This window comes from Zingiber officinale, chromosome 6B (assembly GCF_018446385.1).
Source record: "Zingiber officinale cultivar Zhangliang chromosome 6B, Zo_v1.1, whole genome shotgun sequence".
Taxonomy (NCBI): domain Eukaryota; kingdom Viridiplantae; phylum Streptophyta; class Magnoliopsida; order Zingiberales; family Zingiberaceae; genus Zingiber; species Zingiber officinale.
This window is the reverse complement of record NC_055996.1, coordinates 22,563,954-22,636,042: the sequence shown is the minus strand read 5'-3', so window position 1 is coordinate 22,636,042 and position 72,089 is coordinate 22,563,954. Positions and strand designations below refer to the sequence as shown.

General features: G+C 38.8%; 1 protein-coding gene across 2 annotated transcripts; it reads right to left on the bottom strand.

The window, feature by feature from the left end:
• Positions 1-31,992: 31,992 nt before the first annotated feature.
• Positions 31,993-40,612, bottom strand: LOC121992249 (poly [ADP-ribose] polymerase 2-A-like). Of its 2 annotated transcripts, none has more exons than XM_042546480.1 (18): positions 40,402-40,612; positions 40,136-40,286; positions 39,943-40,064; positions 39,361-39,442; positions 38,616-38,848; positions 38,389-38,518; positions 37,819-37,874; positions 37,608-37,681; positions 36,583-36,629; positions 36,454-36,503; positions 35,671-35,733; positions 34,716-34,796; positions 34,101-34,211; positions 33,874-33,949; positions 33,528-33,670; positions 33,376-33,449; positions 32,368-32,473; positions 31,993-32,273 (listed from the first exon to the last, which is right to left on the bottom strand). In XM_042546480.1, the coding sequence occupies exons 1-18, from the start codon at positions 40,483-40,485 to the stop codon at positions 32,181-32,183; spliced, it is 1,776 nt and encodes a 591-aa protein (XP_042402414.1). In that variant the 5' UTR covers positions 40,486-40,612; the 3' UTR covers positions 31,993-32,180. The 2 variants fall into 2 exon arrangements, with proteins under 2 accessions (XP_042402414.1, XP_042402415.1); XM_042546481.1 differs by having other exon boundaries at positions 39,943-40,058.
• Positions 40,613-72,089: the final 31,477 nt, after the last annotated feature.

The following is a 72,089-nucleotide window of genomic DNA, read 5'->3' as shown; positions in this document are numbered from 1 at the left end:
TAAGGTCATTCCCAATGGCACTAGGTCAGAAACAATTCTTGCTCGTAGCGGTGGACTACTTTTTCAAGTGGGTGGAAGCAGAAGCCCTGGCCGGAATTACTGAGGGAACCGTTATTCAATTTCTGTGGGAGAACATCTTATGCCAATTTGGAATACTGCATAAGCTAGTCTCAGATAATGGAAGACAGTTCCAAGGACGTAAGATCCAGGAATGGTGACGAGGATTTGGAATAACCCAGGCCTTCACGTCTGTGACTTATCCTTAAAGTAATGGGCAGATGGAGGTCACCAACAGAGAGATAGTTCGGGAGTTGAAGGTCAAGCTGGATCATGTAGGCAGCGATTGGGTGGAAGAGCTACCTAGCATCCTCTGGGCATATCGGACGACTCCACAAGAGAGCACCGGGCTCACCCCCTTTCACCTGGTCTATGGTAGTGAGGCAGTTGTGCCCATAGAGGTCGGGCTGCCATCCGTCAGAAGGCTGCTGTATGACGTGGAAAATGCTGAGAGACGACTTTTAGAGCTAGACTTTATCAGTGAAACCCGAGAACGGACAGCTACTCGATTAACTACATATAGGCAGTGGATGTGTCAAAATTACGATAGGAGGGTGATTCCGTGGTTCTTCGGAGAGGGGGACTTAGTGTGGAAAAAGACAAAGCCTGTAGGAGAGGTAACCAAGTTAGCACCTCAATGGGATGGGTCGTACAAAATTGTTAAAAGGTTAGCGGCAGGTGCCTACTACCTACAAGATGCTCAGGGTAGGAGGCTGGACCGTCCTTGGAGTGCTAACTACCTCATGCACTATCGTACTTGAGTGAATCACTCCTTTATAAGATTTGAGATCGGGACAACATGATCGGTCGGGACTGAAATGCCTAGTTGGGATAACTCGATCTAGAACATGGGCGAATCTTTTTCAAGACTTGCTTAGGTCCTAGTGCTAATGCTAAAATAGCTCGAGCTCTATTGAGTAAGGACTAAAAGATATAAGATCCAAAAAGGAAGTAGTAGCAGGAACAGTGAAAATTAAATAAATTTTTATAAAGTACATTGGGCAGATGTTCATGTACAATAGGAAGGGTTATTTAAATTCTAAGAATACATCATCGGGCATCTCTTTGAGGATCCGACGATGATCCAGGAAGTCCTCAGGAGGATCGGGGGGCAGATACCCTCCCTCCTTGAGTTGTTGAAGTGCTCCTACCGCCCCATAAGCCACAGATCTGATGAAGCGATCCCCCACTTGAGAGCCAAACTCTGAAGATCATAAGTATTCTTCCCGGCTCGCCTGTAGACGATCGCTCTCCCCAGCCCTAAGGAAATAACGGAGCTACATAGGGAAGACTAGGCTTGAGACATCTCTGCCTGCAAGGAGCCTAGTTCTGTTGCTTGAGACTCCAGATCCCTTCTATGGTCCATAAGTAGTGTATCCTTGGAGTTCATCTCTTGAGTCAAACGATTCAGCTTTTTCTTATGCATAAGCTTGAAGTCCTCCAGAGCTGCAGTTTGTTGAATTAGTTCTGTTTGTGCCTTATCCTTAAGGGTCAGTTCCTCTTGACGTTTAGCCTCAGATGATTGTAGGAGAACTTTAAGTCTATTTTTGTCATCTCAGAGATGGTCAATCTCTAGTTGGGCCTCTCCCAGGGTTTGTTCCTGGGAGGTGTTCGCCTTCTTTAAGGTCTCCACCTCCACCTTTAATTAGGACACGATTGAAGCAGGGTCAGAGATTTGAGACTCTAGGTCAGCAACTCGATCCTTCAAGATCTTATTCAACCGGTGTATATGCAAGAATGTCTGATTTAAGCGGAGCGATTGGGCAAACATCTATTCAAAGTAATAAGAAAGTAAGAACAGAAAGTTAGAATAAGTGGAGGGAAGTCGTAAGAGAAAGTGGAAGCTTACTGTAGTGGCAGTTTTAGAGGGCAGGTCCGTCAGGGCACACAGTGAGAGGGTATCCATCGCCTTCATAGTCTGCTCCCATTGAGTTTCTAGTTGACCCTGCAGTAGGATAGAGCGAGCAGGGGTAGCAGGATAGCGACGTAATCCCCACTCTGTGGGCAGAGTAGCATGAAAGCAGGGATAGCGATACTATGAGGAGTCGGGAGCGATCCCACTAGGGCCAGGTTGAGAAGAGGTAGGCCCTGATTGAATAAAGGGACCAGGTTGGGTAGAAGCAGATCCTAGTCGAGTAGAGGGGCCATGTGGAAAAGAGGCGTGCCTAGGATGAATGGAAGGGTCGTGTGGAGAGGAAGTGGTTGATCGAGGGGAAGAAGGTATGACCGAGGCGCTAGATCTATATTGCCATCTCGGATTCATCTCTTCTTTAACAACCGGGGTCTTCCCTCGCTTAGCTCCTGTCCATACTCTGGGTGGCATAACAGGGTCGCTTGGGAGTTGTGGATCGACAACGGAATCAGAGACCGGTCGGGATGATGGAGTGGTAGTCTGGGCCTCGCATACCAAGCCGAGTCCCATAGGTCTGTGTCTTGGCCTCCGTGAGAGCGGTTGTTCGTCTGACTCTAAATCCTCTGATGGGGTCTGAGGTCGACGAGCAAGAGGAGTTAGAGGAGCGCACCTTACAGATCCAGGAATAGGCCGAACATGGGGGGTTGCTTGAGCGACCGGACAGGGAGCAGTTAAGGCAGCCACCCCTAGAGCAAATGGAGCAAAATGAGATAGACCCCTCCTATCCAAAATGATGCGTCCCTGACGATTTATTTCCAAATCGCGCAGGGGAAGAGGCCTGGTCAGAGATGCTCGAGTCAGAGTGTTCACTGCAAGAGAGAAACAGAATCAGAGTAGGATGGCAAAGACAAGTCAGGGCAGGGTAAGCCTTACCTAAAGGGTGTGGTAGCTCTGAAGGGATGTGGGTTAACCTGAACAGAAACAACACATCTTATCAGAAGCATGAGCAAGTCAAAGCGCCAACCTGCCAGTTGCATAAAGGCCTCCATAAAGTTAGGGTTTGTCTGAAAATCCCCAAGATAAGGCGCTGAAGGAAGAGTTGATCGCCATTGGGTAGGCCACTCCACGACAATGAGGAAACATAAGAAAAAATATTTCTCCTTCCATTCTGATTCTTAGGATGGGAGGGGAGTGAAAAAAGTAGTACGAGTACGGGCTTGGAGACGAAAAAAACCTTTGTTATGACGAGGGGTAAAGAAGCATTGGAACAGACGGGGAGTCCACGGGACGTCACACACTTCATAGAGGAGAATGAACCCACACAAGATCCACATGGAGTTGGGAGTAAGTTGACAAAGAGGGATGCGGAAGTAATGACTTACGTTAGAGAAGAAAGAGTGGATAGGAAAATGGAGGTCGGTGACAAATTGCTCTTTGAAAAAAGTCACATAGCCCGTCGGAGGGGAGGAGACCTTATGAACCTCAGAGGGTATGATGATATGCACGGCCATGGGGACTTCATACGTAAAGCGGAGATCATCCAGATCCACACCAGTGAAGGTCGAGACTCTAGGAGCGTATGCAAGCGCAGGGGAGTCCATGAGAGTTTGCAGACACCAAGCAAAAGGGGCAGAACTCAAAAGGTAGCAAAAACAAAAGGAAGACTTAAGTTGGAGGAGAAAGGTTTAGTGAAGCGGAAGGGGAAGGATATTTATAGTTGTCAAGGGGGCGCAGAGGGCCTCGTCATCAGCGTCAATCAAGCGATCTATGCCGAAGGTGGCTAGCGTCAGCCATAGGCTTAAAAACAACGATGGTCATAGGATTATCCTAGAAAACCATGTCAAGGGAGCGTGTCAGAAAAAGTTGAGGCAAGGGACACGAGGTAAAAGAGGGATAAGGAGTTGTCGTGGCTTCGAGAATAGGCGATGCTACAGTAGTTCCCCCTCTGACCTATAAGGAGACTCTTGAGTATCGAGGCTCGCGACTAGTCGAGTAACTAGATCACGCAAAACTCAGTCAGGAACCCTGGAGTATGTTGACCAGGTAAAGTGACTAATTGGGTAGCTAAATTGCTAAACCCGGTCAGGGTATTGAATTGGCCGGTCATGATAGACACTCGGTCAGGTAAGTGACCTTCCCAGTTGTATGCCTTGACGCCTACATAGATGTTAAGTTGACTAAGCACCTACAAGAAGGATAAACACTTAACAAACTGCTCGAACATATAAAGTGAAAAGGAGCATAGACCCTAGGTGAGCGTAATAAGTGAACAATACATTGCATAGGGGTAGTCTTCCCAATCACATGCCTTTCATAATCTTCAATTCAAAGTTATAGAAAGAGGGAAGCCTTACATCCTTGAAAAAGAAAGGTACGAGATAAACACAGACTAGTCATCAAAGGAGGGGAAGGCTTCGTCGGGAAGCTCTTTCAGGAGACGAGCCTAGTCTAGGAAGGTATCCGGGGGAAACGATCAAAGAAAACCTTGCTCATACAGCTGCAACAAGGCCCCTGCACCACCATAGCAAATCATTCTGTCAATAAGATTGCCTATCTTTACCCCGAACTCTTTGGAGGCTAGGTAATCAGCCTTGTGAGTTGCCAGATGAGAGCTCTCGCCCTCCTGATATTCTTTCAGCTCTTCCCCATCTTTGAGGGCTTTAGCCTGTGCCTCAATTAATTCTAGGAGGATGGTCGTGGTCTCTGCCTTAGCCACTGAGAGTTCATCTCGCAAAGACTTGAAAGCAGCCTCAGATGCCCCCCATTGCTTCCGAAAGGTGACTTCCCGGTCAATGCCAGCTGATAGATCTATCTTCTTGGCCCTAGGTCCCTCTCCAGAGCATTGTGTGCCTCTTGAAGCTCCTGCAGCCACGAGGAGAGGGTGGTCACTTCAGCTTCCCTCTCTTCTAGATCAGCTAAGATCTGGGCACGTCACAGTCTCTCAGACTTAAGCTTGGACTCGCTAGTCTTTAGGGTGGTCTGCAAGGACTATACTTTCTCTAACTCCACATGAGCTAGGCCTCTGGCGGCTCGAGTCTTCTCCTCCATGGTTTGCAGACAAGATTGGATTGGGCTGTTGGTAGTGGTCAGGTCAAAAATGTGACTGGTAGTCGTAGGAGATGCCAGCTCTTGGAGACGAGCCCTCAAGATCTCGTTCTCCCACTGCAGAGCGGCCACGTACTGCGATAGGCTAAGACCCATGACACAGGTCTGTCAAGAGAAAGGGAGGATTAGCATTATCTCAAGGATATGAAAAAGAAACAGATAAAGCTCACTGATACTAGCCATTGCAAGAACGGGTCGGCCAACTCCAGTTGCGGGCCACCCAAAACTTGGTCGGCAGTGGTTTTCCATGAGTCAGCGAGAGCCCCATGGAGTTGCACCTGACCACAGTGGGGAGTGGTGCTGGCGGAAGGAATGGGGCTCAGCACTTGTAGAGATAGCAATTGGAAGGAGGAGGTGAAGGCATACCGGCTCTTGAGGCGCTCCTTGGGACGGGAAGAAGAAGCAGGTGCCGAAGTGGGAGCGGAAAGTGTGGAAGCCCCGAGCTGGTCTCTTGCTTGGGAGCTGGTCAGCTCTGAGATGAAGAAGGGAATAGGAGAAGAGGTCACAGCCTCTGTTGCCGGGGGAGGGGTTACTTGGGCGGGGGTTTTGGCTTTCGAGGAAGCCCGAGACTCAGGTAGCCTCTGTGGTGAAGACTGGACTGATGGAGTAACGCGTTGCCTTTTGCGCTGATGGCGCAAACACTGCTCGGGAGCTGGAGAGGGAGCCCTCTCGCTAGCAGTTGCCTCGGTGGGGAGGGATTCAGTTCCAAGGGTCTCAGGGTCCCCATATTATCGCGATGAAGCATCTGTTGAGGAGCTGGCCTGAGGAACTTCCTGGCCTGCCAAAATCTCTCGGCCCTACCTCCATAGGATGTCGCTGGGCATCGCCGAAGAATCAAGAGAGAAGGCTCGAAGCATGACGACTTCTGCAAGCAAAAAATAATACCTCAGTTAGTGGAGATGTAAAAAGAGAGTCAAGTAATCTTATCAAAAGGTGCACTCAAGGGTATCTGGATGGGGCTTAGCCCAAAGGTATACAACACACTCTCCCACAACAAAGAAGGGAGCCGCAATTGCACTCCTTCCAATTTTTCGGAGGCGGTCAAGCAAGTGGGTTGGTGTTGATGATCCCACAGCTCAAAGGGAGAAGGAAGAAGGAGGCGCCATTCAACAGGCAAGTCACAACGTCAAGCAATTGGATGTAGAAAAAGTGGGACTTCCAGCCTTTATTAAAAGAAGGCATACCCTAAAAAAACTTATACCCAGTCCTAGATTGCACCATGAAGACGTCGGGTTCAGAACGCTTGAGGGAATAGAAGTGGTGGAAAAGTTGAGGAGTCAAAGGAACTTGATACAAGCGGCAAAGAATCACCATTCCACACATGGCGCGGAAGGTGTTGGGAGTGAATTGGGACAAAGGGACACCAAAATACTAACTCAAGGATGAGAAGAAGGAAGGAATGGGAAATTGCAGATTGCCAAGAAATTGATCTTTGAAGAAGGTTACGAAGCCGGTGGGAGGAGGATATGGATGGTCATCAGGCCCATGGAGGCGTAGTTGATATGCTTCGGACAGCCTTTGTCACGCCCCAAAGGAGTCTCTGCCAGATAAAAATCTGGCAGCATCTCCCCTGTACCGGTGACAATCTGAAGCATCAATACAAGCAAAATACATCAGCCACATGTAGCTGGAATATTTATATACACAACCACGCAGTTATAATAATAGCCCATACGGCTGGAATGAAACAATCACAACCACGCAGTTATATATAAAACAGCCCACACGGCTGTACTAAAAACCAACACAGTGGAAAAACGAAAACGGAAAGCCCAATACAACACAATCAACACACTGCTAGCCGGCTAGGCTTTATACAACAAATACAACACCAAAACCATAAGATAGCCACATGGCTATACACAAATACAATGCCAAAAATAAGAAAAGAATATACAAAAGAAAACAATCACGATCTTCGGATGTGACGTAGGATACTCCGAGCGACACCAACCATCTACAGGATACCTGAAAACATAAATGCATACATGCGGTGGTGAGTATAGGTAACTCAGCGGGTAATAGAAAAGATAATGCATGGTCCATAAATAAAATCATGGAGATCACAAGTATACAGTCTCATAGGGAATAAAGAACATGATCATACTATCATAATCAATGCACCTAAACATATCTGACATAATAACCTAACATATAAACTGTACAAACCACAACTAACATAATGACAGATACATACCCAATCTGGAATCGATGCAAGGTACAAAGATCAGTAAACTCACTGGATCTGTAACAGATATACCCGTGACACCTGTGCAATATAAATACGACTGCATATACATGTAAAATAAATGACATGTATGCAGTATGACAGCCAAATGCAACAACCATATCTCAAACAAGTGCAACAACGACAATCACATGTAACTAGTATCTACTAGGCATGTATGCAAATGCAGATGCACCGCACATCAAATGCAAGAATAATAACTGCGTATGCATGCTCCATGGTCACCCCCGCCACCTCTCCAGACACCACGACCCCTGTATGGCCGAGAGGCTTGAGTCTATGACGACTGTACTACCCTCCAGCCCACTATATAGTGGTCGAGGCGGACAGTCCACTAGTAACTATCTAGCTACATAGTATTAGGGTCCCTGACTGTTCACAACGCCGGATCTCACTAAACCTCGTGACCGGGTGGCACGACAGGACGAGCGGCAACTGCTCCGGCTACCACTACCCATGAGTGGCCGAGTGTGCGGCACTAAACCAAACCGATGACTCTCTCAACCACAAGGGAGACAATAGTCATCAGATGCAATGAATGATGAACATGATATATATATATATATATATATATATATATATATATATATATATATATATATATATATATATATATATATATATATATATATATAATCATCATCCATGCAACACCCCAAACCTCATAAATACCTCCAACAAGAGTATAATGGTCATGATACATCCACATATCCCACCAAACATATGCACACACTACACATGTATAATCAACCAGAAACCTCCAATAATCCCACCAGACACATGTACACAAAAATATAAGTACAATCAACATGTATCCTCCAGTAAAAACACAACAGACAAGTGTATATACCCCAAACATACAATCAACACCACTCCTCCAAAAGTACATGACCAATACATGTGTACACATCACATGTAAATACATGGTCAACAAGATGACTCCTATAACACATACCCACCTATGTACAGTCCACATCATATACCCAATCAGCATGGTAATACCAACAACCCAACAAACCCTACAAGACATACTCTACGCGTGTACTCACAACAGAGTAGATATCAAGAGTGGATACTGTATATGAATTAAATAGATCATCACAAGGGTCAAACATAAGTATCATGCAGGAAAAACAGCAACCGATCATGATATAAGATAAAGTAGCCTAAACCATCACATAATAGCCATGCACTAAGATCAAGAAAAACTACGTAGAGGCCAAGGAAGAAATACCCGCCTTAATACATAGATCGTGTCCACAATCCCACGTCGAGACGCTCGTCCCGAATCCAAGTCCTGCGATCAGATAATATATTTAGCTAATTACATAGGTAGCAAATAGCTAAATAAACTCCCCAATCTAATTAAGGAAGAACCATAATCGAAATAATTAACCTAATTTCTTAATCCAATTAGGTTTAACTAAATCCACAATTTCCTTCACTTCAATCCTACTCATGAGTAAATTAATTTAATCCTGATCATCTTCTAAAATCAATATACACTAATCAAATCCAATTATCCAAAACATCTCATTATCCCCAACATAATATGATTTAAATCTTTATTCATCCATCTATCACAAAAATGCAACCAAAACTCCATACTTAACTCACCTTGATTCATAACAAATTCACACCCTTTGATGAAGAATTCCAAAGTTTGTCGTGGAGAAAAAATAGAGCTTCTCCACCCATTTACAGCTGGTCCAGCACAAACAGATGCCCAAAGTCAACACCTAGCATAAATCCAATACTCAATCCACAATCAATACATTCTAAATTAAGATTAAACCCAATAATTCATCCACAACCACTATCCTACACTTTACCTCGATTCACAGCCGATCAGGCTACTGGTTGGAGTGTTGCCGGCAAGGAAACACCACTGGAACCAAGATCACCTTCAACAGATCCTCACTGAAGGATTCACCTCACGATCACAGTTCCAACACCTCACTGGAATCAATCGGATCAAGTAGAGGAATCCAGCAAGCAGCTCACTGATCCAGCAGCAATCCTGCTAGCTTCTGCCCAAAAACTCAAGAACACCTCATCATCATCAACCAAATCATTTGGTTACTGCCATTCAAACAAATCACCCTAAATCAGTACTAAGGGATCAAATGCCCAAATCAAATGCTAGGTTTAATCACTAACCTTCAAGAATCAATCTCGTTCCATAAACTCCTCTCGGATGAACACTGCTGCTGTGATCATGAGCAAAGGCAGAAGGTAGGGTGACACCGGCCATATAGAGCAACACTGTGTTAACCCAAGCTAGGGCAAATGGATATCCTTGATCCAAGACTCGGTGGTGAGGAGGCAGCTAGGGCTCGGGCGGAGGAAATCAAGAGGAGGATTGGCAACAGATCCATGCCGACGAAGACAAAGAACCGAGATCTGGTGGAGAGGAAGAATTGATGAACTTCCTTGACGAAATCGTCGCTGCTCCGCTTAGATTCGAGGGCCGGCGGTGGATCAATCGCGAGCTAGGGGAAAGACTACACTCCTCGAGAGGAAGAGGGAGCATGGAGGCTCGATCGGCGGTGCATCAAGCTGCAGAGATCGATTCCCTTGTGGTGTCGTTGCTCCGATCGCACGAGAAGAAGCGGAGAAGAAAAGAATCGGGCAGGGAAGGAGGAATGGAAGTCGGGGAAGATAAGGGAATCGGGTGGAAGTTGGGGTCGGGAGGGGAATTAGAGAGAAATGAAATATTAAATTCAACTTTAGATTAATTTAATTAAACCTAAAGTTAATTCCTCAATCAACTTCCTCCTAAATGGTATTTCCAAACAGGCTTCCTTTGTACCCCGAATCCATCCACTCAAAACGGGTCATACGGACTCCGTTTAATTCCCGAAAAATTTCTAAAAATTCCAAAAAAATCTAATAAGATTTTTCGTCCAATAATATTTATTATTTATTTTGCGATATCTTACAGCCTTAAACTGGATCGTATAGATTTAAGGTCACTCCTGTCTAAATTGGAATGAAAATAGGCATACTAGGGCATTATCGTATCACCAGCCATTATCTAATCAACAAACGAAGGTGTAATGAAGGAAGAAGGAGAAGTACTTACACGAAAGGGAAGATTAGCAAGCAAAGATGAGCAAGGGAAGAGAGATTGGAGGAAGACGATGCGCTAGTAAGCCACTATGAGGGCCTTTAGGGTTTTTAAACTAAAACCCTTAAGGAGCATCGGGAGTCGAATTGGACAATCAAAACGGCGGAGCATACTATGATCGTCAGATCAAGGGACAGAAGCACCCTGGGGTCGAGTGCATAAAGTGTGCATCAAACATCATCATAAGTAAAGTTCAGGGGGGCACGTGTCAGCTCCCTATGAAAGGGAATTTATGATGGACATGACAGGAAAATCATGGTGGTGATATACAAACAGGAGCACTCTACCTCACGAAGACCATGCCTCAAGGATTGAAAATTCCAGGCGGTAGTCTCGGGAAATAAAGTAAGAGATGACAGGAAACATTGATCAAAATTTGGCGCCTCTACCCATCCTCGGAATCAGAGTAAGGTTCAAATTTGAGTAAAGCCTTATGTAATGCACTTTGTGATTGCAGGAACATTAGGCTAAGTCCACTAGCCCAACTCCTTCCGAGCCACAAGTGCTGCCTTTCCAAGTTAATTCCTAGTCAGACTTCTAGACCAATTCCCGATTAGGTTTTCATATCAATTCCTGATCAAACTTCCAGACCAATTCCCGATCAGGTTTCTAGATCAATTCCTGATCAGACTTCCAGGCCAATTCCTGATCAGGTTTCCAGATCAATTCATGATCAGGCTTCCAGACTAATTCTAATTCCTGATCAGGTTTCTAAGTCAATTCCTGGTCAAGCTTCCAAACCAATTCTTGATCAGCCTTCTAAACTAATTCCCAGTCGAGCTTCCAGACTCTCTCCCTAGCACAAGTTATAAGTGAGCATGCTCTCACGCCTCCAGACTCTTGTCCCAGTGCGAGTTATAAGTGAGCATGCTCTCACGACCAAGGACCTCTCGTTCGGAATTCCAGACTCTCGCCCCAGAGCGAGTTATAAATGAGCATGCTTTCATGCATCCAGACTCTCGCCCCAGCGTAAGTTATAAGTGAGCATGCTCTCATGCCTCCAGACTCTCGCCCCAGTGCGAGCGCTAGTTATAAGTGAGTATGCTCTCACGCCTCTAGACTCTCGCCCCAGTGCGAGTTATAAGTGAGCATGCTCTCATGCCTCCAGACTTTCGCTCCAGTGCGAGTTAAGAGTGAGCATGCTCTTACGACCAACGACCTCTCGATTAGTATTCCAGACTCTCTCCCCAGTGCGAGTTATAAGCGAGCATGCTCTCACGACCAATGACCTCTCGGTCGGTATTCCAGACTCTCATCTCAGTGCGAGTTATAAGTGAGCATGCTCTCATGACCAACGACCTCTTGGTCGGTATTCCAGACTCTTGCCCCAGTGTGAGTTATAAGTGAGCATGCTCTCACGACTAATGACCTCTTGGTCGGTATCCAGACTCTCACCCCAGCGTGAGTTATAAGTGAGCTTACTCTCGCCCTAGCCCGAGTTATAAACAATCATACTCCCACACTTAACAACTCATGGGTCATCTTTCTACACTCTTGTTCCCGGGTGGGTTATCAGCAAGCAGAGCCTTCACTAACTCCCCTTAGGGTCTGCATAAATAAAGGAAGTACTAGGGAGGCAAGGAAAAAAGAAACATGAACAAAGACTGATACCCAACCATATTTGCATTTGTTTGATAAAATACAAGAAACACTCCTCAAAGGATCATTTTTGCATTTGAGACATCCAAGCGATCATAGTTCTTTTCTAGTATCAGCAGCCGGTTGGCACCTCGGGCAAAAGCATCCCGCCTGACCTGCTTGTTCCAGATAAGCTCGATCCTGAATCAGCTCCGCCTTGGTGGACTGAATAATGTGATGTTGTTGAGCAATGATTTCCTCTTCGAGCCAATTTTCTTCTTGAAGAAGGGCTATAGAAGAGGTGTGTTTCTCTTTCAAATAGATCAAGAATTGAGCTTGGCTCTCTAGGTCTGAATAAGCTTTTTGTTTCAACGCTACTTCAGCCCATGCCCGAGATTTAGCGGCTAACCAAAGTTCCTCAATTTCTCAGTGAAGAGAAGATTGAAGATCTCTATCCTGCATCATCTTGGCTAAGGTCGTACCCCTTTGGATAAGCAGTTGAGTCATCTATTCTAATTGTTGATAAAGACGCTGCAGTTCATCCGACTCAGAATTCACATCCATGGGTAAAGGGCATCAGTAGAAAGAAAGTATGATTCTATGGATGGTGATCGACCTCCTTTTAAACAAGAGGGGATGGGGAAAGCAACTTATGTAAAAGTTAAAATGACCCTTCTTCCTAGGTTGATTGAGTAGTTAAACAGGTTAAAGATCGAGGATCTGGGAAAAGGAGCAACATTTAAGGACATAATAGAGAAATAAATGAAACTATGGTCCGAGTCTAGTCAGTCGGACCTGAGTCTCCTTCGACTAGACTTGGGGGAGGCTTGTGATACAGTGCATAATGGTAGAACCCGATCGTCGGGAGTCAAGGAGATGTGACAGTCAGAAGTCAATGAAACGTGGTAGTTAGAAGTCAAGGGGACGTGACAGTCAACAGTCAAGGAGATGTAGCAGTCAGAAGTTAAGGAGACGTGGCAGTCAATAGTCAAGAGGATGTGGCAGTCAACAGTCAGGAGGACGTGACAGTCAGCAACTAGGGAAAGAAGAGGTAGGACCGCCCGGTGTCGTCAGACGTATGATGTCTGATCGGGTGCATACAGATCAGGAGCCCAGATCTGAATCAAGATGGGCAATCAGGGTGATGCCTGACCTTGATTCAACTAGTCGGGTTTTCATGACTCAGTTATATCCAGGTCTGGTTCTCTCAGTAGGCCAACTCTCGGTCGGCTCTTGAGCAATCTCACCACAGCTCTCCCTACCCCTCAAGACTTAGGCCAGGTGTTTTACCTAACAGATCATCCTGAGCTATCCTAGTCATACCCGGGTGGGACAGAAGGTGCTACATGACAATAAGGTCAGTGAATTGTAACCACCTGCCAGAGAATAACTATTGTATGTCAGGGAATATCTTAATAGTCTGCGGTCATTTACGAATGGAACCTTCTTTCAGTCTACAAGAGGGTGCAATGCGTCCTCCATCACCAGACAGGTCCTTACATCCGACATTCCCTGACATCAATCAGGCTCCAGAGGTACGCATTATCATATAAAAAGGGTAGTCCTCTCCCTTTAGTAGGTACGTTCTCTCGCACATTTGCGCTTGTCTTCAACTTTTCTTTCTCCTTCGTACACTATTCTTCTGGGAAAAAGTACCTGACTTGAGTGTTGGAGGGATTGCTCCGGGGACTTTTTCCCTGGTTTCTGACCTCTAACGTTCCGTGTGCTTGTCTGAGTGTACGCAGAGCTCAAGTACCGGCGGCTTAGTTACATCCATCCGTCAGCGCCACGTGGGGATCCATTCTCCAGGGCACATACGATAAGGGTGTCATAGTCGCCTCTCCGTCAACACCAGTGATAACTCATTCAGCCTTCGACTGACTCAAATTCCGGACAGGATCATACTCCATCTTCCATGTCATGGGCGACTTCGTCGCCCTCCTCGACGCTCTCACCCTACCTCAGGTTCTCTGATCCCCTACTTCTTGCAGGAAATCTACTTTCCTTGAATCGGTTCCGTTGTTCCAAAGTTTATAATTGATTTCTTTGATTGATTAAAGCATGATGCCAGCGGTGGAACTAGTCATCCGAGAGAAAACCATATCATATTTTAATTAGTTATCAAAGCGTGAAGTTGATCATTTTTAAATTTATGTAATAAATAAAGAAGAATATATTGGTGCAGATAGTACCAATGATCAAACTTATATTTTCATGAATGATAAATAGATTAAAATTAGATGTTGTGTTGTCTAACCTTGTTACCAAGTATGCAGGACTTGACTAGTCTGGAGTGTAAGATCGTTGCGCTAGAGGGGGTGAATATCGCCCGTGGCTTTCACATTCATTTAACACAATTGGAGAGCAAAACACAATGAAAATAAAGAAGGAAAGAAAGAAAACAAAAAGCTAAGATAACACTTTTGCTTTACTTGGTTCAGAGCTTGTGACAACTCCTATTCCAAGACTCACACTCGTTGAGTGTTTACTTTGAGCAATTTACTAATAATTCAGAGAATTACAAGTACAATAATTTAACTACAATAATTAAAATTATACCGACAACTAAGGATTAGAAGTTCCAGGCTTTCGGTCAATAGAGTCACGTCGTAGAGTCGTAGCATCATCTTTAGAGCAACACGTAAGAGAGAAGTCGTCAATTGAAGTTGTGTTGAAGGAGCTGCTTGAAGACTTCAATTTTATAGGTTGTTGAAAGTGCCTCCAGCTACATCCAAGATGCCTCTAGCTATAGAAATTATCCCCTTATCCTCGGACTCGATAACCTCCGCATTCTATGAAATCTATCCTTTCTAATGTGCCTTCAAGACACTCCAAGGTGCCTTCCATGCACTCCAAGGCTCTTTCCAGTCGCTCCAAGGCACCTTCCATCGACGAAAACCTTATCCCCAAGTTTTATCCGCACATGGATGCCTTTTTTGTTTCAAGGCACCTTCAAGCATATCCGAGGCGCCTCCAACTAGCTCCAAGGTGCCTCGACCATTGTTCACTCGAGACTAACTTGTTTGTTTCATCTCCTGCAAAACACGTTAGTCCAAATACACAAAGATATCAACAAAACAAAGTTAGCACAACAAATAATATGGAAATATACTATTTGACAGTCTTTGGACTATCCAATTTTGACTTCGGATTTCTAGTGGAACTCTAGGTCGAACTGAAGCTTACTGTTCCCTCAACATGGAACGTGTCCTTACCTACTCCTCTCAAGAGAATTTACCTTTTCCTAGACTGGTCCTCCAAACCATCTGGACTTTCACTCAGCATCAGAGACCTTGGGACTTTCACCTAGTGTCCTCGACCTTAGGATTTCCTGCTTGGTGTCCGTGACCCCGAGAACTTTCACCTAGTATCCTCGCCCCTAGGATTTTGCTCGACATCCTCGACCTGCCAAGACTTTTTCCAGTCCCCTAGACCAGGACTTTATTACCTAACCACAGCTAGGACTTTCCACCTTTTTCCTAGCCTCAACTAGGACTTTCACTTTGCCTAAGATCACTTAAGACTTTCTTTCACACTTAGTTTAACTCGTTAGAACCATAATACCACTTAACTTAGAACCTTTTGCTATTATCAAAACTCGGGTTCAATCATCTAATGCTCCTTGCACCAACATAGAGGACCTAACACCAAGCTAAAATCCAGCTAGCTAGGTATGTTGGACCTGAGAGTTGGTAGGAAGGCTAGACAGGTCAAGGAGTGAGCCGATGTCTGGGAGGAAGTCCAGCTAGGTTCGCGAGAACTGACAGTTGACTAAAGTCCAGTTGGATCTGTGAACCTGAAGGCTGACAGGAAGACCTAGTGAATCAAAGGAGAGTCAAGTAATTATGCAGGGTAAGTAAAAGTGAGTCAGTAGAGAAGAGTGATCCAGTAAGGACAAGTCCCAGTTAGGGACTTTAGGCATTGGTCTAGCTTAAAATCATTTTGGAGTCTAAGTTGAGACTAAGACTAGGTCCTGGTCTAGAGAACAAGATCTAATTAATAATGCTTATAAATTATGCTAACTCTATTTTACAGGGTATATTATTTTTTTGTGAACTAACATATCTCTACAGGAATTAGAAGAAAAAGAAACTTTGAACACTATTCACCCAAAGCACCTTGGATGGATTGGAAGTGTCTTGTGTTAGAGCAATTCCAATGGTTCATGCGACCATGTGTTTTGGTATTTGGGCAAAGGGTTTAAGTCAGGTTCACCCTTATATTTGATATGTGTATGTGAGTGTACAGGTTTGCAGGATACACATATGACTCAGCTTGATGGCTTCAGGTCCGGTGAAGGATAGAACATCTGAGGGATCATGGACAAGGCAACAAGGACAAGGGCCAAGGGAAGCAACTTTGAGGCATATGCCTAAGATGGCATTGGGGATGAGCCGTGGGCTTGAATGCATCCGAGGGACGAGAGTCAAAGGAAGTAGGCTTGAAGGCAAGAGGTCAAGGCTGCAATGAAGAGTCAAGTGAGTCATAAGGGTGAGGGTTCGAGTGCTGAGAGATTGTACTCGGGTACCAGTCGACTGGTGGTTTCATCAGTCGACTGGTTCAGTTGACTGGGAATGAACAAAATGCTTCTGTTCACTCAGCCAATGTCGATCAGTCGACTGGTACTTTTAGCAGTCGACTAGTATCCAGCCATTAGATTGTAACGGCCGAATATCCACAAAGGGTAGTCGACTAATGATTTTGGTAGTCGATTAGTAGGCAGGGTTTTCCAACCCGTGACCTATATAACCAAGGCTTTGGAGCTTGGTTAAGGTTGACGAAATAGAGGAGGTTAACCCCTATTAGTAGTCTATCAGTGCCCTAGCTTCTCAAGAGTTCTTGTGAGAGTTGTGGTGAGGTTTCTCCACCCACAAGGAGCTACATCAGCTAGTCGGAGGTCTTTCAAGGAGTAATCCACCGACAGATAGGGATCGTCCACCTTACAAACAGCCATGGAGTAGGAGCCTTATCTCTGAACCACGTAAATTGACGTGTATTGGTTTGTGTATTCTTTCCTTATTGTCTTTAGCTTTTGTATTTGTATTTGTTTTTATATTATTCTGCTGCGCAACTAACGAATACCTAGGAAGCGATTGATTTGGGGGAGTCGTCTATCCAACCTCCTTTTAGACGACCATACAAGATCTCCAACAAGTGGTATCAGAGCAAGGACGCTCTCCTTTGGAATAACCACCGAGGAAGCAAAAGATGGTCGAATTGATAGCACCTCCGAAGTTTGAAGGAGGAGGCTTGTGGGGCATCACCTATTGGATGATGAAGATGGAGGTCTTCTTCAACATGGATTAGGACACCATGATGGTGATTAAGGAGTCGTTCAAAGTCCCAAGAGACAAGAAAGGAAAGAGACTCCGACCACGGAATTGGACGGAGGAGCAAACCTCACGATCGAAGGTAAATGATAAGGTAATATCAATCTTAATAGATATGTTGCCTTCTAATGTGATGAGTTGTGTAGGAAAATACAAGAACACTCATGAATTGTGGAGCAAAGTGAAGAAGGTTCTAGGAAAAGAATTCATGCCTACACAAGAGGAGGAAAAATTCAAAGAAAGGGATGAAGTGGTACAAGAGGAGGAGAAGGACTAATCGGATGTAGAGATCAATTCAACATCAAAAGAGGAAGAGGAAGTGAATTCGGTCACATCCGAGAAAAAGAAAGAAGAGGAAGTATCATCAACATCCTCAAGGGTTGAAGAAGAGTCCAAGACAAGTGAAGAGGAAGTCTTGGAAGTCAAGCTCGAAAGCATCTCTACCGAAGTGAAGTCAAAGGACCACATAATAAGCTTCGAGTGCAATGAGAAGGGGCACTACAAGAGTAAATATTCATTGGATAAGAAAGAGGTATCTCCTAAACTCAATTCAATTTCTTTAGAATCTAATTTGAGTTGTAGGAAGAAGAAGGAGAATAAATGGCACATAGTGTGCTTCTCGTGTGGGGAGAAGGGTCATTACCACACAAAATGTCCCAAGAAAAGGGAGATTAAGAAGCTAGCACATTTGAAGAAATGGGAGAGGAAGAGGAGCTCAAGTTGAGGGGGAGCTTCAAGGGTAAGGGAGGTATACCCTAACCTGAATTATAATTCAAATGTTTATTCTCCCATGCATGCTAGAAATAATTTTCATTATTTACCCATGTAAAATTTTAACTTTAGATATCATGATAGGAATAGGGTAAATGTAGATCATAATCCTAAGGGACCTATGCATGATAGACCTAGATATATTATATTCTCATTACCTAAGAAGAAGAAGGTAATGGAGAACTTAGGCAAAAATCTCAAGAAAGGGAGACATATGCCTAGAAAAATGGATAGATTTAGGAACCTAGAAAGGGAGAATCAAGTTTTAAAGGAAAATCTTGATCAATTGGAGAAACCCCTAGAGAGATTCAATGTTGGATCTAGAGAGTTAGATATGATGTTGGATAGTCAAAGACCCAACAATGATAGATCAGGTTTAGGATACCGATCTAATGTCTCCAAGACTAAGGGAAAGTCTTATGCTAGGGTTGCATATGATTATAGTAAGGAGAAGCCAATAAATGGCAAGGGAAAGCCATTTAATAGTAAGGAGATGTTAACCAAGGACAAGGTGTCTAAGGTTAAGAAGGTTCGGTTTATAGGCCAAGTGTCATCGGACGTGCACAGATATGGCCTAACAATTATGGATGAGTCACCTAGGGAGATGACCAAGGTTAAGAGCTCTAGGGGGAGCTTAAAGAGTCAATTTAGGTCCCATGGCAAATGGATCTCAAGTGGATTTTACTTGAGAGTCTAGATTGGGTCATGAAATGTGCCGAAAGATTTAGAGACGGATTTGAATCTCAACCTTAGGGAATTAGCACAATTGGGTTGTGTTTCATGCAAGGAAATATGAAATTGGGGTCATATTGCATGATAATTGATTTTGGATGTATAGATGTCATATAAACCAATGCTAGGGATGCATTGTGGTTTAGTATGAGCAAATACATAAAGAGGAAGCCAAAACTAGGATTTTAGGTCAAGGTTCAATTGAATCATTTAGCTAGTTTTGAGTTTTGTGTCAATCTTGGGATTGGTGATAGATACATTTTTAGATGTATTTTTCCCAAGTAGATATGGGTAAAATAGACCTCTCCGCAAAATTTGGAGATTTTTGGATGTCTATGGAATTTCTGGTGCATTTCTAAAATTATATCAGAAATATTAAAAAGGGCTAGAAAAGAGTACCATTCGACTGTGTTGGTACCCCAAGGTAGTTTTGATATGATCAAACAAGTTAAGTTAGGTCCTGTTGTGTTGAACCCTGTATCTAAGTGTGCAGGAACATAAGAGTACAGGAAGTCGAGTGAAAGACGCAACTAGGGAGAAGGACGGCATGGGAGAGAGCCAACGGGCTCGATGCGTCTGAGGGACGAGGTGCAAGAGTATGTTAGAGATATCCCAATGGTCTGTGTGACCATGTGTTTTGGTGTTTGGGAAAAGAGTTTAAGTTAGGTTTACCCTTGTTATTTGATATTTGTATCTGAGTGTGTAGGTTTGCAGGATACACATATGACTCAGCTTGATGGCTTCGGGTTCGGTGAAGGATGGAGCATCTGAGGGACCGTGGACAAGGCAGCAAGGACAAGGGCTAAGGGAAATGACTTCGAGGCATGCGCAAAGGATAAAATTGGGAACGAGCCACGGGCTTGGATGCATCCGAGGAATGAGAGCCAAAGGAAGTAGACTTGAAGGCAAGAGGTCAAGACTGCAAAGAAGAATCAAGTGACTCATGAGGATACGAGTGCATGAGAGATTGCACCCAGGGAAAAATCCGGGGGGTACTGTAGCAGTGACTATAGCAGTCGACTAGTGCACTGTAGCAGTCTACTGGTGCACTATAGCAGTCGACTGGTAGAGAGATGTTGAGAGAGTCGTTGGGCTGGCACCAGTCGACTAGTGCAAGGACTAGTCGACTGGTAACGGTAAAATAGCATGGCTGTTTTCTTTCAAGCTCTATAAGAAGGAGCTTGGGATGACCGGCCAAGGTGACGAAATTAGACTTAGTTAAAGCCTAATTAGTAGTCACAAGAGTTCTCAAGTGCTTGTAAAATCCAAGAGGTCTTGGTGAGTTTTGTGGTAAGGTTTTTCATAAGGAGCGACTTGAGATAGCCAGAGTTTGACGGGGGCTAATCCACCGAAGGATCGGGATCGTCCACCTTATGAACAACCATGGAATAGGAGCAAGCTATTTCCGAACCACGTTACATCGATGTGTATTGGTTTGCATTCTTTCTTTTAGTGTTTAGCTTATTTGTATTTATATTATTCCGCTATGCAAGCTAACATACATAGGAAGCAATCGAGTTGGGGTGACCTAGCTATCCAACCCCCCTTCTAGTCGGCCACCGATCTCCTACAATTGGTATCAGAGCCAAGGTCGCACTTCACCGGACTAACCACCGAGAAGAGCAACGCTTAAAAAGATGACCAGCTTGATAGAACCACCGAAGTATATAGAAGGAAGCTTATGGGACATCACCTTTTGGATGGTGAAGATGAAGAACTTTTTCGAAATAGATTGGGACACGATGATGGTGGTGGAAGAGCCCTTCAAAGTTTTGAAAGACAAGAAAGTGAAGAAGCTCCGACCACGACATTGGACGGAGGAGTAAACCACACGATCGGAGGAAAATTCAAAGGTAATATCAATTTTAATTGATATATTGCCTAATGACGTTGTGAGTCGTGTAGGTAAATATGAGAATGCTCACGAATTGTGGAGCAAAGTGAAGAAAGTTCTAGGAGAAGAACTTTTGCCTACACATGAAGAGGTAGAGCCCAAGGAGATGGGTTCAATTGCTCAAGTAGAGGATGAGCAACCGAAAGGTGACGAGCGCTCAACTTCCGAGGAGGAGAAGAAGGATGAGGAAGCATCATCAACATCCTCAAGGGTTGAAGAAGAATCCAAGATGGATGAAGAAGAGGTCTTGGAGGTCAACCTAGTGAGCACCTCCACCGAAGCAAAGTCAAAGGACCACATTGTGTGCTTCAGGTGCAATGAGAAGGGGCACTATAAGAGTAGATGTCCATTGAGTAAGAAAGAGGTAATTCCTAAACTCAATTCAATTCCTTTAGAATCTAACTTGAGTTGTAGGAAAAATAAGGAGAAGAAGCACATTAGATGTTTCACGTGTGGTGAAAAAGGACATTACCACACCAAATGCCTAAGGAAGAAAGAGCTCAAGAAGTTGGAGCATTTGAAGAAATGGGAGAAGAAGATGAGGAGCTCAATTCAAGGGGGAACTTCAAGGGTAAGAGAGGTATATCCTAACTTGAAGGTTAATTTAAATTCTTATACTCCCATGCATGCTAGGAATAATGTTCATTATTTACCCATACAAAATTTTGGCTTTAGATATCATGATAGGAATAGGGTAAATGTTAGAGATAACCCTAGGAGACCAATTCATGATAAATTTAGAGATGGTATACCTAAGGAAAACCAAGGAATTAACCCCAAGAAAGGGAGACATATGCCTAGGAATGGTAGGTCTAGGAATGTCCAATGTGGACAAGTCAATTCTAGGTTTAGGAACCTAGAAAGGGAAAATCAAGCCTTGAAGGTAAAACTTGATAGATTGGAGAAAATCCTAGATAGATTCAATGTTGGATCTAGAGGATTAAGTATGGTGTTGGGTAGTCAAAGACCCAACAATGATAGATCGGGTTTAGGATACCGATCTAGTGTGTCTCCGAGACTAAGGGAAAGTCTTATGCTAGGGTTGCATATGACTATAGTAAGGAGAAGCAAATAAATGACAAGGGAAAGTCATTTAATGGTAAGAAGAAATTAACCAAGGACAAGGTGTCTAAGGTTAAAAAGATTAGGTTTGTATGCCAAGTGTCACCGGAGGTGCACCGATGTGGCCTAGCAATTGTGGATGAGTCACCTAGGGAGGTGGCTAAGGCTAAGAGCTTTAGGGGGAGCTCTAAGAGTCAAGTTGGGACCCATGGTAAATGCATCTCAAGTGGGTACTACTTGGGAGTCTAGAGGAGCCATGGAGTGTGCCAAGTGATTTGGAGAAGGACTTGACTCTCAAACCTAGGGATTTGGCACAATTAATTTATGTTTCATGCATGAAATATGACATTGGGGTTATATTGCATGATAATTGATTTTGGATGTATAGATGCTATATAAACCAATGCTAGGGATGTGTTGGGATTTTCGAGCTGCAAAAATCATTTTTTGCGTTGCGGAAACCTCGAAATCCCATGCCACCGGATCCGTGCGAAGAAAATAATTTCAAAAATTTTACGTATAAGAGTTTTTAAACCTAGATCTACTCTAGATCTACATGGTAGAGAGATTACCCTTGATGCAAAGCCCTTTGCTTATCCCGCTCATCCAAGTTTGTCGGATCTCGAGAGTGTTCAAGTGGACACTCCTCTATACGTATCCACACGAACAATTAGGTGGAGAAAAACCAAACAAAAGGTGTGCTAGCACCTTTGAAGGTTCGGCCAAGGTGGAGGAGAGGGAGAAGAAGATGAGAGGAGGAAGAAGAAGGAGGTTACAAAACCAAAATGAAACTCACACAAGAGTGTAATGTGGCCGGCCACTTCAAGGAAGGCTTTTAAACCTCCATGGGATATCAAGAGTCACAACTCTTGATCTCCCTCATGAGGTGACACACACATGTGCTAGCCTTGATGATGTGGCACATCATAATTAGCCCACTCAATTCCAACTCACAAATGAGGTGGCAATGGTCAAGTCAAACTTGACCTTTCATCTTCCTCTCAAGTCAAGTCAAACTTGACCACTTCTCTCCCATGGTTGATCAAATCTAACCATTGGTTCAAGTCAATTTTTAATTTAATGAATCTCTATTCATTGAATTAAATTGGCTCAATGAGTCTAAGTCCAAATTAGACTCATTTAACACATGAACCAAATTGAGTCCGACTCAATTAATTTACTTTGGATTACTCTTAATCTAATTTGGTTCATCACATGAACCTAATCCTCTTGGTTCATCAAATGAACCTAATCTCCATCTAATTGCCCTTTGTGTGTGACCCTATAGGTTCTTGTAACGTTGGCAATGCTCCTAAACTCATTTAGAAGCATAAGTAATGAGCGGTATCTAGCAACACATCATTACTACCCAAGTTACAAGAATGTTGAGATCCAACATCACCTTATGACTACTAATTGTGACTCTTCACAATATGTGACAATGTCCTTCTATCCTTGACATCTAGATTGATCAATGTGAGGCATAGACCGTGTCATCCTCTAATCAATCTAAATCTTGAACTCCAAGTAGACTCACTCAATCAAATGAGCTCAATATCTCATATGGACTCATTTGGGCATGGTCATGCACTTAGTGGTCTCACTCTATCAAGAATATTGATATCTCTCCCGTCATATAGGAGGGATAGATCCCATCTACATCACTCACATCCCTCCGCATAATTTGTCACATACCCAGTAATCGCCTTTATAGTCCACCCAATTACGGGTGACGTTTGACGAAGCCAAAGTATGCAACTCCTTATGTAAGGAACCATGGTGACTTCAGGTCTAAGGACTAATAGTCATACTAATAGCCACATGAGAAAGTATATGACACTCATATAACGATCAATGATACTTTCTCATGGCGGGTCATTCAGTATACATTCTCCAATGCATACCCATGTGTCAACTTGATATCTCTATATCCATGACTTGTGAGATCAAGTCATCGAGTTGACCTACATGCTAGTCTCGTCGTATTAACATTGTCCCTGAATGTTAATACTTGACTAGGAATGATTAAGAGTAGTGTTCCCTATATCATCTCACTATCGATTCAATCAATCGATTGATATAGGTAAGAACGTTCTACTCAAGGACGCTATTATACTTAGTTATTTGGCACCAATACAAGTAAGTATAATAACCATAAACAAATATCTTTATACACATAAGAATATGATACAATGAGTCCATACAACAATCATCAAATGATTGGCTCTATGGCTCTAACTAACAGGATGCATTATGGGTTGGTATGAGCAAATACATCAAGAGGAAGCCAAAATTAGAACTTTAGGTCAAGGTTCAATTAAATAATTTTACTAGATTTTAGATTTTGTGTCAATCTTGAGATTGGTGATAGATACATTTTGTAATGTATTTTTCTCAAGTAGACATGAGTAAAACAGACCTCTCCACAAAATTTGAGAATTTTTGGAGGTCTGTGGAATTTCTGGTGCATTTCTGAAGTTGGTCAGAAAAGGTTAATTTTTATAAAAATAGGGTACCAGTTGACTAGTGCAGATACTAGTCGACTGATAACAGTGTTTTTTAGCACAGAATATCTCTGTAAGCTCATTTTGATGAGGGCAATCGACTGGTGTCGATATTAATGGACTGGTAACATTGTTTTTCGACCACGGAATGCTTCTGTAAGGTTGTGTTGAAGGGAGCAGTCGATTGGTACTTGGGGTTAGTCGACTGATACCAGCCTGAAATTATTTTTCAGCACTGTTATTGACCGTGTCAACTCGATTAGATGTATGGGATCGATGGGGAATAAATACATGAGTTTCAGGTCAGTTTGGATGACAAGTTTTCAACAATTGGGATATTTTTGAAGAGCTTTTTGAATGTTAGGCAAAGGGTGGGAAGTAAGGTTTAGTTGGAAAAACCTTAAGTGTCTTTGCGTAGGGGGAACCTTGTGATAGGTTCATAAATATCTCTATAAGAAAATCCTAGCTCATTGGGGAGCTCAGGTGTAGGGGGAGCCTTATAGGTTCCAATGCATGTTTACATTTTGTTTCGGCAGTGTAAGTCCAAGTGTGTAGCCTTGGTAACGTAAGTCCATTCGGCAGTGTAAGTCCAAGTGTGTAGCCTTGGCAACGTAAGTCCATTCAACGATGTAAGTCCAAGTGTGTAGCCTTGGCAACGTAAGTCCATTCATTGTTAGCATGTTTATTTACTATTATGCTTTCCCTAACTTAAACGTATTACCAAATATTAAAAAGGGGGAGATTGTTGGAGTAATCCCAATGGTCCGTGTGACCATATGTTTTGGTGTTTGGGCAAAGGGTTTAAGTTAGGTTTACCCTTGTTATTTGATATGTGTATGTGAGTGTGCAGATTTGCAGGATACACATATGACTCAGCTTGATGGCTTCGGGTTCGGTGAAGGATGGAACATCTGAGGGATCATGGACAAGGCAGTAAGGACAAGGGTCGAGGGAAGCGACTTCGAGGCATACACGAAAAATGACATTGGGGACGAGCCGCGGGCTTAGATGCATCCAAGGGACGAGAACCAAAGGAAGTAGGCTTGAAGGCAAGATGTCAAGGCTGCAAAGAAAAGTCAAGTGAGTCGTAAGGGTATGAGTGCATGAGAAATTGTACTTAGGGAAAAATCCAGGGGGGACTGTAGCAGTCAACAGGGGCACTGTAGCAGTCAACGAATACTGTAGCAATTACTCTAGCAGTCGACTGGTGTACTGTAGCAATCGACTGGTGCACTGTAGCAGTCGACTGGTAGAGAGACGTAGAGAGAGTCATTGGGTTGTCACCAGTCGACTGGTGCAAGGACTTGTCGACTGGTAACGGTAAACAACAGGGCTATTTTCTTCCAAGCTCTATAAGAAGGAGCTTGGGATGGTCGACCAAGGTGACGAAATTAGACTTGGTTAAAGCCTAAATTGTAGTCACAAGAGTTCTCAAGTGCTTGTAAAATCCAAGAGCTCTTAGTGAGTTTTGTGGTGAGGTTTCTCACAAGGAGCGACTTGAGATAGCCAGAGTTTGACGGGGGCTAATCCACCGAAGGATCGGGATCGTCCACCTTACGGACAACCGTGGAGTAGGAGCAAACTATCTCCGAACCACGTTACATCGATGTGTATTGGTTTGCATTCTTTCTTTTAGTGTTTAGCTTGTTTGTATTTATATTATTCCGCTGCGCAAGCAAGCATACGTAGGAAGCAATCAAGTTGGGGTGACCTAGCTATCCAACCCCCCTTCTAGCCAGCCACCAATCTCCTACAGAGTACACCGACGGACGAGAATAAGGCGTGCGGCATTTCCGAGGGATGAGAAGCCAGATCGGAAGCTTACTCGAGAAGGACGGAAGTTGGGTTCGGGTGAACCCTATTTTGGATGGTCAAAATCACCCAAGCGAGCAGGGCCGGAGCGGAAGATTCGCACCAATGTGAGTGGAACCGAAGCAAGGGGTCGGGATCGAAAAACAGCAAGGGGTTGATTTTTCTACCCGGGGTGCCCGGACCAGTCCAGGGCGCTCGGACCTAGTCGAGGCCCCTGAACCAGTCCAGAGCGGCCAAACTCTGGGTGCCCAGAACCATTCCGAGCGCCCGGAACCCAACTTTCATCCACAGTGACATGGCTTTTGACTGTTGCATCGGGGATAGATTTATATATCATTCCAGGCGCCTGGAACGGTTCCAAGTGCCCTATACAGGGCTATATAAATAGCTCTGCTCCCAGAAGCTAAGTAGAACAAGAAATACTCAAGCAACACTTGTAGACGCTTTCATTTCTGTTTAGCTTCATCTTTTCTATGCTTTCATTGCTGTAAAGAGGCTTCTCCGCCTTAAGGAGAAATTAGTGCAACTTCACTGCCTTGGATTAACAACGTCCCCTGTTGTAACCAAGTAAACCCGTGTGCCTTTGTCTTTTAGTCCTTTTGTATTTCTTATATACAAGTGTTATTTTAATCAAGTTATTTATTACGAGAAAGGTTTTCGTTTGTTTAATTTGTGCAGGGGATATTCACCCCCCTCTAGCCGGCCACCAAGAGTCCTAACAAGTGGTAACAGACCCAGAACGCTTCAAGAGGACTAATCGCCGAACGAAGAACAAGAGATAACCGGACCAAACATCTACCCACCAAAGTTCGAGGGGGAGTTCGCAAGTTGGAAAAAGAGAATGGAGGTTTTTTCAAAACAGACTTTGATTTATTGTTAATAATGGAATTTGGTTTTGAAACACCCGAGGGCAAGGAAAAGTATCAATGGACGAAGAAGGAACAAGTCGACTTCGTGGCAAATGGCAAAACAGAGTTTCATCTGCTGAGAGTCCTACCGTCACAAGAAGTCAACTAGATCGGAGCTTACAAGTCCGCCAAGGAGCTCTAGGAAAAATTCTTGGAACTTCACAAAGGAACCTCGGTGGCTAAACTTGCAAGACGGGACTTACTTCACAACCAGATTAGCAACATATGATTAGAAGAAGACAAAACTATAGCACATCTTCACTCGAGGATCAAGGAGCTCATCACCGGACTTTTGAATCTTGGAGAAAAAGTAAGCAACAGAGATTCGCTAAGGTACGCTATTAATGCATTCCCTAGAAATATAAAATGGGCATCATTAGTAGATGTCTACTATATCTCTAAGTATTTAGAATCTGTTACCTTAGAAGAATTATTTTCAACTTTTGAAATCCATGAAACAAGATGTGCAGATTCAAAGGAGTCAAAGCACAACATTGACTTTAAGGCAAAAATAGACGGACAATATTTAGAATCCTCTCTCGACGATGACGAAATGGTAATGATGGTAAGGCAATTTAAAAAATTATTTAAATCTAGAAAAACTAACCATCTATAGGGTAAAAAGAAAAAAAAAATCAAATGCTACCACTGCAATGAAGAAGGGCACGTTAAGGACAAATGTCCTAAATTGAAGAACAAAGACAAGGGCAAGAACAAGAAGCATGTCCAATCTAACAAGTATAAGACGCTAAAGGATACGTGGGATGAAACGTCGTCAGAATCAGAGATTGAGGCTTTCTCCATACTTGCATTAATGGCAAGCCATCAAGAAAATAAACACGAAGTAAGCTCGTCCGAAATGAACATCGACAGCATCGATAAAGGGGGAGCTACATCGGATGAAAGTAACAGTTCAGGAGGAGCTATGGATGATGGGATAGACAAGGTAAGTCAGGTACGATCTCTGCCTCCTGATAAATTATTAGTTTAAAGAATGTCTACTAACTTTTATTTATTAGTTTAAGATAAGTAGTTATATCTTTTGTAGTTTAACATCGTATTTTCTATTCATAACTAATCTCAATCAAATTTCATTCAGGATCCAGAGATGATTTTATTCATGATTTTGATTAGCACGTATTGTATATGATAATTTGTCTTGTTCCTTATTTTGATTAGGATAACATAAACTTTATCTTGTATTGGTTGATCTACTTTAGATTTTTATTTATTATATTTGGATTTGTGTTTGGATTTAATATTATGTATCCATTGTGCATTTTAGTTCATATAGATTGTTAGAATGTAATTTGTGATGTGTAATGAATTTGTTATGTTGTAATTTGTGATGTGTGATGATTTTGTTATAAGTTTTATTGTGATGTTTCATAAGTTTATTATAAAAACCATCATTTTCTACAAAGAGGTAAAGGAGACGAATAATTTAGACCATACGATAAAAATGCATGTAATTATTATTTCTATTTTGTCACCCAGTGTGAACAACTGTCCATAATAAGCTTACATTGGCTCCACCCCTCGATACAGAAGGGCATACTCTGCTGCACTGCCACTTCACTTCTGTCTGTTTCTTCCTCTTCTGTTGCGTCTTCAAATTCTTGAGTGTTGAATCTGAAGAGTATTCGATATTACAGGCCGAGTGATATAAGAGTGCAGGTCGATGTGGCAGAGCTTCGAGTGATTTATGTCGGATATTATAGGCCGAGTGATATAGGAGTGCAGGTCGATGCGGCAGAGCTTCGAGTGATTTATGTCGGACATGATAGCAATAGTCCCTATGTTTTAAAAAATATATATATTATTTAATAGTAAAAGATAATTTTTTAAATAAATAAATATATATTTATATAAACTCTAAACTAAGATTCAAATAAAAAAATCTATATATATATATATATATAAAAGGATTTGTTATCCTGCGCGACGCCACAGTGTGCAACTGTACGCGCCGCGCAGGATAACAACTGTTTTTTTTTTTAAGAGTTTATTTCTAGGACTCAGGCTTTGGTTATAGTGTTTGGTTTTAAAAAAAAATTAAAATAAAATTAATTTAAGTATTTATTGAGTATTGTAATATGTTAAGGGGATATATTAAGGTATTAGAAATTTATATAAGGAAATGTGAAAATTTTAAATTATTTTTTAATTTAAAAATTAATAAAAAAACACCGATTGATATGATGAGCGCGCAAAGTCACGCACTGTGTAGATAAAATATATATATAATGATATATATATATAAATCTTATTTATATATATATATATATATATATATATATAAATTATCAAAAATATATAAAATGCCAAAATACTTAAAATACTAAAAAATAAAATTAATAAATAATAATGATAATAATATAATTTTTCAAATTTTTTTATAGTATTTATCCTTGAATTTAGAATAATTTTAAATGAGAGTCAAATAAAATATTATTTAGTACTAAATCGATACGATTCATCGACAGTTGCTGGATTTTTGAATTAGCACGTTGAAAAAAACACATATTTAATTCTTCGTCATCTTTGTAGTATACAGGGTGTCGGAAATTAACTAGTGGCCCTAGCAAATCACGAAGTCAATCACTCCGCTTGCATATTTAGGCACTGAAGTCCAAATGACATAGCCCTTGTTAAATCTGGCGACAATTTAAGATAATATCTTCGATGATGTGCATATGAAGCCTTATGTTATAGGCCCGAGCGCACACGATCCCATCACGACGGACAGATTTAGCAACTAACCGAAAGAAAGATTTCTTAAAACAGTAAAATTTATTGGTCAGAATTTGATCATTTAGAAATAAATTATAATGTATACATATACATATATGTAATTAATTTATAAATATGATATTACTAAAATATCCTTACTAATAACTTACACAATATATTTTGATTTATCAGATTTTAATCATTTAGCACTATTCATATCAAAAAGCTCGTGTTAGACCTATCTGATCAGAAGAGGCGACACTGATTGCATTATAAACTCCTTCAAAAGTAAACTCAACATCATCACTAACATAAAGATTCACACGAGGATCTTCATATCCAATAGCCATTTTGAGAAAGAACCCATTGAAGAATGACGTGATACTTTTTTTCGCAGGACAACACTATCACCTCCTCCAACAACTAGAACCTTTTTAGGGTTTGGAATAAAGTAAAGAGGAAGATGAGTAATCCCTTCTTGGTAAGAACACCCATCCCTCTCTGTACGTGACTCCATCCAAGACAAGAACCATGCCACATGGGGATGACCACGAAGCACCACCCAGGCATGATGGCCGAGAGGTCATCCTTAATTAGCCGAACCCAAGGATCCATTGGTGCTCGGCCGCCAGCGACCTCCTACTTCACTGCATGCTGGAAGGCAGCAATGGCTTCTTCAACAGCCTCCTTGGCTTGAACAGAACCCAAGAATAAATTTCTTCCTCTTCAACTTTACTATCTTCCAAAACAAATTCTGATTCATCAAAATATGGATGATTGCCTTGTTGTTATGCACCGTCAAGCAATTTATATTTGCAATGAACATCCTCATTCACTTTGTCATCTAATTGTTTAGCACATGAAACGGAGTCTTTCATAGGACAGTTAATATTCTATCACTAATATATTTATCTAATTCTATCAATGAATCCTTAAAAATCAACAAACTCGTAAACGATTAAAGTCTTATGGTCATCATCGTAAAATACCTCGTCAACTTTTTCATTCAAATCATCTTCAAATCCGTTAAGGTCATCTTAAGCGTCGAAGTTATCATCCTCCATGGCAAAACCTAATCGTCCTGGGAACTAAGCTTGAGTGTATCCAAAAAGAAGAAAGTGATCTTTTATCTATTTCTTCTTCTCTCAATTTTTTATCTTTGTTTTACCCTATTTATATCGTGAGCACTGCAAGTGCTCCCACCACGTCGATACTCGACCCTTAGTCTGATGGCAATCGGTTTCACTATCATCCTATCTCAAACTTCATTATAGTTAAAGATTCACTCCACCTTATTGTTCTAATGAATAAAATTCACTACATGTGACGTACAAAAAAATTCAAGTAAATTAACTCAAAATCCGAAATCTTCATGTCGATTCTCTCAACCACGTACTTCACAATCATCAAGACTTCACGTCACTAGATATTAGGTTAAAATTGTTATTTGTCTCTGTAAATCTTCAATCTCATCTTAGGTGCTACGATCACAATGCGAGATTTCTCAGTCAAAACTTGCTTGGAACGACCATGATCATAATCACGATGACCTTACATTAGATCTGATACTCGACTTCTTCAATCGAAACTTACTAACTCTAATACCAACTAACGTCAAATAAGATAATAATTATCCTACGGGCCGATGAAAATGAGAAATTGAAAAAAAAAAAAAAAATAGAAAAAAAATCATCATCCTCTAAATTTTCTTTAAAAATAATTTTATTTAATAATCAATGATAATTTCTCAACCCATATTTATATAAACTTTAAACATTAAAACACAAATTAAGGGGAAAACAATCCTAGCATATAGGCCACAATTTCTATTTTATAAAGGAAAAATTATTAACTTATAATTCTAAAATTTTTAAATAGACTCAAAATCTAAATAAAAAATATCAAAAATACTAACCAAAAGTATTAATTAAAACCTTCAAATCCTCACGATGCTTCTCTCCAGCAAACAATAAACTACCGCTGAAAACGCGTAGTTCTACAATTCTGGACTTTGTTTCCTTATAATTCTTACTGTGAAGCATGCAGAAAAGAGGATAGAAGAATTCAATTTAAACCCAGGACTTTTTACAGTGATATAGGAGCGCAAATCTACTTGAGAGCTAAAATTCTCCTAAGAAACATCCACCTCAGCGGAACTCAACCTTAAAAAACAAAACACACCTTAGTGCAGAACAGAAGCCCCAGTGAAATAAACCAGGGTTGCACATAAATGAAGCAATTCCTAAACAACTATAACTAAAAAGGATTACGCCATATAAGATTGATTGTCACCATAGTTATATTTGTCCATTCAGATGAAAGAAGAATCACGTTCGACATACCACAAGATTTTTTACAGTGATTTAACCTTCAGCCACCATAATGATGTACAAAATGCATCAAAGTTCTCTAGGTTTTGGATATCACAACAAAATGTCCGAAGGTGAATGACTGAAGCAGTTGGTTAATGTTTGAAATTGAACTGCACTTGAATGACATACCGCATCCGAATCTGCTCTAAGTTGTACACAATGTATTCATTGTACAACAAACTACTCTGCATGATTCATGAGATGTTTTGTAGTTGTTACTTCATGCAAAATTGTGATCTTAGAGAGTTAAATCAAATACTTTAGAACATTAAATATTACCTGGAAAACATTCTGTTTTTCTGGTGTTCCAAGAGGAACAATCACACCATCTTCTAGGATTTGGGAATCCGACATCTTAGGAGCTGTGAATCCAACCCCTTTTGTACTGTAAAATCATATACTGCATATTACTTCAACAGCAACAAATTCCACAAAAATATACATGGTTTAGAAGTCTTATTATTATACTATATGGACAGATGTTACATGTGCCACAAATCCACTACAATTTCTAGAATCACTCGGGATCATCTAAACGAGGCCTAGGAAAAAGGCACCAAATAAAATGTGAATATTATAGAGGACCCTCTTCTAGCTATTTCATTGGTCTGGATGAAATCCTAGCCACTGAAAATTGTGCATTATTATCTGAGAGATCAGACAACTGGAAAAGGGTCCTTGATAGGAAATCCATTGAAGGGCTAGTCCATAAGAGTTGTGGTCTATCTGATAGGTGACAAAGGAGCATAGACCATGGTTTCCAATTGAGTATCTCATGATATGCATTACATGAAAATTTACCAGTCGTCTTCATGGTGTAATTGTACAAGTGAGTAAAGCTTCAAGGCATTATTACATTAATCCTTAATTTTCTTTCCTCAAGTTAGCAAGTCAATGGGCCAAGTATGATTAAATGTGGAAGCATGCTGTGAGATATCTTTATCAAGTGCAGTTCATTGTCCTGAACATCCAAGTTAAAGGATGATATTTTCAGATCAACAAAATGATTGCATTTTATTTACATCACGTCAATGGGAGATCATAAATATTGAACCACATTTGGCTTTATAAAAAAAGTATGTGAAATGTAGCATAGTTGAGTGAACAAGGACAAAAATATATCCACCTGAAGAAAATAGCCAGAGATCAAGTGTGATGTAAGAGATACCTCCCTTGATGTGTCTCATGTTCCAATAATCAAATGCAATTATATATATATATATATATATATATATATATATATATATATAATTCCAATGACAGAATCTAGCAAAGGTTGATGCAAACCTTAATTTCCCCTTAGGTAATTGATCAGCATTATAATTAGCAGACAGTAGCTCAGCCATATCACCAAGTGCAACCTATGGGAAAAGGTAATCTCAATCAACAAAAGCTAAATATTGAAACTTAAATGCTGTTAGTTACCGTATGGCATTTACCTCGCAAAGGAGCAACACTCCTTCTCTGGACTGTGTTGATGAATAACAATAATTTGCACTCTTTGAAAACATATCGGCAAAATAAACCCCCTTTCCAAACATGTAACCAGTAACGGGTGCTTCTGGAGGTGCAATCCTCAACCCTGATGTTCAAGGATCATGAATAAATTCATCAAGAAACTATTAACATCTTTTCAGTTTAATAAAATAATCCAATCTCAAGAAATTCAACAATGAATAGAACCTTCCTAAATGAGAAAATAATTAAAATAAACCTCCATGGAACTAATTTCAGTAAGCATGAAATGTCAATGACAAACAGCATTCAATTGACAAAGGGGGACACCTTGAGAAAGGATCCCGGTCCAGTTTGTGAGTCGGGAACCATGCCACAGAAGCATCCTATTCTTGGTGTTAGAGAACTGTAACAGAGTAATAATCATTTTAATGAGAAGGAATCACTAAGAATTCCTGGCATAAGTGTGTAATAATTTTAACTCTGAATAGGCAAACACTACAGCAAAACAATAGATAAAACATAAAAAAATGTGAGATAAAAGGATTCATTTTAACCTTTTTGAATCGTTCAAGTTCATCTTTCCTGGAAACCTTAAATATCTGCACAATATCAACGGTATAGCCTGAATGTGTTTTGGCATGTGTATTCAACAAGTACTTCTTTATCTGGTAAAAAACATCCAAGGTTACAATTGACAAATAGGGAGATAGCTTACCATAACAAATCTGACAAGAAGGATATCAAGATTACAACCAAGCTTTATTGTATAAATTAAAAATCAATATCCTATTTCATATTTGTATCTTGTAAAATAATCATTCTGCAGCTATTATAGAAAGAAAAATCTGTATATTGGTACAAACACAAAAGATTGCACTGTATAATGCATACAAATTGTAAAGGTTTAGTTAGATGTATGTGTCAATAGATACAACAAAGATATTAATTAACCTGACAATGGAAGCCTTTTAGTCACAGATTTTGGCTCCACAACATTTGATGATATCCTAAGTCAGTGCATTGCTAATTTCAAAACTTAATTTATGACACTACATATTGAATGTTTGTAGAATATCAGTTCTACAAATGCAAACTCAAAAAGGAATAAGCTTTTGTAGAATCATTTAGCATTGATGAGTTTTAACATGTAAAAGGAAAACAGAGATTACCATAGCGAATTCCTTGGTATCAACTTCAATAGGTGATAGTTCACATTGCAGCTGCTTGTACCGAGAATTTAGAGGGTCATCCTTCAAAGTTAAAAAGAAATCACAATCATATATGTCGGAAAAGCAAGCCTGCACTGCACTTAGTTTTGTTACCAAAACCAAATGAAATACATATGCATGAACTGTTTCAATTCCAGTTGCTTGTGCTTTGGGTTTAGTGAGTTATCCTTCAACATGAAAAGAACCTCCAGTGGAATATTCTATACAATAAAGCTTGCACTCAATTGGTTAAACACAACATTATGGCATATATCTTTCACCTGATATTGCTATTGTTACAATCTTTATTCTCATGCATAATATTTAAAAGATAAGTATTATCAATCAATATTTCTCTTAAAATAAAGCATAGTTTATCTACTTCCCAGAACAAAATTATCTTAATTGCAATATATGCTCCAAAACAAATATGAGATGGGGTGAATACATTTGGATCATGTGGTATAAATTTTTTCGAATTTTTAACTAATATAAAGGTTTCATCATTATAGGAGAAGGAAGTACAACTATAACTTGTGAGACATCTAGCTTGTGCAATTCAAAAAAAAAAAAAAAAGGAAAACGAATCTCGATAAAATCTACAATATCTGAAAGCATCCAGTTCGATTAATCGCAGTTTCTCAAAGATATTATGCTGGGAAAATATAACTATACCAAGAAAAATCCAAATGATAACTTAAAATGCTGTATGGATTTGGAAATTTTAACATCATAAAAGAGTTAGAAGAAAATGAAGTTTGTATTGGAACTCTGGAAGTTCTATGATTTAATTTGTTTAGTTATAGAAACTTGAGAATTAAGAGTCTTGTGATTAATTATTAATACATTACAACTCTCCATCAGTATCTTAATGCACTAATAAAAGTCTTGTGAACTGTTTTAGATCTAAAAGTACCTCTGCCTCAACATCATTCTGCAGAATTTTAGTAGCAATTTCAATCTCAGCTAAGCTCTCAACCTTCAAGAAAACCCCAAAAAACACTATTAGATAAAAGAAAATCTGAAAACAGTATACACAGTATATCATAAAACTCTAGGAAATAGGAGTAAGGGGTGTAAATGGATGCTGGTTTATGTAGATTTCTAGAAACTATAAAGAATCCTATGCAAATGTCAGCAAAAATTTAATATGGAAGTCAATGTTTTCTAACCAATAGTCAATAATATATTACAAATATAAGAAACTGCATTAAGCCTAAAAAGTAAGAACTGTAAGTATATACATTAACATTAATATGTGTGAAGCAGGCCATAAATACTCCCGAACTGAATAGTTGAATGAAACAAGCTATTAGGAGAGATAAATGTATGTTAACATAAAATACATCAGGCAAGCCATGAAAAAATCCCAAAACCAGATTCTTCTATGATTCATGTCATGAGCAAATATAATCTAGTGAATCTAACTAGTAGACACAGTAGTACCTATTTTTACATAGTTTTGTGCAGATAAGTAGCTTACAATCCTTGGAAAACAACAAAGCATCATCATGTGAACTATGTTGGCAAATTGGTGAATAGTAGCTATGTACATGCAAATGTGTGTTTTGTCAAATATAGCTAATTTCCATTGCACCAATTCAAATTTTATGGAGCAGGGGATTAACTTGAATACAAGCCGATGAAAGTAGAGATACTTGCATCTTGATATTAGAAAGGGAAAGAGAGAAGTGTTTACCATTTCCAGTTTTGCCTTTAATTTGCCAGGAGTGTCAATGACAAACTCACCTGTCAATGTCATTATAGATATGAAATAGGGGCATTGTAGATAGCCAGTGTAAAAATTAAAAAAAAATAAGGGCCTTACGCATCTTTTTAAACCCAAAGTCATGAGGAATCACAGTATAGAACTCCCTGCAAAAATAAATCTTAGAAATAAGAGAACAAATATTTACCACTAACTAAAAAGAATAATAAAATGCAGAAATTGACAAAATAGTCATCATAGTGAGAAGGAAAGTAACTCATAGATAGCCTTAGAGTTTGCAGGTTCAAGTACTAACACTGAAATCTGAGAAGTTTTTTTGTGGAAATAATAGAAGAAATATGGTCATGACATGAAGTTTATTAGCTCATTGGCTAATTTTTTCAGATTTGTTTCTTCCTACAGCGAAGCTTGTTAACATGTCTATTCACTCAATTTCATCATTGTAGATATTTGTCTAGTTGATTCCAATTTTACAAGAGCAAACAATCAGCCAAACTTATAAAAGCAGGATTTCTAATTGGTTATAGTTTGTTCAAGAGTTGGGTGAAACATGTTAGCAATATGCTCAATTCATAAGTATAATGAATGTGTTCTACATGATATACAAACACTTTAATCAAAACATTGATGTGCAGTTACAGGATTTGAAGTAGGACTTACTAAGCTTAAATGATGAAAGATTAAAAGAAATTGATAACCAAATAGCTCGACAAGATTATACGAAGGGTCAAGGAAAAGAACGGTGACATAGCTTGATGATTGATGTATGAATGAGTGTCTACCTATCAATGTTCAGAATGATCATATGACTAACCATGCAGACCCCTACAGATGCATTGATTAAAATAGAATGTTTAGCTACAATAAAGGAAAATGATTGAATTTTTTTTGGCAAGAATTTAATAACATTTAACGAAGTGATTAGATGCTACTGTAATAAGTCTCCTCATCTTATTGACAATCGTTGCCATGGTAAACTGGCATGCTTATCCAGACAAACGTGTACTCTGTATATGCAAAAATCTAGCACTGATGTTTGAGAACAGTTTGACTACCACATCAAGTAAACAAAAAACTGCATGAAGACAGTGCAAGACAAGAATGTCTTACGATCGACTGCCTACCCACTTAATTCTTCACATTTTTCCTTGTTAAATTGTGCAAGTGCCTCTGAGATCCTTCGCAAAACATCATAACCCTATGTAAAAGATGAATCAACCAAATTAAGATAGAAAAAATGCACAACATAGACATAATTTGCCAAAATATTGTAGCAATTCATTTTCACTCAAATTTTACCAGCTGCTTTAATATCTAGAGATTTGGGAATTTTACCTTTAAAATGGTAGACTTACTCAGCTTGCCAAGTGGTAGTTTTTCAGCATTGTAACCTGGATAAAGAAGGATAGACTGTTTAACCTGATGATGAGAACACAAAAAGTAACCAGCTCTATGAAAATCATATTTAAATTGAAGACACAAGTAAATCTAGAGTAGAAGCCACAATGATCAATACATGATGAATACCCATTGCCAATTATACAATGACAAATTGGAAAACTATCATTAAATTGTGCCCATAATCCATACAAATTTGGTTATGTAAAATTCCATTACATAAAAGTCATTCTATCACCCATCTAAAGAATTTGTAGCCTGCACAGATGGCACACATTTCACAGCTTCTAGGGAAGAACAATCATTTGCATCAAAATCTTATGTTAGTGTATGTTTGCTTGTGAATTAAAGGCAGTTTGCTTTTATGGGCATGTTGAATTTATGCCAAACAAAAAAAAAATCCAACTGAAAATTATATCATTAGCATAAGTTAGAAGTTAGAACCTTCTCCCAATCTTCTGAACAGATTATCAACATTGTCATTATTTTAATGAGTCAACTTATTACCTATTTCCAACATTTGCTGCTTCATCATGCTGACATTGCAAATAAGGGAGACAAACTTTGCAATGCGAGAATCAAGCTTAGTGGGTTGAATTTGATTACTAGTAGATCCATCAATCTTCCTATTATGTACCTGTAATTTTAGACCAAATAATAGTGTTCAGACACATAATCTACTGCACTATCTGAGAAAAAATATTCAAGATAGCCACAGGAAGGCATGACACAACTGTTTCATTTTCTGAATCTGCATAGTCCATTTCCAACCAAGTATAACATTTCGGATGAAGTTTGAATTGTTTTCGTTGATGCCACCAATTCTTTGTCTTGGCATAAAATTTGTTGTCAAATTCATGAAATGCGTCTTCTTGAGAAGTGTAAGGTCCTAATAACTTATCTTGACCTCTTACTCCGACTCTGCCCCATCTATTGTAAACCATGAATGATCTGCCATCATCAGATTCTGCAACAGTACCAAATCAGTTTACTCATAAAAAATGATATTAAAATCCCAAAAAAAAATGCTGAAATATATAATATCACGTTGATATATAAGAATGCACATTGTGATAGCATAAGAAATATATATACATATAGTTAGCCAAAATAGCTAGTGAAGAGAGAAAGAATATCACATAATTGGAACTCAAAACTAAAGACATTGATACACATACAGCCCAAGAAAAATTGCACATTATTCCCTTCAACCTTTCTGCCAATTTCTTAGCAGGTCACATAACAATTATCTGTTGAGTACTAGCATAAATATTTTGTATTTGGACAGTCAAAAACATGTTAACTAAAATTGATTAGCTAACCTTCATTTTCCTTAGTTTCTTTAATATTTCTTGTGCCCAGAAGCAAAAATGATTAAAGCAGTTATATTGTTTCAAGCATGAAATTGGACTTAATTAATTGCTATAAAGTTGCTTGTTACATCACACTCAAGGAAAAAAAAACATAGGAATTACTCACCTAGAGCTTGAATGACATAAAACTTGTTATTATTATCTCCTACATTAGTTTGATTTAATGTAGCACTATAGATCTCCTCGGCCTGCAACAATAAACAATTTAGCAATTTAATTACAATTCTTTGACCAAAAACTAAAGTATAAAAAATAAAATAACAATTTCAAGAATGTAATATTATTGTCACACGTTTTTTGGCTTATTAACCACAGAACAAATGCACGAACCACAGCCTATCCATAAGGTTCCAGGTGTCAAACAATTTTATTCAAGGAGCAACTAGCAACATAAGATGCGCCTTTCATAGGTCTACTTGTAAGTAATGACTGGTTAACAGTGCAGAAAATTCATAATGCATATTGAAAAAAAGGGGTTGAATTAAATGTCATTCTGTGCGTACAACTTGCTTCTTAGTATTTATGTCTCAGACATGGAAGCATGTTTTCCTTATGAAGTTAAAACTGAATATTGTAATTTGAAACAATTCTACTAACAGCCACTCTTCTCGCATTGCAGATTTCATTCATTCTCGAGAGGAAAAAAAAAATAGTTCCACTTAGACGATAATGTTGCTCGATTGGGTACCTTTTGTAAGACATGAAAGTTCGATTTTATATGATCCGGGAGGAAGGGATCCAGAACGGCACCATTCTTCTTCGTCATTGTGACAAGCTTCTCCTTCTTACTTTTCCCTTCGTCCTCTATATCTAATCGCAACCAATCGATTCAATTGACTATCAAAACCCCAAAGACAAGCACGCAGAAGAAGAGAGACTACCTTTAGAAGCATCCTCCGGGGCATCATTCCTCCGCCTTTTCCTGCCGCCCTTGGAGGAGTCATCGTTGGAAGAATCAACGTCGCCAGCTGCCTTGTCCAGTGCGTCCGCCTCCTTCTTCTCCTTCCGAAGAGCGGCATCGAGGCGCCGGACCTAGGTAAGGAGAAAGAGATGAGTGAGCAAGCGCTAAGTGGCGGTTAGGGTGTGTGTGAGGGAGAGGGATAGGGAGAGAAGAGAAGAGAAGAGAAGAGAAGAGAAGGGAGCTTACGAGTGTGGGTTTGCTGCCGGAGGTGTCGAGGTCACGTAGGGAGAGCTGGGCGCGGAGTTCGTCGACCTTGAGCTTGGCGGACATATTTCTGCTAGTTCTAATTCCCCAGAACAAGAAGATTCATATATAGAAAAAGGAGGGCGAACGGGAAAAAAGCTTGCGGGAGAAGGAGGAGACGAAGAGACGGGTTGAGGAAATGTGCGTAGCACGACTTGATTTTTTTTTTTTTTTTTTTTTTGTTGACTAGGGAGACGACCTACCGGATTACCGGGTAAATTCGGATTCGTCCGAAATTTCTTGCATTTGTTCGGGTCTGCATTTCCGATAAAAAATAATAAAAATAGGTTACAATTTATCAAACAGTCCACTTAAAATTTTAAATTTATTATAATATATATGTTATTTTATTATTTATTAAAGGAAATACCTTTTCAAATACAATTCACATTACATTTTATTTTATTTTATTTTTTTTTATAATCTAACATTTTAAATTTATTATAATATGTATGTTATTTTATTATTTATTAAAGGAAATACCTTTTCAAATACAATTCACATTACATTTTATTTTATTTTATTTTTTTTTATAATCTAACATTTTAAATTTATTATAATATGTATGTTATTTTATTATTTATTAAAGGAAATACCTTTTCAAATACAATTCACATTACATTTTATTTTATTTTATTTTATTTTATTTTTTTTTTTGATAATCTAACTTTTTCTATCATTTTCCTTTTCTCTATTATTTTTCTCTCTCTTCTCTTTTTATAAACATGCATAACATATGAATTACATATATTTAATCAATTTTTTAATAACATTTAATATATTTGAAAAGTCAAAATAAACAATAGATAGTATATTTGAACTCTTTACAATCTCATAAATTCATTGGAACTTAAATGAATGTAATTGAAGTTCTCTAGGTCCATAAGTGGGTTTCGATCAAAATACTGATAGACCTAAAAAGTTCCGATTGCACCCATTTCAGTTTCTATGGATTTCTAAAGTTTCAAAGAGTTCAAATATGGTATACATTATTTATTTTGACTTTCATAGATGTTAATATGTAAAATGGAAGAATCGTCAAAAAGATCCATATTGGGCTTGATATGATTCCATATCAGGCCCAACGTGATCATGATATGATTCCATATCAGGTCCAATGTGGGCTTTTTTGACGATTCTTCTATTTTATATATTAACATCTATGAAAAGATAAAAAAATAATGGATACCATATTTGAATTCCTTGAAACTTCAGAAATTTATAGGAACTGAAATTGGTGCAATTGGAGCTATCTAGGTCCATCAGTGGATTTTAACCGAAACTCACTGATAAACCTAGAGAACTCCAATTATACTCATTTCAGTTCCAGTGAATTTCTGAAATTGCAAGGAGTTCAAATATACTATCCATTGTTTATTTTGACTTCTTCAAATGTATTAAAATATTATTAAAAAAATTGACTAAATCTATGTAATATTATTCATTATTATGTATACCTGTAAAAAAGAGAAGAGAGAAAAATAATAGAAAAAAAAAAGAAAAATAGTAGAAAAAGTGTGTTCTTTGATAAATAGTAACATAACAAACGTTCTTTTAGTAAATTTAAAACTTTAGATACGCCGTTTGGTAAATTATTGAAAAATAAAAATTCAAAAGGTGCTCCATGTTCAACTAATTTAAATTTGTCTGAATACCTAAATTATATAAAAAAATCTACATCATATTTTTTTATTTTCCATCAAATCTATCCCACACGGCTGCCTAATGATCTGTTTACTTGGATCATCTAGGCATGAAACAAACCTAGGCATGAGAGGAAAAACAGGAATTCATAGTCTGCTAGAGCCAGTGCCTGGAATGGCAAAAGAATTCATAGTCTGTTATAGGAGTGAATTTTTTTTTTCTAAATTAGATATAAAATTTGATATTTGATTCGAATGGAGAAAGATACATAGGACTATCAATATCTGATTAAATAATAAACTTATATATTAAAGATTATTTTAAAAAAAATCGTTAACTAGTTAAGTTTTATTGATGTTAGAAGTAGAGTTTATAAATTTTTATTTTTTTAATTATATATTTTTTAATATGAGATTAATTTTAATATATTTTTATTGAATGATGATAATTATATGGACAAAAGGAAAATTATTAATAGAGAAGATATTTAATTTTTTTTCATAGATATGAATATCCTAGACCTGATAGATATAGAGATGGACAATATAAAATCTAATCCGAACTTGAGCCATTATCATCCATATTTATTATAATATTATGATGTGATATATAATTTTAAAATAATATTTATTTTATCTTGATCATTTAAAAATTATTATTATTCAAAATATATTTTACAATTTATTTAATATTCATTACAATCCAACATTACTGTGAAAACAAAAAAAATATCGGTAACAAATTTTACATGAAAATAATTTACAAACACTACAAGTTTTTGATATCTCCTGGGCCATATCTCACACCATCTTATTAAACTTGTACAAATACAATAATAATATGGATTGATATAGATTGTTGTAAAAAAATTTCAAAGATTTACCTCAAAACCCCTAAAAGACATGTTATGATATAAAAAAACAATTTTTAAAAAATAAATTTTAGTCAGCTTTCAATCAGTTAAAAACATGAGCTAGCATTTATGTGTAATCGAACTCTAAAGTTTTGATATTTGTTTGACAATATATTTAATGAAGCTTGGTCAAGGTTGACCTAGCAGGTTGAATAGTTTACTGAATGACTATACGAGTGAATAGTCTACCGAATGACTACAAGGGTGAGTAGTCTACTGAGTGACTAGCAAGTCCAAGTAAGTCAAGGTTATATGATGCTTGGCAAGAAGAAAACTCTAGGGAGAGATAACACTAAATAATGAGAAGTCTTGGAAGAGTGAACCAAACAAAATGAAAGTCCTGATGAATGAAGTTAAGCCCTAGTGAGTGAATTTCGAAGTTAGGCAATGAAACCCCTAGTGAGTAAAGTTTAAAACTAGATAGTGAAAGTCTTGGTGAGTGAAGCCAAGCGGTAAAAGTCTTAGTGAGTGAAGTCAAGCAATGGGAACTCTTAGTAAGTGAAGTTAGGCAGTGGAAAACCCTAAGAGAAAATAACCCTAAATAATAAGAAGTCTTGAAGGAGTGAACTCCAAGCAAGTATAGTTTTACCAATATTATTTTACATTACTATTATTACTGTTGTGCTAATTTAGTATTATAGGAAAAGTCTTAGTGGATCAGACGATCATACACAAATACACTAAGTAGAGAAAGTTCAAATAAGCCTAGAGGACCAGATGTTTGGCAAGTGAGTTAAGGTAAACTCCTAAAGAGAGTGCAGTGAGGTCGTATCTCGGTAGGGACAAACCTTAGGTATTGATCTAACTGAATAAATCAAAGGAGATTTCTAAGTTGAGATTAAAATGTCCTAACTGGCCATACTCATGTCTATTTAATATTTATTATTTAACTATGTTTTGTAAGATCATGATCCCTTGAACTTCAAAGGGTCATAACATTTGACTCAGGACTCCGAATTAGGCTCTATCAATAGCTACGCGTGCAGGACTCAAAGATCTAGATTTGTTCAGTCGACCGAAATAGAGGAAGGGGTTTAGTTGATTGATAAATGGGAGCAGTCGATCGATCTAGCCAAAATGGCACAGATCATATCGAAGTTTGTAAACTTAACATAGCAACATGTTCAGTCGATTGATAAAAGTGATCAGTCAACCGATCCATAAAAGGAAATGACAGATGATTAGATTGGATCTCACACGAAATGAAATCTAGAGGTTCAGTCGATGGATAATCTTGATCAGTTGACCAAATAGTGAAAATCATGGGATCAAGCAAATCAAATCAGAACAAACAAGGAAAGGCGCATAGTTCAGTCGACTAATAGGAGGTTAAATCAACAAATATATTCAGTCGACTAAACAGGATTTAGTCGACCGAACGATACCTATAAAAGAAGGCCTCAAGGTCCAAGTTGAATTATCATTTCACTCTTTGCTTCATTCTATTCCTATTGCTACTACTCCTACAAGTGATGATACTTCTACACCAACAGGCTCACCAACAACTACGCTCAACCTTTTACTATTGTTGTTGGTACTTTGTTTTTATACTTGCACTTATTTATTGAAGATAGTAGTATCATTACTATGCTCTTTCATAGTTGAACAAATCTACTTCTTCAGAAGAACTATATTAGATTGCTTATCGAGAATGAACAAGGATTGCGGGTTTTGGAGGAATAGTCACTAGACTACAAATCAAGTAAAACTGACTAAGTCTTTGTCTCTCTTTTTATTCCGCTGCTATTTACTTTGATTCAGTTTTACTCAAAGACAAGAAAAGGTTTTAAAACGATCGAGATTCACTCTCTCCCTCTCTCGACTCCTATTATCCTACAATTGATATCATAGCAAGTTTGCTTTAAAATGACTTAATAATCTTTCAAGCTTTTTAAATCTTTTCTAATTTCTTTTCATATTTTTATCTAGCAACAGCAAGGAGCTCCTAGCAGTGTTTTGCTACTATCTAATCTTGTCGCTTCAATGATGGCTCACTAGAGGGAGCGAGGAGTACATGAAGAGGGTCCAACCCATTTGCCTAGGGCATCTCGTTCACCGGCTCCACATCACTAGGCTCTTTTTCGCACATCGCCTGAGCATATGGACCAAGAAGAGCCCCACTGAGAGTCTTCCGGAGAAGCACCTGTTTGTGAAAGGTGAAGGGAGACTCTACAGCTCCCCTGAAGAAATTAGCAGTCGTTTGCTCAGAAGGTGTTAGAGGATAAGGTGCCGAAGCATTATCAAAATCTGGCAATAGGAGAATACTCAAGGTCAACTGACCCTGAGAATCATCTACTCAAATTTAAGCACGCCGCCCTCCTTCACCAATTTACTGACGGGGTGAAGTGTCGGGTGTTTCTCACCACCTTCAACGGTTCTGCTCAAAGGTGGTTTAAGCAATTACCTGCTAGATTTATTCGTTGTTTCAAGGATTTCCGTAAAGTTTTCCTTCACCACTTTGCAAGGAATCGACGATACCAAAAGACTCCCCTGAGTCTTTTATCACTGAAGAAGGGGTCTAAGAGATCACTAAGGTCCTATATTAAAAAATTTAACCAAGTGGCTATGGACGTTCCTTCAGCCACCACCGAGATCCTGATAAGACCCTTCTCCCAATGGCTTGTCAATAATGATTTCTTTAACTCCTTAGTCAGGAGACCCTCGAGAAACTTTTATCATTTGTTGGATCAGGTGATCAAATTGATCAATGTTGAAGAAGCACAAGCCACCCGGAGGAAAGATGCCCTGCACCAACATCGGCTCCGGCGCCTGAGCGCCGAGCATTGCCCGCTCCTCCACCTAGAGAACCCTGGGGAGCTCCTCAGCCTCATCATCAAGAATCATGACCTCAGGTCATGTGACATGTGGGGGTTGAGCAAGAAAGATATCCAGATCCTCTTCAAGAAGCTCCAAGACGGTAGTGCACTCTTCACTGGTCGACCGCCCATGATACACGGGATTGCTAAACGCTAGTTAATCGCCAAGGCGGCAATCAGAGATTTCATCGGCGCACTCTGTTGCCCAACCGCCAACCCTACCGAAGACCGAATGGCTCACCTAGAAGAAATCAGCACGAGGCTTAGTGACAGCAGAGGATGCCACCACCATCTATGGACTCGATGTCAACTCCCGCTTGGAACCAATCAGAGCTCCCGACCCAGCAAGAGGAGAACCATAATAACGCTGCACGGGGAAACATCAACATGATAGCAGGAGGTCCAACTAATGGAGTTCCAACCGAGCGAGAAAGTCATATGCTCGGCGGTTGAAAATTCACACGGTCAGCTGTAGTGCAGAATGGGTCGTTGTGCTTGAAATTAGCTTCGATCCCAAGGATCTAGAGGGGGTGGAGATACCCCATGATTAATAATTTAAGCTATTATAGCCAATTATAATATTTCTCGTACTTTTGTTGACATAGGTAGTTCTGTCAACATCATTTTCAAGCAAGCGTTCGAGTAGCTATAGATAGACTTGAGTAAGCTCCAACCCATGGTGACTCATTTATATAGATTCACAGGTAACAAGGTCCAGCCACTCGGCTAAATAAAATTGATCATATCCTTAGGGGAGGAGCCCCTAATAAGGATGTGTTGATTGAATTTCATTATGGTCAACGGACCCTCGGCTTATAATGTCATGTTGGGTCACTCGACCCTAAATGAGTTTCAGACAGTAGTCTCCACCGTCTGCCAAAAATAAAATTTCCTATGGATGACCAAGTAAGGAAAGTTCAAGGAGATCAATTAATGGCACGCAAGTGCTACCTTGATATAATAAAGACTGAGGCTCACTCCGCACGAAAGATACAGCGGATGGAAGTCAACGCCATCTAGGATGTTCCGCTTGCCTTGGTCTATAAAGAAAAGGAAGAAATTCAGATTCAGTTAGGTCGATCGAAGGATGTCACTCAAGTGGTGACCGACCTACCTAAAGAACTTTAAAACGAGTTGGTTGCATGTCTTACATGCAACAACGATGTCTTTGCATGGTCGTCTGTCGAAGTAACTAGGGTGTCACCAACAGTCATGGAGCATGTGCTTTATGTCTATCCAGATGCTCAGCTGGCTAAGCAAAGAAAGTTGGGTTTTGGAGCCGAGCAGAACAAGATCATCAAATATGAGGTGGAGAAATTGCTAGAGGAGGGCTACATTCGTGAAGTTTAATTTTCAAGTTGCCTAGCCAATGTGGTCCTGGTGTCAAAGCCAGGAACAAATGGCGGGTCTACATCGATTTCAGAGATCTTAACAAAGCATGTCCAAAAGATTATTATCCACTCTCGCGCATCGATCAGGTGGTGTGGATTCCACTTCTAGGTGTGAGTTTATCTATATATTGGACGCATACCAGGGATATCACCAAGTTCTACTCACAAAGGACGACCAAGAGAAGGTCAATTTCATAACTGCCAAAGGCACTTATTGTTATAATGTTATGTTTTTTGGACTGAAAATGCAGGGGCTACCTACTAATGGCTCATGAACAATGTTTTTTGGAACAGACCGGGCGGAATATGGAGGTGTACATGGATGATCCTCATCAAGTCCCTCTAAGCAGCCGATCTATGTGCAGATGTGGAAGAAACTTGCAAAACTCTAAGGTAGTATGGATTGAAGCTCAATCCTAACAAGTGCCTGTTTGGAGCCAAGAGTAAAAAATTCCTAGGCTACATCTGTTAGGATGTATATTAAAAGTCTAGCTTTTGGTATAAATATTTATCTATAAATAAGAATCACATTGGTCAAATGTCTACATTTATGATAAATGTAGTTGTTCAATTAATTTATATTGTAGATAACATGGTGTGTCGTGTCACACACAGAGGATCATGTTATTAGTACCTTATAAATTATAAACAGTAGCTCACGACCAAGATGGAAAGGAACAAACCATTGGAAGGTCGTAGTGTAATTAAGTATTAGTTTATCTTAACTATATAATTACACTAGTACACTTAGAGTGTATTGAGTAGGACCATTAGAGGTCGTTTCTTTTATACTGACTTTATAAAGGAACAAAGACCTCAGTTATTATGGAAGTGTGTGCTCTTAATCCTAATATAATAATAAACACATATATTTGATATTTATTTCTTTAATTTATCAATGGGTGAAATTTAGTTCGATAAATCAATAAGCCCGATAAGTTGGGAAATGATATCACTTATAGTGTATGTTGTTAATTATAGAAGGAAACTGTGTCCTAGTAATCTAGGTTGAGAATGTCCCCAAGAGGAGCTCATAAGGATTGTCATGTTAAACCCTGCAGGTGGACTTAGTCCGACATGACGATAAGGTTGAGTGGTACTACTATTGGATTAAGATATTAATTAAATGAGTTGTCAGTAACTCACTTAATTAGTAGACATTCGACATCTTAAACACAGGAAGACTAACACACTCATAATAAGAAGAAGCCCAAAATATAATTTAAGATTGGTGCGGTAGTTCAATAATAGTTCTCTAGTGGAATGAATTATTATTGATAAAATTAAGTTGTGTGTTCGGGGTGAACACGGGATGCTTAATTTTATCGGGAGACCAAAACTAATTCCTCCTCTCGGTCCCTATCGTAGCCTCTTAATTATAGAGTACTATACCCACCTATACCCACCTTCTTACCCATCCTATAGGGGTCGGCCAAGCTAGCTTGGAGACCAAGCTAGGGCTGGCCATGGCTTGGTTCATGGGTGAATTCATGTGGCCGGCCCTAGCTTGAACTCAAGCTTAGGTGGCCGGCCCTATTAAAATAAAAAGGAATTTTAATTTTAATAAAAAGAGAATTTAAATATTTCCTTTTATAAGATTCTACAAAAGATTAAGAGAAGAGCTAAATCTCTTTACTTATTTGTAGATTAAAAGGTTGATTTTAATTTTGGTAAAAAATTTCCTTTTAATCATGTTCATGATTTAAAAGAAAGTTTAAAAAATTAAAAATTTTCTTTTATTAGTTTCTACAAAAGATTAAGAAAAGATTTAATATCTTTCCTTATTTGTAGATTGAAAGGAGATTTTAATTTTTAGAGATAACTTTCCTTTTTGGAAATTATCCACATGTTTAAAAGAAAGATTTTAATTTATAAAATTTCCTTTTTATTAACCAATCATGAAGGGATAAAAATTATTGGAGAAATTTTTATAATTTCTGGAAATAAATTAGGAAGTTTTAATTCTTGTTTTAATTAAAACTTTCCTTGTTTTAGGGAGAAAGTGGCCGGCCAAATAAGTTGGAAAAAGAAAATTGATTTTTAATTAATTAATTTTTCTTTTTCATGGAAAAGGAATTAAGGAATTTTTTATTTAAATTTCCTTATTTGCCAAGGCCAAGGATTATAAAAGAGGGGGTAGAGGTGCCTTCAGAAATAGAACAACCTCTATTCTTTTTCTTCCTCTCTTTTCTTCCTAGGTGTGGCCGGCCCCTAGAGGTTCCCCCTCCCCTTCTCTCTTCTCCTTCTTGTGGCCGAGACTTCATCACTTCTTGGAGACATAGAAGTGGTCGGATCTAGCTTGGAGAAAAGGAGAGTAAGGAGGCTCGTTTCTTGCATCCCTTGGAGCTTGGTTGGTGGAAAAAGTTCTTCATCCTTTGGAAGTTTTTGCTTGGCCGAAACTTGAAGGAAGGAAGAAGAAGGTACCTTGGTGGTTCTCATCTCGGAAGACCATTGCCCACACAATGTTCGAGGTTAGAAGAGGAATACGGTAGAAGATCAAGAGGTCATTGAAAGTTCACAAAGAAAGGTATAACTAGTAATTATTTTCCGCATCATACTAGTTTTATTTCTTTGTAAAAAATACCAAATACAAGAGGCATGCGATTCTAGTTTTTCAAATTAGTTTTTGAAGTTGTGTTCTTTTATTTTTTTTTTTCCTTGTGATTTGATTGTTCTTAGAAGTTAACCTAGGGTTACTATGGGAAGGTTAAATATTTAATTTCCTTAAAAGGCTTTGTCTAGTCGGTGGTAGTTGCTCCCATATCCAAGAAGGCCATGTGCCTCGCCATGCCGTACTGGAAGCCGATTTTGGAAATAGATATTTAATTATCTTTGTGACCTAGGTGATTTGGATCGAACGTGTTAAGTTCCGCAGGAGATCCAAGTCTAAACCTAAAAGAACAAATAAATTAAACTTAGGATCAAACGTGTTAAGTTCCGCAGGCGATCCAAGTTTAATTTAAAATAACACATGGTAGCTAGGAAAAGGTTCAGACCTATGTACAAAATTTTTGTACAGTGGAACCGTTAGGTTTTCCGAGTAGCAACCAACAATTTATATCAGAGCTAGGGTTTTACCTATGTGTATTTGGTATTGGTTTAATTATGCACATGTCATACATAATTTATGCAGGATAATAGTAGGATGTGCTAATTTTGTGGATGTAGGATCCAACTATTATGGCTTATAGTTATTATGTGTGTGATTGGACCCTTGGACATGTCAAGGGCATTTTATTGTGTGTGCATGATTGTATTATAAATACAGCAGGAGCTGTATTTAGTTTTATTAGGATTTTATTTTTTTTTTATCTAGTTACATGTACATTCCTTTTATGGAATATAGGATCGATGGATGTAAATTTTATTTTATGTTCGATCTAGTTTACATGTACATTCCTTCGAGGAATATAGGATCGAAAAATGTAAAATTCTATTTATGTCGCGGATCGAATCTTGCAAGGCGTGGAACCTTTTGAGGATCAGAGGCGTAGCGGAACAAGGAGCAAGATGGATGCGACAACTAGACCCGATAGCGGTGGCCAAAGATGGCAGCAGCTAGGGTTAGCGACACACGGAGGACAGCAATAGATAAAAGCCATAATAGTTGAAAATTAGTTTTTCTATTTATTGTTTTTTATGTTGTGCTGTGTGTGCTTGTTAGTATGCATGCTAAGTAGGCTAGCATAGTCAAAATTCCTCACTTTAAATAACTAAGTGGGAGAGGGATTTATTTTTTAAATAAATTCCACGGTCTCCATTATTGGTTTATAAGTGATGTAACAAGCTTGCGCGTTGGCTCTGAGTGCCTTCCTCCATATCGGATGAGCTTGTTTGCGGATCACTAGCTTAAACTTCCATTTTGGATGACTATAAGAAGTTAATTAAGAGCGTGTGATCTTCCCCATCGGAAGGGGCACAATCTTTTTAATGGACTTAGTGTCAAGTAATGGTATACACTTAGGCACGTCTAATAGTATCCTCCCCATCGGAGTCACTGCTATTATTTGTGTGACCGAAGAAAACCAACTATTAACTTGTCAAATAAATAGGTTGACAAGATAATAAAATTAAAAACTCCTCTTATAAATGTTTGATTTTGTATACGTCCACACTATCGTGGTATATAAAATTTACGGTGTTTGAGGTAATTTTATTTTATCATAAAGATTTATTGACAAGATAATTAATGGGTAAAATCCTCCTCTTACAAATGTTTAAATTTTGTATACGTCCACACTATCGTGGCTTGCAAAATTCATGGTGTTTGAGGTGTTGGTGAATTTAAATAATATTGTTTGAGGAATCAATGTTATTTTAAATTCAAAAAGTTTTGACCAAATATTTGATCAAAGATAGATCAACTATTAATTTTATTCGTCATAAAGTAAAGTTGACGAGATAATAAAATTAATGGATAAAATCTCCTCTTTGATTTTGTATACGTCCACACTATCGTGGCATACAAAATTCATGGGGATTTTAAAGAATTGATCTTGACCAAATATTTTTGTGATTCTTAGGATTTAAAATGTTTGTCAAATCCCTAGTTGTTATACTATAGAAAAGACTTAGTAGTCCCAATTGTAATGATTGGAAATAGGACTTGGACATTAAGGTAGACTGTCTTCTTAGAACTAAGAACAATATAGGTGTATTTAATTCTTTAGTTGAAACATGTTTAGTGGTGTTATCTACCAGAACCTGGAGTGTAGATACAGATGCCATTAATCATGTCTGCAATTCATTACAGGGTTCCAGGAAACCCAACAACTAAATGAAAATAAAAACACCGTCCACATGGGCACTGCTGTAAAAGTGGCAACTGTTGCAGTGGGAGATGTTTATCCTTTGATAAGAATAAAATATGGATTTTAAGTAATTATCTTTATGTACCAAGTTTAGAAAAAACTAGTGATGTGCGTAGATTATATACTCTTTTATGCATGTTTTTACGCATATTTACATACTTTGAGCATGCTTGATCTATGTATTTTTATACTTCTAGCTTTCCTTTTAGCATATTTACTCTTTTGGTTCGGAGATCTGCTTTTTGTACATTTTCTGTACACAGGAGTCGAAATTGGTGAAGATTATGCGTCCTCGGACAAGCTTGGAAGGAATTGAAGGGAGAGAGCATCAGGCCGTGTACCACACACGGCCGTGTAGTTTTAACAGGAAGGGAAGAGGACATGGCCGTGTGAATCTCACACGGCCGTGTCTTGATTTGAAGAAATTAGAGCAGATGCCTTACATGGCCGTGTAGATCTAGGCGGTGGCCGAAGCACCACACGGCCGTGTAGCATTTCCAGAGAGCAGAAGGGTCCCGGCCGTGTGAGTCACACGGCCGTGCAGCTTTGGGACATGGCCATGTGAATCTCACACGGCCGTGTCATGGGGCCATGTGGCGCCCGATTTCCTCCTCTATTTAAACCCTCCTTCATGAATTGAAAGGGAATCTCTCCCCCCTTTGGGAGAAGGCAAGATTTGGTGGTATCCTCCCATTCTTGGGAGAATTTCTGGGCGATTCGAGGGGAGTTCTTGACGATTTCGACTCCGGAGCGAGGATTGGATCCGAAGACGAGGCTTTTTCGTAGATAAGTTTTCTCTTTCCCCCTTTTCTTGGTTTCTTGGATTGGGGATTTAAGAAATGCTTGTAATCTTTATTTCTTCGGGTATTCTTCCTCGATTCATGGAGTAGATCTTGTATTCTAGGATTAAGGGAGTATTTGTATGATGGATTGATGTAATCTCTTATGGATTTGTCAATTTCTTGTTTCAATGACATTGTCTTGCTTGTATCAATTAGATCTTGAATGATTAATGGTGATTTGTGCTTAATTCTCATTCTTGATTGATTGTTTGGATTTCTTGTGGACTTAGTAAAGATAAACTCTCACTCGATCATCCGAGGGATCCACGTGACAGGTGCAAGCCCGTGTAAGGACGTTTGAGAGATAATCTTGAAGAGGAAATAGGAATATTCAAGAGAGTAGGATGGATCTTGTGATTAGTTTCTTGTATCTTGATAGATTAATAAGTTGTGGGCTTCTATGTTGATATCCGAGGAAGGCATAGTAATAGGTGCGCTTCTGTGTAAGGACAATGTAGGTTCACGTCTAATTGATCATATTTAGATACATTTCTCAGTCCTTAGCCGGTTATCTATTGCAAGAGAGAACCGGCAACTTTCTACAAGTGTTCGGCAATTGAGGGATAAGAATTGGTGAACCATTTACATTCAAGAAATCTTACAAAGAAATCGAAACTCCTATAATCTCCCCTTATCATAACCCAAAACACTAAACTCTTGTTTGTTGATCTTTAATATTAGATTTGTTTACCTCCACTTTGCATTTGAAACAATTGGATAGTTGTTTAGCTAATTCGCATTGAGACATTTCTAGTGCTTATTTCAGTCCCTGTGGATACGATAATCTTTTATATTACTTGCGACATTTCCTACATTTGCGGAGCGTAACAAGTTTTTGGCACCGTTGCCGGGGACTGCACTATAACATTAGGAATTATCAATTGAGTTAGACTAAACATAACATTTGTTTTCCTTTCATATTGCATAGTTGTAACTAATCATTAGATTTCTGTTTTTACTTTCTTGTATAACTTTTACTTCTTGTTAATTCTTTTTGTACAAATTCAATTCTGTATTTTTTATTCTTTTATTTTTTTCTTTTTCTGTTGAATTGTCATTTGCTATCTTGTTCTTGTGTATGCGAAGATCTAACTTTGCAGGGGAATTCTTTCCTTTTGACCCTGAGATTGACAGAACTTTCCATAAAATAAGAATTCTGCAAAGGCAAATAGAAGAACAAGAATACCTAAACATGGTGTGCAAGTCACTAGGAGATTATGGAGCTCCGAAGTCTGCAAAACAAATGGGAGCAATTGTTTACCCTAACATACAAGCAAGAAATTTTATACTCAAACCATCTTTTGTTTCCATGGTTCAGAAAACTCAGTTTGGAGGATTGGAGATTGAGAACCCTTATTCCCATTTGATGGAGTTTTATAGATATTGTTATACTTTGAAATATGAAGAAGTTTCATCTGATATTGTTCAGCTGCTTGCTTTTCCTTTTAGTCTGAAGGATGCTGCAAAAAGATGGTATAATTCTCTAAAGTCTCAAAGTATCAAAACATGGGATGAGTTAGAGCAAAAATTCCTTGACCAATATTTCCCTCCAAGGAAAACTACTTATTTGAGAAGTCAAATTTTAAATTTTAAGCAATTGGATGGAGAAAAATTATACCAAGCCTGGGAAAGATATTCTTCTCTTCTGCAGTTATGTCCACATCATGGAATTGAGAAATGGTTAATTATGCATTTGTTCTATGTTGGGCTTTCTTTCTCAAATAAGAATCAACTGGATTTAGCATCTGGAGGATCATTTTTGAAAAAAAGTCTAGAAGAAACTTTTGAGATAGTTGGCAGAATTACGCAAAATTCCAATGATTGGGCAGAGCAAGATAGCTCATTCTTAACAATGGATATCATTAGAGAAAAGGATGATGTTGAAAAAGGGCTTATCTTGAATCAAAACGATTTCCAAACATTATTTCCTTGGTGCTGTGAATTATTATCAAAAATGTTTGGTGAAAAAGCATTTTCAACAGAAAAGGGGTATGTCTTGGTGATCATAAGGAGGATGATCTGTCTTTAGATAATGAAGAGTTTTTAGAAGAAAGCTTGGCTAAGGAGGAGACTATGTTGATAGAACAAGAGCCAGTTTTACCAGAAATAGTACCACCTCAACTTGAACTTAAACCATTACCACCAAATCTTAAATATGAATTTCTTGGGCCGAATTCTACTTATCCAGTTATAATTAATGCTCAGTTAAATGAGTTTGAAACAAAGAGACTGTTGGATGAGTTAAGGTTGCATAGAAAGGCCATTGGATATACAATTGATGATATAAAAGGGATTAGTCCATCTCTCTGTATGCATAGAATTTTACTTGAAGAGGGGTACAAGAACTCAATTGAGCATCAAAGGAGACTAAATCCAAATTTAAAAGAGGTAGTAAAGAAGGAAGTGATTAAACTTCTTGATGCAGGGATTATTTACCCAATTTCGGATAGTGAATGGGTGAGTCCAGTCCACGTGGTTCCAAAGAAAGGAGGAATGACTATTATCAAGAATGAAGAAGATAAGCTAATTTCAACACGAACAGTGACGGGGTGGCGAATGTGCATTGATTATCGGAAGTTGAATAAAGAAACAAGGAAGGATCATTTCCCTTTACCATTTATTGATGAAATGCTTGAAAGATTAGCTAAACATTCCTACTTTTGTTACTTGGACGGATATTCTGGATTTTTTCAAATTCCAATTCATCCTCAAGACCAGGAGAAGACTACTTTTACTTGTCCTTATGGTACCTTTGCTTATCGTCGGATGTCATTTGGGCTTTGTAATGCTCCAGCCACTTTTCAGAGATGCATGATGGCAATTTTTTCAGATTTAATAGAAAAAATTATGGAGGTTTTCATGGATGACTTCTCAGTTTATGGAAATGACTTTGATTCTTGTTTGTCAAATCTTTCTACTGTTCTAAAAAGGTGTGAAGATACAAACCTAGTGTTGAACTGGGAAAAATGTCATTTTATGGTTAAGGAAGGAATAGTTTTGGGGCATAAAATCTCAGAGCGTGGTATTGAGGTAGATCAAGCAAAAGTGGAAGTAATAGACAAATTACCCCCACCCATCAATGTAAAAGGAGTTAGGAGTTTTTTAGGACATGCTGGTTTCTATAGACGTTTTATTAAGGACTTTTCAAAGATTTTCAAGCCATTAACTAATCTGTTGATTAAAGATGTTGAGTTTTGTTTTGATAGCGAATGTATTGAAGCCTTCAATAAAATCAAGAGTGCTCTTACAACAGCTCCAGTCATTCAAGCACCTGATTGGGATCTTCCTTTTGAAATAATGTGTGATGCTAGTGATTTTGCTGTAGGAGTAGTTTTGGGACAACGAAGAAATAAGATTTTACATACGATCCATTATGCAAGTAAAACACTTGATGCAGCCCAAGTAAACTATTCTACTACAGAAAAAAAATTATTGGCAGTGGTATTTGCTATTGATAAATTTAGATCCTATCTAGTATGATCAAGAGTAATAGTATATACTGATCATGCAGCTATTCGGTATCTACTTGGAAAGAAAGACGCTAAACCTAGGTTAATCAGGTGGATTTTACTTTTGCAAGAGTTCAACCTTGAGATTAGGGATAAGAAAGGAGCTGAAAATGTAGTAGCGGATCATTTGTCTAGAATATCTCAAAAGTCAGAAAATGAGGTGGATTTTGATTTACCTATTGATGACATATTCCCGGATGAACACTTATTAGCTTTATCAAGTGTGAAAACTCCTTGGTACGCAGATTTTGTGAATTTCCTTGCTAGTGGAGTGTTACCTCCGGATTTTTCTCATCAACAAAGGAAAAAGTTTTTTTCAGAAGTTAAAAATTATGTTTGGGATGAACCTCTCCTGTATAAGAAGTGCAATGATGTGATTTATCGAAGATGTATACCTGAAGAAGAAGTTAGAGATATCTTGTTCATTGTCATTCTTCGTCCTATGGAGGACATTTGGGTAGTTCAAAAATGATTACGAAAATTCTTCAAGCAGGATTTTATTGGCCAACCTTATTCAGGGATGCTAAGTTGTTTGTTCAGTCTTGTGATCAATGTCAGAGAACTGGGAATATAACTAAAAGAAATGAAACGATGTTAAATTACATTCTTGAGGTTGAGTTATTTGATGTTTGGGGAATTGATTTCATGGGACCTTTCCCTCTTTCATATGGGAATAAGTATATTCTTGTGGCGGTAGATTATGTGTCCAAATGGGTAGAAGCTGTGGCATCTCCTACGTGCGATGCGAAAATAGTTATCAAATTATTTAGGAGTATTATCTTTCCAAGATTTGGGGTGCCAAAGGCAGTCATTAGTGATGGAGGATCACATTTTATAGAGAAACAGTTTGAAAACTTACTTAGAAGATATGGAGTGAAGCATAAAGTAGCAACACCTTATCATCCTAAAACTAATGGGCAAGTTGAGATATCTAACCGGGAAATTAAGTCCATATTGGAAAAGACTATATCCACTTCAAGAAAGGATTGGGCATTGAAATTAGATGATGCTTTTTGGGCATATCGAACTGTATCCATATTAAAAAATTTCTTTTATTAGTTTCTACAAATGATTGAGAAAAGATTTAATATCTTTCCTTATTTGTAGATTGAAAAAGATTTTAATTTTTAGAGATAACTTTCCTTTTTGGAAATTATCCATATGTTTAAAAGAAATATTTTAATTTATAAAATTTCCTTTTTATTAACCAATCATGAAGGGATAAAAATTATTGGAGAAATTTTTATAAATTTTTGGAAACAAATTAGGAAGTTTTAATTCTTGTTTTAATTAAAACTTTCCTGGTTTTGGGGAGAAAGTGGCCGGCCAAATAAGTTGGAAAAAGAAAATTGATTTTTAATTAATTAATTTTTATTTTTCATGGCAAAGAAATTAAGGAAGTTTTTATTTAAATTTCCTTATTTGCCAAGGCCAAGGATTATAAAAGAGAGAGTAGAGGTGCCTTCAGAAATAGAACAACCTCTATTCTTTTTCTTCCTCTCTTTTCTTCCTAGGTGTGGTCGGCCCCTAGAGGTTCACCTTCCCCTTCTCTCTTCTCCTTCTTGTGGCCGAGACTTCATCACCTCTTGGAGACATAGAAGTGGTCGGATCTAGCTTGGAGAAAAGGAGAGTAAGGAGGCTTGTTTCTTGCATCCCTTGGAGCTTGGTTGGTGGAAAAAGTTCTTCATCCTTTGGAAGTTTTTGCTTGGCCGAAACTTGAAGGAAGGAAGAAGAAGGTACCTTGGTGGTTCTCATCTCGGAAGATCATTGCCCACACAATGTCCGAGGTTAGAAGAGGAATACAGTAGAAGATCAAGAGGTCATTGAAAGTTCACAAAGAAAGGTATAACTAGTAATTATTTTCCGCATCATACTAGTTTTATTTCTTTGTAAAAAATATCAAATACAATAGGCATGTGATTCTAGTTTTTCGAATTAGTTTTCGAAGTTGTGTTTTTTTGTTTTTTTCTTTTCCTTGTGATTTGATTGTTCTTAGAGGCTAACCTAGGGTTACTATGGGAAGGTTAAATATTTAATTTCCTTAAAAGGCTTTGTCTAGTTGGTGGTGGTTGCTCCCATATCCAAGAAGGTCATGTGCCTTGCCATGCAGTACTGGAAGTCGATTTTGGAAATAGATATTTAATTGTCTTTTTGACATAGGTGATTTGGATCGAACGTGTTAAGTTCCGCAGGAGATCCAAGTCTAAACCTAAAAGAACAAATAAATTAAACTTAGGATCAAACGTGTTAAGTTCCGCAGGCGATCCAAGTTTAATTTAAAAGAACACATGGTAGCTAGGAAAAGGTTCAGACCTATGTACAAAATTTTTGTACAGTGGAACCGTTAGATTTTTCGAGTAGCAACCAACAACATCGTGACCAAGCGGGGGATAGAGGCCAACCCGAGCAAGGTACAGGCACTTCAAGACATGGCTCCTCCATGCAATCTGAAGGAGGCACAAAGACTGACCAGTCATATCACTGCTCTATCTCGCTTCATCTCCTGTTCAGCCGATCGAAGCTTACCTTTTTTCAAGATACTTCGTTGGATAACTAAGTTCCAATGGGATGCTGACTGCGATAAAGCTTTTGAAGAGCTAAAGAATTACCTATCCTCCCTACCTATACTTGCAAAGCCCGTAGCAGGCGAGACACTATGGGTGTATCTGTCAGCTAATGATCATATGGTCAGATCAGTATTAGTAAGACAAGAGGAGAAGGAGCAACAGCTTGTATATTTTTTAAGTCATTTAATAAAAGGAGTCGAGTGTCATTATACCGCACTCGAGAAGTTAGCCTATGGATTGGTTTTAGCTGCTCGGAAGTTACGTCCTTATTTCCTTTCTCATCAGATCATAGTACTCACTAACAGCACTTTAGGCCAAGTACTTGTCAACCCCGAAGCCTCTAGAAGGTTGATCATGACTTCCTAATGGAGGTTCAGAATCTTGAGCTGGATGAGACTTAGAAAATCTATGTGGATGGATCCTCCACTCAACAAGGTAGTGGGATATGTATTCTTATGATATTCCCTCGAGAAGATAGAATGCAGCTATCCGTTCGGTTGAATTACCGGGCCACCAACAATAAGGTTGAATATGAAGCATTGATAGCTAGCCTACAAGCTATAAGGCATATGGGCACCGCTTGGGTTTTAATTTATTCTGACTCCTAATTAGCTGCACAATAGTTATCGACCAATTTCAAAATTAATAATGAGTAGCTTAAGCTCTATGCGAAAGCATTTAACAAACTCAAAACGGAGTTCCAGGAGGTAGTTATCCAAAAAGTTCCCTGATTAGAAAATCAAACAACGGATGACCTGGTTAAGCTAGCTTCCACCATCATTCCCTAGAATATAGACAAGCCGATAGAGCAGACATTGTTAGTAGCCTGCATTAAAAGATAAGCTGACCTAGAGTTATAGAGTGATTGGAGAACTCCAATTATATTATTTCTACAACAGGACAGTTTACTATTCGAGGGTGAGTAGGCATGTATGATTAAGAAGAGAATCGGTCGGTTTACTTTGATTGGTGATCATCGTTATAAGCGAGCTTTTTCATGTCCTTTGTTCAAGTGCATAGGCTCAGAGGGCATACAATACATTTTAAAGGAAATGCATCAAGGCTCCCGCGAAAATCAAGCAGGTAGTCGGTCTCTCGCTCAGAAGGTATTGCTGGCCTGGTATTTTTAGCCTGCTCTACAAGCCGACACTGCCCAGCTAGTAAGAGCCTATTTATCTTGTCAGAAACATCAGAATATCCCTCATCACCCTCACGGAGTTGTTGAAAATTTCCATTATTTCATGTCCATTCAATCAGTGGGACATAGATATAGTAGGTCCTTTCCCCTTGGCACCTGCTCAAAGAAGATTTTTACTAGTAGCAATAGATTATTCCTCTAAATGGGTGGAGGCTGAGCTATTAGCTAGGAAAACTGAATAGATGGTTATCAAATTCTTATGGCAACATATTATTTGTAGGTTTAGAATTCCTCACAAATTAGTTTCAGATAATGGTAGGCAATTCTAGGGCAGAAAAATCATAGAATAGTGTTTGGGTTACGGTATCACATATGATTTTACATCTGTGGCATACTTTCAGAGTAACGGCCAGGCAGAGGTAGCCAACAGAGAGAGCATCAGAGGCCTCAAAATCAAATTAGACTGTATTGGAGCAAACTAGGACGATGAACTCCCAGCGTGATATGGGCATATCATACGACCCCTCGAGAGGCGACAGGTATCACCCCTTTTCACCCGGTTTTTGGCGATGAAGCAATGTTCCCTGATTAAAGTGGGTGTGGAATTCGATCGGAGATGGTTGTATGATGAAGATAATACCAATCAGCGCTTAATGGAGCTCGATCTGAAATAGGAAGTTAGAGGCAAAGTGATGGCTCAATTAATGGTAAAATTACAATAGATGAGTTATCCCTCAATTTTTTTAAGTGAGTGATTTGGTCCAGAAGCGAGTTAAACCAGTCGGGGATGTAAACAAGATAGAGCCATAGTGGGGAAGACCCTACAAAGTGGTAGAAAATCTCTCCTTGGGCTCTTACTACCTTGAAGATATAGAGGATAAAAATTAGACCGACCCTGGAGTACAAATCATTTACAACCCTACCGAGCTTGACAAGTATGCTTGTAATTTACTCGTGTATTATGTAAATTTCTTATAATTAATGAGAATGTAGGAAAACTTATCTAAAATTCTCATAAGTTACAAATTATAGCCCTCGCCATAAAGACCGGGCGAGTCCCAGACTCTCGAACCGTTCGGTTGGGTTATAAGTGACATGATCTCACAATTCAAATAAATCTAGAGCGATTTAAAGACTAGACAAGTCCCAGACTCCCGAACCGCCCGGTCATATTATAAGCAAGCATACTTTGACGGCTCAGATAAATCCAGAGTAGCTTAAAGGCCGGGTTGTGAGAAACTCTTGAATCGTTTGGTTGGGTTATAAGCGAGTATGCTCTCGTGACTCAAATAAATCTAGAGTGGCTTAAAGATCGGGCAAGTCTCAGACTCCTAAACTATTTAGTCGGGTTATAAGCGAGCATGCTCTCGTAACTCAGATAAATCCAGAGCTGTTTAAAGATCGGGCAAGTCCCAGACTCCCGAACCGTTCAGTCGAGTTATAAACGAGCATGCTCTCGCAGCTTAGATAAATCCAGAGTGATTTAAAGACCAGGTTATGATAAACTCCCGAACCATTCGGTCAGATTATAAGTGAGCATGCTCTCGTGACTCAGATAAGTCCAGAGTGACTTATAGACCGGGCAAGTCTCAAACTCTCAAACCATTCGGTCGGGTTATAACCGAGCATGCTCTTGTGGCTTAGATAAATCAGAGCGGCTTAAAGACTGGGTTATGATAAACTCCTGAACCGTTCGATTGAATTATAAGCAAACATGCTTTTGCGGCTCAAATAAATCCAAAGCAGCTTAAAGACTGGATTAGGATAAACTCCCAAACTGTTCGGTCAGATTATAAGTGAGTATGCTCTCACAGCTCAGATAAATTTAGAGCGGCTTAAAGACTGGGCATGTCCCAGATACTCAAACCATTCGATCGGGTTATAAGCACACATACTATCATAACTCAAATAAATCAAAGCGGCTAAAAGATCAGGTTATGATAAACTCCCAAGCTGTTCAATCGGGTTATAAGCGAGCATGCTCTCATGGCTTAGATAAATCCAGAACGATTTAAAGACTGGGCAAGTCCTAAACTCCCAAACCATTCGGTAGGGTTATAAGTGAGCATACTATCGCAGCTCAGATAAATCTAGAGCGACTTAAAGACTGGGCAAGTCCCAGACTCTCGAACCTTTCAGTCGAATTATAAGTAAGCATGTTCTCGCGGCTCAGATAAATCCAGAGTGACTTAAAGACTGGATTATGATAAACTCCTAAACCATTCGATCGGATTATAAACAAGCATGCGCTTGCGGCTCAAATAAATCCAGAGACTATAGCCCCCGGCTTAAAGACCGGGTGGGTCCTAAAACTCCCGAATCATCTGGCTTTGAATGTCCCATTCGATATTGGTATCTCGCTCAATATTATAATTTGGTATGGAAAGTGGGGAGGAAAATTATTAGTCCTTATATAGGTAGTTTCTAAGTTGTTGGCTAGGTTATAAGCGAGCGTATATTCTGGATGGATTTCAACTGTAAGAATTTCATTATCCTACCTGATTATTATGCTCAGCTGACCTAATTATTATGCTCGACATTAAGTTCTCGCCAAGCTCATTACTCAGCCCGGCCAATCAATTGTGAAAGGTTTCTATATGGATTGCATTACATTATCTGACCTAATTATTCTGCTTGTCGTCTGGTATTTTATTCAGCTCAAGAGTATATTAGGAGAAGTTACTCCTGAGGCTAGATCATAAATATAGTAGGGGAGGGTAATCGTCAGGCTTGATTTCTTTTGTTCGGCATTAATATCTCACCTAGTATTTTACCCGGTCGAGAGTTCCATTATAACATGATACATTATCTAGCAAGGTTATTCCACTTAGTGTTAATAGTTGGCATGGCTTATTATGTTGATCAATATATATTATATGAGGAACACACAAAGAAGTTTATTCTATGAGAAGTACAAGTGGTTCTGAAGATATGCAAGAAAAATAGGTGTCATTTAAACTTATTTAAGTCATATTTTGAAACAACCTAAATTCATATTTTAGAATATCTTAGCGGTTAACTTTCGTTCCTTCTATTTACGTATGGTTACATGCTAGGGAACATAACATGGAAGATATCAGTCAAATTTGCTTTAAAAATCCATCGAAAGCTCATTAAGAAGCTGATGTAGATTTATAAATTCTCTAGAGGGTTATGTTAATAGATAACCGCCCTCCAATAGTTGATGAACAACTCCTTCCGTCGTATGATTGAGCGTGCCTGAAAGTCGCTTAGCTAAGTTTCCTTTAAATCTGGTGGAATCTAGATATGCTCTCCTTCCAACTCTAAGGTGTTCAGCTTCCCTTGTCTTGTCATTAGCGAGCTCGATTTGAATGGACTTTAGTTGAGCTTGTAATGATCTTATCTGGGTTGTTCACATGTTTAGTTCCCCATGTTATTCTAAAAGCAGTAAGTTCTTCGAGGATAGCTCCTGAGGCAAGTCGTCCACTTTGTAGCCGGTCAATTCAACTTTTGTAGAATTTAATTCTACTTACAACGATCCTATTTGGGAGTCTCGAGCACCCAATTCCTTTTGTTGTTCTAATATCAAAAAGTTCTTCATGGACAACTCCTGGAGCAGTTCAGGAGATCTGGATGCGCGTGAAAATGCCAATTCTTCTAGTAGAGTAATTTTGTGGGCCAGGTCAGAAAGGGCTTCATCTCTCAATGCACTCTCTACTTGAAGTTTAGACTCGCTAGATTGTAATAAGAGTTCCAACTATTGATTATCTCTTTGTTGAGAATCCACTAGTTGTTAGGGCTCCTTCAAAGTCTGTTCCAATTCTGAAAGAAGTCCATCTTGGACTTCAGTTTCTTTTTGTCGAACTTCAACTTCTCTTTGCAAGTTGAGCATGGCAATATTAAGAACGGAGGTGGTTGCCTCTAGTTCCTTTACTCATCCTTTTAGAATCTTCTTGGCCCTCTCCAGGTCCATGACCAGTTGGCCCAAATGTAGCCTAAAAGCATAGAACTAAATGAAATAGTGATAAAGTTATAGTTCACAAAGATAATTTAAAAAGACTTAGTCATGAACTTACTACAGTAACATTTTGAGTGCTCATTAGCACACTCTGATATGGTGATCCCTTGTATTTGTCTATGTGCTTACACCCACATCTCAGCTAATGGACCTTTCAATTTAAGTATCTCGTAGGATGGGGAAGAAGTGGTATCCAGTCCTTGTTGGGATGGTAACCCGTAATATTATTGAAACAACATTGGGAGCTAGATGGAGAAGTATGCCTTGAAAGAAGAGCAAGAGGGATCCCAGACGACTGTGAACGAACGAAAGTTAGCTGAATGAGTAAAGATTCTAATATTTGCCCGATCGATCCAGGACTTTGCTTGGGTACTAATCATTCAGATGTACGACCAACCAATCTTGTACTAGGAGTTCATTTGGAGTGGGGGAAAGTTGAAGAAACGCTCAAGACTTATGGCAAAATTGGATGAGTGGGTAGAGGGGCTGACATTGTTTCGATTGGCCTGATAATTGAGGTGGTCGCATGAGACATAGGTATAAGAATGTCTGACCTCATCATAGCAATTGTAAAATGAGAGTGACTATGTTTTTGAGATCCAGGTTCTTTACCTCGAGCAAAAGAGATCTCGGCCAAAGCAAAAGGATCTCGCTTGGTGATGGGTTCCTCAGGTATATCCAAGCCTGTAGCCTCTGCTTGGGCCCTTTTGTGCTTAATTATGAGAGGAGCATCCAAATTTATAGAGCTGGAGGAAGAACTATGGGAAGGTTCTACCGAAAGGAGTAGACCAACAGAGGTAGAGGCATGCCCAAGCTAACACTCCTTTAATAGATTCTTGCCTCTTCGGTTTAAAACTTCTTTTGTTAGCCGAGTGTTTTTAAAGAGGAAAGTTGGAGTATTAAGCTCTCCTATAAAAATAAGTGAGTAGTTAGAAATCTTTATAATAGTTGGCTAGGAGATAGCAAACGACTAAAGAAAGATAAGGATTTTTTCTTACCAAAGGTGACACTTAGCTCGAGGTCAATCAGAGTGAGCCCAAAAACATATAATAAATCTTTTATAGTCAACTCGGGTAAGCTAAACTTCAAACCTTGTAGATGATCTAGGGCTTGGTGAAGGATTGGGTCTGTGTGAAGATTGCCCAAGTTAGGAATAGGGGGAAGGTTTGGCTGCCAGGTTATGGGACAGGACAGAGAGCTCAGAAGGTGTATAAAAAAATATTTATCTCTTCATTCCTCCTGGGCTAGAATTCTATTGAACAAAATTACCTTAGGGCGAACCTGAAAATGAAATAGATTGTTCTCTACTTGTCGAGAGAAGAAATAATAGTGGAACAAACAAGGAGAAAGAGGAACATTGAACAAGCGGAAAATAACGATAGTACCACTTAAGATGCGAAGAGATTAAGGGATAAGTTGATAGAGTGAAATGCTAAAATATTGACTAACATCAATAAAGAAAGGATGAAGGGGGAAGCAGAGTTCGGCTATGACCTATTCTTTGAAGAAAACAATGCTCTCCGCCGGGGGAAGATGAGGGCAAGCTTGACCAGTAGGGATAACGATGTAAGATGGAAGCCCGTAGTTGATGGTGAAGTCATAGGGATTCTCAATAGTAAAGTTAGAGGAGCATTGGGTGTACCACACATGAGCTTTAGCCATGCTGAGCAAGAAAATGAGAAGAATGGAAAGTGTGAAAATACTAAGGAAGGAGAAGAATTAGGAACCTTAGGGTTTTCCAAAAAAAAGTTATAGGGAGTTGTTAAGATCGTCTATCAAGTAGAGTCGTTAGATGGTAATAGTGAAAAGGAGGGTTACATTCTATACCATTAGATGATGAAGACAAAGTGGTAGGTATAGGGAAAGACGTATACTCGTAATGATGAACACACACATGGCACCAATCAAAAGTCTGCTGTCTTAACTGATTCGAGAGGCAATCATCTCGAAGTGTCGATGCTCTTATTAAGGTAAACTTGGTTTTTTTGGGTAACCATTTTTAAATCCCAGATGTCCATAAGCATGCATGAGTTTTTACTAATTGTCCGAGAGGATAATGAGTAGAGAAACCTGGCTAAAATTGTGTCGAACTAATTTGAGAGTTTGAGTAAAATATCGACCAAGTTTCATTCTGAATAGGTAATACTCCCGTTCAGCCTTAAGGGTTAAATGAATTTCACTCCAGAGGAAGCCTAAGAGGATTGGTGTTTCCCTAATTAAACTCTTGTTTTGTTCTGTCCAGGCTTTTGCCCAGTTGGACTTATGCATCTTTAGCATATACATAAATTATTGAATAGCTAAAATTCATGGTAAAGACATTCAAAGGAGAATTCAGTCATATTTATAATGGATACATATATCTGGTTCAGTAACTAAAAACAACACAAAAAAATAATATAAATTATGCAAGGTTTAGAAACATGTCAAGTGGACCACTATCAGCTATCCTTTTGAGATCCAAAAAGTCAGCGGGGGATTGGAAGTCAAGTATCCACTTTCTTTTAATTACTTCATTGCCCCCTTCGCTCCAATGAGAAGTGCTCTAGTGATGGAGCGGGCAATGGGTGCATTGAATTCGCGTGTCCCAAAGAGATCTTTTTTCTTTTCCATAAAGCGCTTGTCCTCCCCAGCCCGATCGGTGGCCAACTCCGTCTGGGCAACTATTAATCTAGTTTGAGTAGTTGTTAGATCCGAGTGCAGGGGGTTCCTGTAAGGTCTCCCAAGCATTAATTAAGGAATTAAATTAAAAATAATAATAATAAATTAAGGTCTCACGAGCATTAATAAAGGAATTTATTTACTAAATTTTCTATAATTTTAGGGAATTTCTCAGGATTTAAAATGAATTGGTATGACACATTTTCAAGGGATAGAACTATTAAGCTTAGGGAAGTATACGATACCCAATTAAGTTAGGAGTTGATTAAGCTCAATTACATAAGATTAGGATTTAATTAACCTATGTATATATATTAGCCTAGGTATATAAACCTAGCTTACCCGATCCTCACCGACAGCTCCCTCAAAATCGCCGACTCCTGCTTCGCTCCGCCATCCGCGAAGAAACTTCTCACTGGGCGCTGAGCTCCGACCGATCAACGTCCACACGCCGGCAAGCTACGAGGGGCATGGCGACCGGGTACAAGGACTTTCGCATACTCCTTGTCGACTTGACCTCACCGGCTAGGGATTTCGACGGCGACGTGAGAAGGGAAAGGCAAGTTCATTTTTATATGATGGTATGGGATCCGTGGAGATAAGGATAGTAACCTAGGAGAGGATGTTATGTTTGCTTAGGATGACCGATTGATTGAATGAATTGTGATATGATTTTCTTGTGATGTTCTTGTTCTATCGGAGAATTCTCCTCGGTTCCTACGACAGATTAGGGCTTTGTAATTGAATCGGGTTTTGCTTGGGTTTCTCATGATAGCTTTTGGATTTCTAGTTGGTTTTGGGAGTTGTAATTGGTTTTCTGGAGGTTTTGCTCTATCGATAGCTTGGTTTTTCTTATCTTCATCGGAAAGGATTGGATTCCTGATGGCTGAACGATTTTTGGGATAGAGGAATTTAGCTTTGGGCATGAACGGGGTATTCTAGCACGGATTTGGGACCTAGAACGAATTCATTGTTGCGTTGTTTCATGCCGGTAATTCAGAGGTCTCGGCGAAGCTTTTGCTGTACTAGCTTGTTCTTCCCTCACTACCTCTGATTCTAGTGGATGAAGCTTCGATTGATGATGTTCTAATTTTTTTCCTTCCTTGCTTCCGAAGGAGTTGGACTAATTGCTAGTGCTATAGGCCTTGATCGGAGATACTATAGTTTTATTTCTCTATTGCTTTTGAAATGTTGGATTGATTTAGAAGTTGTGGATTCAAGTTGGAGTGTTCTTTTCTTCGATTAGCTGCGATTTGGTGTGGGTTCTTTTGAAAAGGCTGTAGTTTTGTGATTTAGTTCAGCTTCCAGTCGCGGATTAGGCATTTGTGTTTGTAATCATTGTCGTTCTTCTTTTTTAGAAATTACTCGAGATCAGGTCAATATATTTGGTTTTTGATCAGTTTATCACATGACCATTGAATTTCGAAATCAGGATCTTGATGATTTGGTTGGTTGGTTGTTGTTTTGTTCCCTTATAATGTTCAGGGAAGCTACAGACAGAATGTTAATGGCTTTGTTTATCTATTGTTTATGTAATGCTCAATTCAATTCATTGTGATTTTGTTCACTGAAAGGCAGCATACTTGTGTGGCTTTTGGGAATTGATTTTGGTAGATTTTAGTGCGTCTCCAAGGTGATTCCATGTTCCTTGTGGGTTCTGAAATTCCAGGATAGTATAGTTTGTTTGAAGTTTGATTCGAGGGTGATCTTGGCTTATATTGAGTCAGCTGCAACCTTGTGGTTCTTGCTTCTTGTGATGATTTCGGATTTCATTTCCTTTTAATAGAACCATGACACCAATATGTATTGGTTGTTTCCTTTCAAGTATTATTGTTGAGATGTATACTATAAGTCTAGCTTTTGTATGAACATTTGTTTTGAAATATTTTGAAATGAGAATTACCTTGGTCAAATGTTGCCATTTTATATTTATATATATGCTAATTTAGTTGTCCATTTAATTTATATTGTAGATAACATGGTGTGTGGTGTCACACAGAAGATCATGTTATCGGTTCCTTATAAATTATAAATAGTAGCTCACAATCAAGATGGATTGGGGCAAATCATTGGAATGATTGTAGTGTAATTTGGTATTAGTCTGTCTTGACTATAAAATTACACTAGTACACTATGTGTGTATTGAGCAGGACCGTTTGAGATTGTTTGATTTGTACTGACTACATAAAAGAACAGAACCTCTGTTATTATGGATATGCATCCTCTTAATCCCTATATAATAACAAGCACGTATACTTAGTATTTATTTCTTTAACTTATCAATGGGTGAGATTTATTCGTTAAATCAATAGGCCCGATAAGTTGGGAGATAGTATCGTTTATATGGTGTGTTATTGATTATAGAAAGAATCTATGTCCTAATTATTTAGGCTAATGATGCCCCCTTGAGGAGCTCATAAGGATTATCATGTAAACCCTACAGGTGGACTTAGTCCGGCATGATAATAAAGTTGAGTGGTACTACTCTTGGAATCATATGTTAATTAATTGGGTTGTCAGTAACTCAATTAATTAACAGGCATACGATATCTTAAATACGGGGAGATTAACGTACTCATGATAATAAGGAGTCCATATTATAATATGGAATTGGTGCGGTAGTTCAATAATAACCCTTTAGTGGTATGGGTTATTATTGATGGACTTGAGTTGGGTGTTCGGGTCGAACATGGGAAGCCCAAGCCCATAGGAGGCCTAAATCAATTCCTCTTCTAGGTCCCTGTTGTAGCCTCTATATAAAGTCTCGCATCCACCCATTCACAACTTGGTTTTGGTTTGGTTTTTCTCTACCTTCCTAGGGTCGGCGGCAAGGGCTATAAAAAGGAGTAGGTAGTGCCCCAAAAACCTAATTTTCCACAATTCTTTTCTCCTCCTTGTGGTCGGCGCCCCTTCTCTCCCTTGCTAGGGTTGGCGCCCCTTCTCCCTGTTAGAATGTATACTGAAATCCTAAGCTTTTGTAAACATTTATTTTGAATAAAGAATCACATTTGGTCAAATTGTCTACATTCGTTTGTAGTTGTTCAATTAATTTATATTGTAGATAACATAATATGTGGTGTCACATACAGAAGATGATGTTATCAGTACCTTATAAATTATAAACAGTAGCTCACGACCAAAATGGAAAGGAACAAACCATTGGAAGGTCGTAGTGTAATTAGGAATTAGTTTATCTTAACTATATAATTATAGTAGTACACTTAGAGTGTATTGAGTAGGACCATTAGAGGTCGTTTCTTTTATACTGACTTTATAAAGAAACAAAGACCTCGGTTATTATGGAAGTGTGTGCTCTTAATCCTAATATAATAACAAGCACATATATTTGATATTTATTTCTTTAATTTATCAATGGGTGAGATTTAGTTCGATAAATCAATAAGCCCGATAAGTTGGGAAATGATATCACTTATAGTGTGTGTTGTTGATTATAGAAGGAAACTATGTCCTAGTGATCTAGGTTGATAATATCCCCAAGAAGAGCTCATAAGGATTGTCATGTTAAACCCTGTAGGTGGACTCAGTCCGACATGAAGATAAGGTTGAGTGGTACAATTCTTGGACTAAGATACTAATTAAATGAGTTGTCAGTAACTCACTTAATTAGTGGACATTTGACATCTTAAACACAGGGAGACTAACACACTCATAATAAGAAGGTGCCCAAAAATGTAATTTGGGATTGGTGCGGTAGTTCAATAATAGTTCTCTAGTGGAATGAATTATTATTGATAAAATTAAGTTGTGTGTTCGGGGCGAACACGGGATGCTTAATTTTATCGGGAGACCAAAACCAATTCCTCCTCTCGGTCCCTATCGTAGCCTCTTATTTATAGAGTACTATACCCACCTATACCCACCTTCATACCCATGATGTAGGGGCCGGTCAAGCTAGCTTGTGGATCAAGCTAGGGTCGGCCAAGCCTTGGTTCATGGGTGGCCAGCCCTAGCTTGAACCCAAGCTTAGGTGGTCGGCCCCCATTAAATTAAAAAGAATTTTAATTTTAAATTTTTCTTATGTGAAAGATATAATTTATTGGAGAGATTAAAAATTAAAATATCTCTTTTAAAAGGATCTACAAAAGATTAAAGAAAGAGATTAGATCTTTTTCCTTATTTGTAGATTGGAAAGATATTTTATTTTTCTTCTTTGTAAATTATTCACATGTTAAAAAATTAAAATTATAGAAATTTCTTTTTATCAACCATGAAGGGATTTTAAAGGGAAATTTTATTTTTTAAAAAATTTCGAAGACAAATAAGGAATTTTAATTGTTGATTGAAATTGCCTTGTTTGCTCTTAATGATGTGACCGACCATGACATAAAGGTTTAGGAAATTTTGTTTAATTTTTCTTAATTAATTCATGTCAAGGAAAGTTAAGGAAATTTTATTGTAATTAAATTTCCTTATTTGCCAAAGCTAAGGATTATAAAAGAGGGGGTTTTGGGAGCCTTCAAGGTGAACAACCTCTATTATTTTCTCCCTCTTTTTCTTCCTTCTTGTGGCCGGCCCTTCTCTTTTCTCTTCTCTCCATCCTTGTGGCCGAACCTCTCATCCTCTTGGAGATCAAGTGGTGGCCGAATTCTAGCTTGGAGAAGAAGGAGAGAAAGCTTGTATCCCTTGGAGCACTGGTGGTGTTTTCTCTTCATCCTTGGAGGTGCACTTGATTTGGCCGAACCTTGCAAGGAGGAGAAGAAGGTGCTTTGGTGGTTTCTCATCTCGGAAGATCGTTGCCCACACAACGTCCGAGGTTAGAAGAGGAATACGGTAGAAGACCTAGAGGTTTTTGCTTGCAAAAGAAATGGTATACTAGTATTTAATTTCTGCATCATACTAGTTTTATCTTCATGTAAAAAATACCAAATACAAGAGGCATGCGATTCTAGTATTTCAAATTTGTTTTCGATGTTGTGTTCTTTGTTTTTTCTTTTCCTTGTGATTTGATTGTTCTTTTCGGTTGACCTAAAGTTATTTAAGGAAATTAAATATTAGCTTTCCTTAAAAGGCTTTGTCTAGGCGGTGGTGGTTGTTCCCATATCCAAGAAGGCCATGTGCCTCGCCATGCAGTCCTGGAAGCTAATTTTGGAAATTAATATTTAATGGAATTAATAACCTAGGTGATTTGGATCGAACGTGTTAAGTTCCGTAAGAGATCCAAGTCTAAACCTAAAAGAACAAATAGATTAAACTTTGGATCAAACGTGTTAAGTTCCGCAGGCGATCCAAGTTTAATTTAAAAGAACACATGGTAGCTAGGAAAAGGTTCAGACCTTTGTATAAAATTTTTGTACAGTAGAATCATTAGGTTTTCCAACACTCCCCCTTGCTAAGGGTCGGCG

Bases quoted from the DNA above. Each gene is read 5' to 3' on its own strand.
- LOC121992249 (XM_042546480.1), bottom strand. From the start codon at position 40,485: ATGTCCGCCAAGCTCAAGGTCGACGAACTCCGCGCCCAGCTCTCCCTA. The intron at 38,849-39,360 runs GTGAGTAATTCC...GTACTGTTGCAG, and splicing joins TTATGTCATTCAAGCTCTAG to AATCTGATGATGGCAGATCA. The intron at 37,682-37,818 runs GTAAAATTCCCA...TCTTTTACATAG, and splicing joins GTAAGTCTACCATTTTAAAG to GGTTATGATGTTTTGCGAAG.